The sequence below is a fragment of the Crocuta crocuta genome, unplaced genomic scaffold (assembly GCF_008692635.1).
Source record: "Crocuta crocuta isolate KB4526 unplaced genomic scaffold, BGI_CrCroc_1.0 scaffold43, whole genome shotgun sequence".
In the NCBI taxonomy this organism is placed as follows: Eukaryota; Metazoa; Chordata; class Mammalia; order Carnivora; family Hyaenidae; genus Crocuta; species Crocuta crocuta.
In genome coordinates, this window is record NW_027529429.1 from 173,867 (window position 1) to 245,955 (window position 72,089).

At 37.2% G+C, this 72,089-nt stretch overlaps 5 protein-coding genes across 5 annotated transcripts; all 5 read left to right on the forward strand.

The window, feature by feature from the left end:
* The first annotated feature begins 4,556 nt into the window (after window positions 1-4,556).
* On the forward strand, window positions 4,557-5,516 carry LOC144227763 (olfactory receptor 56A3-like). Its single transcript, XM_077759504.1, has one exon. It carries the CDS (start codon window positions 4,557-4,559, stop codon window positions 5,514-5,516), a length of 960 nt encoding a protein of 319 aa, XP_077615630.1.
* Window positions 5,517-14,304: 8,788 nt separating this feature from the next.
* Window positions 14,305-15,252, forward strand: LOC144227764 (olfactory receptor 56A3-like). The gene has a single exon (XM_077759505.1). It carries the CDS (start codon window positions 14,305-14,307, stop codon window positions 15,250-15,252), a length of 948 nt encoding a protein of 315 aa, XP_077615631.1.
* Window positions 15,253-27,838: 12,586 nt separating this feature from the next.
* Window positions 27,839-28,798, forward strand: LOC144227765 (olfactory receptor 56A3-like). Its single transcript, XM_077759506.1, has one exon. It carries the CDS (start codon window positions 27,839-27,841, stop codon window positions 28,796-28,798), a length of 960 nt encoding a protein of 319 aa, XP_077615632.1.
* A 9,838-nt stretch (window positions 28,799-38,636) lies between these two features.
* LOC144227806 (olfactory receptor 56A3-like) lies at window positions 38,637-39,614 on the forward strand. Its single transcript, XM_077759558.1, has one exon. It carries the CDS (start codon window positions 38,637-38,639, stop codon window positions 39,612-39,614), a length of 978 nt encoding a protein of 325 aa, XP_077615684.1.
* A 21,815-nt stretch (window positions 39,615-61,429) lies between these two features.
* On the forward strand, window positions 61,430-62,371 carry LOC144227766 (olfactory receptor 56A3-like). Its single transcript, XM_077759507.1, has one exon. The coding sequence runs from the start codon at window positions 61,430-61,432 to the stop codon at window positions 62,369-62,371; it is 942 nt and encodes a 313-aa protein (XP_077615633.1).
* The last annotated feature ends 9,718 nt before the right edge of the window (window positions 62,372-72,089 follow it).

Genomic DNA, 72,089 nt, shown 5'->3' on the forward strand with positions numbered 1-72,089 from the left:
TCTAAACAGAAAATCAACAAGGAAACAATGCTAATATCATCCTCAATGGGAATAAACTGAGAACTTTTCCTCTAACGTCAGGAACAGGGATGTCCACTCTTGCTACTATTATTCAACACAGTATTGGAAGTCTTAGCCTCAGCAAGCAGATAACACAAAGAAATAAAAGGCATCCAAATCACCAGGAGGTCAAACTTACACTCTTCCCAAATGACATGACATTTTATATGGAAAACGCAAATGATTCCACCAAAAAACTGCTAGAACTGATCCATGAATTCAGCAAAATCTCAGGATATAAAATTAATACACAGATATTAGTTGCATTCTTATACACCAACAATGAAACAACAGAAAGAGAAATCAAAGAATTGATCCCATTTAGAATTGCAACAAAATCCATAAAATACCTAAGAATAAATCTAACCAAAGAGGTGAAAAATCTATACACTGAAAACTATAGAGAGTTTCTGAAAGAAATTGAAGAAGACATAAAAAAATGGAAAAATATTCCATGCTCCTGGGTAGGAAGAACAAATATTGTTAAAATGTCAATAATACATATTCAATATACATATTCAATTCAATCCCTATCAAAATAACACCAGCATTCTTCACTAAGCTACAACAAACAATCCTAAAATTTGTATGGAACCACAAAAGACCCCGAATAGCCAAAGCAATCTTGAAAAAGAACCAAAGATGGAGGCATCACAATCCTGGACTTCAAGCTGTATTACAAAGCTGTAATCATCAAGACAGTATGGTACTGGCACAAAAACAGACACTCAGATCAATGGAACTGAATACAGAACCCATAAATGGACCCAGAAACATATGGCCAACTAATATTTGACAAAGCAGGAAAGAATATCCAATGGCATAAAGACAGTTTTTCAACCAATGGTGCTGGGAAAACTGGACAGCAACATGCAGGAAAATGAACCTGGACCACTTTCTTACACCATACCAAAAAATAAACTCAAAATGGATTAAAAACCTAAATGTAAGACAGAGAACTATCAAAATCCTAGAGGCAAAAGCAGGCAAAAACTTTGACCTTGGCCACAGCAACTTCTTACTCAACATGTCTCTGGAAGCAAGGGAAACCAAAGCAAAAATAAACTATTGGGGCCTCTTCAAAATAAAAACCTTCTGCACAGCAAAAGAAACAATCAGCAAAACTAAAAACTAAAGGCAACCAACAGAACGGGAGAAGATCTCAGCAAGCAACATATCAGGTAAAGGGTTAGTATCCAAAATCTATAAAGAACTTATCAAACTAACACCCAAAAAACATGTAATCTAGTGAAGAAATGGGCTAAAGATATGAATAGACACTTCTCCAAAGAAGACATCCAGATGGCCAACAGACACATGAAACAATGTTCAATGTCACTCATCATCAGGGAAATACAAATCAAAACAACGAGATACCACCTCACACCTGTCAGAATGGCTAACATTGACAACTCAAGCAACAATAGATGTTGGCGAGGATATAGAAAAAGAGAATCTCTTTTGCACTGCCTGGTGGGAATGCAAACTGGTGCAGTCACTCTAGAAAACAGTATGGAGGTGCCTCAAAAAATTAAAAATAAAACTACCCTATGACCCAGCAATTGCACTACTAGGTATTGGGATACAGGCATGCTGTTTCGAAGGGACACATGCACCCCAATGTTTATAGCAGCATTATCAACAATAGCCAAAGTATGGAAAGAGCCCAAATGTCAACCAATAGATGAAAGGATAAAGACGATGTGGTATAAATATACAATGGAGTATCACTCGGCAATCAAAAAGAATGAAATCTTCCATTGGCAACTACATGGATGAAACCAGAGAGTGTTATGCTAAGTGAAATTAGTCAGTCAGAGAAAAACAAATATCATATGACTTCACTCATATGAGGGCTTTAAGATACATAACAGATTAACATAAGAGAAGGGAAGCAAAAATAATATAAAAACAGGGAAGGAGACAAAAACATAAGACTCTTAAATATGGAGAACAAACAGAGGGTTACAGAAGGAGATGTGGAAGGGTGCATGGGCTAAGTGGGTAAGGGGCATTAAGGAATCTACTCTTGAAATCATTGTTGCACTATATTCTAACTATCTTGAGTATAAATTTAAAAAAATGAATTAAAACAATAAATACCTTTTCAAATATTAAAAAATAAATAAAAATAAACACACGTTGCGTTTTCTCAGGAATATTAATATCAAGTTACTCTTGCGTTCTTANCACATGCACCCCAATGTTTATAGCAGCATTATCAACAATAGCCAAAGTATGGAAAGAGCCCAAATGTCAACCAATAGATGAAAGGATAAAGACGATGTGGTATAAATATACAATGGAGTATCACTCGGCAATCAAAAAGAATGAAATCTTCCATTGGCAACTACATGGATGAAACCAGAGAGTGTTATGCTAAGTGAAATTAGTCAGTCAGAGAAAAACAAATATCATATGACTTCACTCATATGAGGGCTTTAAGATACATAACAGATTAACATAAGAGAAGGGAAGCAAAAATAATATAAAAACAGGGAAGGAGACAAAAACATAAGACTCTTAAATATGGAGAACAAACAGAGGGTTACAGAAGGAGATGTGGAAGGGTGCATGGGCTAAGTGGGTAAGGGGCATTAAGGAATCTACTCTTGAAATCATTGTTGCACTATATTTTAACTATCTTGAGTATAAATTTAAAAAAATGAATTAAAACAATAAATACCTTTTCAAATATTAAAAAATAAATAAAAATAAACACACGTTGCGTTTTCTCAGGAATATTAATATCAAGTTACTCTTGCGTTCTTATCATTATGAAGCCATGATAAAAGTCATTATAAATTTACATCAGTCCATTCAATAGCATGGTTTAGGAGGCACCTAACTGACAATGGTCTGCAGGAAGCCTATGAGAACATGGAGAGTCAGATGTAAGACCCCGACCCCCAGGAGACTAACTGCCTACAGAACACAATCATGTTGGGAGGCATTACCAGACTCCTTGCTTTTAGAGAGAAAGAAAATCATTTTCTTCTCCTATCTGCCTGCTTATCTCCCAAGCGGGCCTTTTAAGCATAAATAAATAGGGATGGAAAAGTTCCCTGAGGGCAAAGTCCCTGATGCTCTGCAGTTATAACTACCCCCAGATACTCCAGGAACTAACCGGAACTCCACTATCAGTGGAGGCAGACCCCTGCTCACATCCTCTGTAAGTGTGTCTGGATAGAGGGCACCTGAGAGGCAGCTATACCAGGAGTAGGCAGAACACTGGGAAGGGTGGGGAGACATTTCTCTTTAGTCCAGATGTGTGCTCCGTTCCATTCCTAAGTCTATACTGAAAAAGTAGTGGGAAAACAGGATAGTGGAGACTGCATGCCGTCTCAGGTCAGGAGGCATGTATGAGAAACTGTACTCTGGGACCTTGCCTTTTGCTGTTCTCTTGCATTTTTAGATATTTTGCTGGGTGCTTCCAGAGTTGCAGAGGGGTAGGAATTTGTCCATAGGAGATGAATGGGGATACGGAAGGGAGCCTGGAGTGTGTATTCATCCGGTGTTTAGTTTAGATGATTTCAACTGTACATATTGAAACTTAATGGCTTTAAGGCAAACAATCTGTTCACAAATGCTTGAATCATGGGGGAGGAATTAGTTTAATCTAAATAACATTAGGAATTGAAGACAGAGACCACAACTGGGGTCAGTGGGAGTGAGAAAGTAGTTCTTCAGATTAAGCTCAATCTAAAGAATTTCTAAAGCTATGTTGTAAAAAACAGAAAATTATGCCCAGATGATCACTGAGGTATCTGTCACTGGATGCACTCCATAATGTCTTAAACAATGTTTAGGAGAGATGTCTCAAGTTCTCTGGGAGTTGCTGGAGCTCAGCTGTTCCTACAATAAATATAATAATAATAATAATAGACACACAAAAAAAAAGAAACTAAGAAAAAAATTATACTCAGGGCAGTGGAAGCAGGAGTCAGAGTTTTAAGTGCAAGAGAAATATCCCAGATTTCTGGAAATCTGCCCAAGAACTGTGTGTGCATGGGAGTACATGAGAGATAGTCATGTATCTGAGTCCCTACTTGGACCAGGTTCTCCTACTTAACCTTTGTGTAGAGAAACCATAGGTTTGTCATATGGTAGTCTATGGGGTCACAAAACAAAAAACAAAAAGGAAATTTACAATTACAAATTTAGATACACACCTGAAACAAAGTAAGCAAATCCCCCCTTCTTTGTGTTTCTTCAAAGAAATGGAAGTTCTATTTTTTAAAACTTGAAAAAACCAAACATATATAATCAGTCATATTACCTCGGTCTTCTATATTGTTTTGTGATGAGAATATCTGAGTAGCATGGCACAAATGATAAACAGATGAATTCTCATGGCTCTGGATGACCTGCCAAGAATCACAAGTTTCATGTAGATGAAGCAAATTCTTCTAAATTCATGTGTCTTAAATCAGGAGCTAATTAATTCCTAATTTTACAGACCACTAAAAGAAAGCTGTAGAAATATATGACAAAATATGACAGCACACCAAAATGGCACCATCTCCTCTGGGGTTTCAGACTTCCTCCTGAATTGTTTTGTCAGGTCCCCCAGCTGGCAGCTCTGGTTGTCTCTGCCACTCAGCTTCCTCCTCCTCCTGGCCATGGGGGCCAATGGTATTCTCTTGATCACCATTCGGCTGGAGGTCTCTCTACATGAGCCCATGTACTACCTGCTCAGCCTTCTCTCTCTATTGGACATCGTGCTCTGTCTCACTGTCATCCCCAAGATCCTGGCCATCTTCTGGTTTGACCTCAAGTCCATCAGCTTCTATGCCTGCTTCCTCCAGATGTTCATCATGAATGGCTTCTTTGGCATGGAGTCCTGCACATTCATGGTAATGGCCTATGATCGTTATGTAGCTATCTGTCACCCACTGAGATACACATCCATCATCACTGACCAATTTGTAGCCAAGGCTGCCGTTTTTATTTTGGCCAGAAATGCACTTCTTACCATGTTCATTCCCATCCTCTCTGCCCGGCTCCATTATTGTGGAAAAAATGTAATTGAGAACTGTATGTGTGCTAATCTCTCTGTGTCCAAGCTCTCCTGTGATAATATTGCCATTAACAGAATTTACCATTTAATTGTGGCCTGGACTCTTCTGGGCTCTGACCTCATCCTTATCTTCTTCTCCTATACCTTCATCCTACGAGCTGTTCTGAGACTCAAGGCAAAAGGGGCAGCTGCCAAAGCTCTGAGCACTTGTGGCTCTCACTTCATTCTCATCCTCTTCTTCAGCACCATCCTGCTGGTATTTGTTTTTACCCACATTGCCAAGAAAAAAATTTCCCCTGATATTCCTGTCTTACTTAATGTGTTACACCATGTAATTCCTGCAGCTCTCAACCCCATTGTCTATGGGGTACGGACCCAGGAGATTAAAGAGGGGATTAGGAAATTACTGAGAAGGGCAAGAGAGAACAGAAAATAATCATGCTCTTGCTTTGCTTTTCTCAAAACCACAATCAAAATGCAGGGATTAGAAGACAGAAATATAGTCTTAATCTTCTCATGGGGACATGCCTGATGATAAAAACTATATGGTTTCCCTTTACCCACAGTCACATCACACTTCTTACACTCATTGGTTTTCTGAAGAGACTAGGGATATGGTATTCCTTTACCTACCTGACATCCTCCTTATATCCCTTGGTCAGAACTGCCTTCCTAATAGCTTCTCAAAAACATGAACCACAGTCCTGTCTCTGAAACTTTTGGCTTATTGTTCCTCTGTCCACATATCTCCTTCCCTCATTTCCAATGGGTGTTCCTGACCATAGTATTTAAAACAGCAGCTAACAATATTCCCCCAAAACACAGATGATGTCCCAACACCTTCTCTGTTTCACTGTTCTACACAGCATTTTTCACTACCTAACGACCATAAAAGTTCCTCACTTATTTGTTTAGTCAGTCGACATTTATCAAAACTTAAGGAGTAGAAGGGCAAGATTTTTTGTCTTATGTGTTCACTGTTGTACACAGAGTTTGGCTTATGGTAGAGACCCATAAATGTTTGTGAAATTAATAAATAAATGTTGACTAAATTACTAATTGTATGACAGTTACTAGGAATATAATTCAGACATGGTACTTTTTCTCTGGGTTTTTATATTAGACTTCAAGAGTGAGGGAGACCATATTTCATCCACATCCATTGTTTGAGCATGTTTGGAACATCACCATAGGACAGATGAGGGCTTAGCCATAAAAGCAGAAGTATAGTATTAGGAACTTTGAATTTGAATACACTTGAGATACACAAGTAGAGGTGTATAGACTTACAGGTATCACACTCAAATAAGATTTGCACTTGGAAGAAAAAAAAGATGTACACTTGAGAACTGATTACATATCCTCATTGAAGCAATGGAACTAGATGGATAGGCCAAGGGAAAGAAAATAGAACAAGAACGTAAGAAGGCCCACGAAAAAATCCTGAAGTGCTCCTTATTATCCTTACCTTCTAGTATCAAGAGATTAACATGGATTCACAAAGTAGTGTTCAGTGAATGCAAAAAAAAATAAAGATTCACAGAAAAAAGCACCTCAAAATAGACTGTGATCAATTAAGAAGTGATACTCAATTTTATTCAAGGCTACCTATAGAGGTGTGGGGCCCCTGTCCATCTAAACAACTTAATATATAATGCATAAAATGCAGTAAAAAATGTATGGGTCCATGTGGTCCCATTATAAAATGTATGGGTTTACCAATGAAAAGTTAGAACAATGGGTAGAGAAAAAATTCTTACATATGTATTTATTGTTCTGTCAGTGTACATAAAGATACTGTTGTAGTGTCAAGGCACCACCTTAACAAAAGAGACGACATAAAATATAATTATAAATAATGGCTGCAAGTTTCCAAATCTGGTAAAAATTATAAACTCAGAGTTCTAAGAAGCTCAATGAAATCCAAGAATAAGAAAAATGAATAAAGCTATACTAGGGGTACATATCATAATCAAACTATTCAGAAATAATGATTAAAGAATAAAATTATAAAGCCAGATCAAAAGACATATCATAGATTATCTAAATAAAGGATGAAATCAGATTGCTTACCAGAAACAGTGCAAGTAAGACACTACAGCAATATCTTTAAAACTCAAAATAAAAAAACTTGTTAAACTAGAATTCTATATCCCATAGGAATACTCTTAAAAACAGATAAATGCTTTAAAATTTTTTAAAACATTTATTCATTTTTTGAGAAACAGAGCGTGAGTGGGGGAGGGGCAAAGAGAGAGGGAGACACAAAATCTAAAGCAGGCTCCAGGCTCTGAGCTGTCAGCACAGGGCCTGATGCAAGGCTCAAACCCATGAACATGAGATCATGACCTGAGCTGAAGTTGGATGCTTACTGACTAAGCCACCCAGGCACCTCAGATAAATGCTTTTTTAAACATACTAAAACTGAAATAATTTTTCAGTAACAGGCTCACACTGTAAACAATGCTTATAAAATTTCTTTATCCAGGAGGAAAATATTATCAGATATAAATATAGATCTAAACAAAGGAATAAAAAAGCATCAGAATTTGTTACTACATGGGTAAATATGTAAGATTTTTAAATTATTTGAATGGTTTTAATTGCCTGTTGAAAAAATAATAGCAATGCAGCATTTAATTTATAACATACAAAAAATTTATTTGTAAAAAAGTAAAATGTATGAAAATAATAGCATGAGCCAGGAAGGAAAAAGTGGAATTCGAACATTGTTATTACATAATAGACATAATAATATGTTATCAGTTGAAGATAGACTATAATCAGAGATATGTACTATAATCTCTAAAACAAGCCCCCCAAATAGTTAATACTCATAAGAAAAGACCCAAATAGTTAATACTTATAAGAAGTAATGTGGGATGGAATGTTTTAAAGAATAATTAATCCAAAAGAAAGAAAGAGAGGAAAAGAAACAGAGGACAAATGCCAAAATGATATATGTAAATCCAACCACAACCATGAAGCAAAATAATTATAAATGAACTAATTTCCCAATTAAAAGACATAGCTTGTCAGACTGAAAAAAAGACCTATTTAAATGCTCCCCACATAAAATGCACCTTATATAAATACAAACATGTTAAAAGTAAAGGGATGGGATAATATACAACACTAATAACAACACCAATCAAAAGAAGAAAGAGAGAGAGAGACAATCCAAGAAACAGACTCTTAACTATAGAGAACAAATTGATGGTTACCAGAGAGGAGGTAGGAGGGCACATGGCTGAAATAGGTGATGGGGATAAAGAGTACTCTTATCATGATGAGCAATGAATAATGTGTAGAATTGCTGAATCACTATATTGTATACCTGAAACTAATACAACACTGTGTGTTAACAATACTGGAATTAAAATTAAAAATAAAAAAGAAAGAAAAATGGGGTAACTATAATAATACCAGAAAAAAAATGTTTCAAAGCCAAAAACAACAGCAGAATATACAATATTTCAAATGCACACTGAACATTTACCAAAATATATCATATTTAGGGTCATAAAATGAATCCCAATATACTTAAAAGAACTCATGCAAAGCATATTTTTTACTATAGTGGAATGAAATTGTATATCAATGTGAAGTGACCTCTGGAATAAGACCAAAACATGTAAAACATAACAAGACACTTCTAAATAATCCCTGAGACAAAAAAATTGAAAAAGAGAGTCAAAAGAATTTTGCACTGAAAAAATATTAAAATACAATGTGTGGAAATTTTTGAAATGTTACTAAAGCAATAATGTTGAAAACTGTGAGTGTTAGAGATGTCCATCCTCCACACAGTAAAACACTCAGGTGTAGATCCTGACTTCCCCAAAATGTATCAACTAACAGGCTACTGTTAATTTGAAGATGTAACAATAACATTACCAGTCAACTAACTCATATTTTGTATGTTATATGTATAATACACTGTATTCTTACAACAAACAGAGCTAGAGAAAATAAAATGTTAACTAAATCAAAAAAAGAGAGAAAATACATTTACAATACTGTATTGTGTTTATTGGGGAAAAAATTCCATAAAGAGAAATCCCAACCATTCAAATCCATGTTTTTCATCGGTCAGCTGTACTGGACACACATATGAAGGATTAAATTCTAATATTTGAAATACGAGGTCTCCAATCAATGACCAAATTCAACCATTAAAAACAACATAAAGAAGAATAAATTAAACCCCAAAAAAGGAAAAGAAATGAACAATAACAAGATCAATGAAACAGAAAAAAATCTAATAGAAACAGTCACTAAACCAAAATACGCTACTTTGAGAAGAGTGACTAAATGTCCTCAGAGACTTACTGAAAGGTATTGGGAATATGAAGTCAGACATGCAGTTATATATATAAAAAAAAGGAACTAAACTGTTTTATAAAATAAAATAGTTGCTATAAAGCAGTCAGGGGATGAGCTGAATGGAGGAATAAATGCAGCTGAGTAGCATGTTAATGAGCTGAATCTGGCCAAGGAAATTTGTAGACCTATTACATAATGATCAGAAGATACAGAAAAAAGAGGAGTAAGTGGATAAGACAGAATATGCCAGGATGTCACAATGTAAATTTGGTTTCATAAGAATCACATGAAGAATTAAATAAATGGAATGTACTTGAAGAAATAGAAATGAAACCTCCTCATTAATTTTTAAAAAACAAGATTACAGCTTGAAAGGTGTTGTAGGTGTTGTAGAGAGACAAATTAGATAGTAGCAAATGAAAGCACCTAGACCTAGTGATAACAGAGGAAAAGAGTCCACTCTAAAGGTATGTGCAGATCACCTATTGCCTTAGGTGGGTTCGCAATCAGACTCTGAGATTCTGATGCATGTAGGTGGCATTTTGGAGAGTTGAAATGGAAAATAAAAGGATGGAGATAGAAAAAAAAGTAAATCAGACATAAAGCAATTTAGTAATAGAAATCGTGAAGGAGAAAAATTAACATCACATATGGAGGATATAATGATGGCCACACATTATTTTACACTTGTTGGAGAAAGAAATCCAGGCCAGTTTCCCTCGCGCTGAATCAGGGCTGGTTCCAGTGACTCACTCATAACCAACAGATTATGGCAAAAGTGATACTGATTTGAATATATATATATTCATATTAACTTTTTATATATCCAGATTCATTTATATATATTCATATATTCAAAGATATTTTAATGATATGGGGAATCCTCACAATACAATGTTAAAAATAAACAAGCTATGATACAAAAATGTGCAGATGCCATAAACCCAGGTTTTTAAATGTTTCCATGCATTCACATGGGTTCAGTTTTCCTTTTGGGCCACTTATGTGTTACAGGCTTGCCTCACTCCAAGAAACTTGAATGGCAGTGTTCTTTAACACATATGTCTGGAGCTGTTTGTTTTGCTCAGATTTTAAAATTTTTCTTTTTCTTTTTCAAGTTTTCTTAAAAATCCAGTTAGTTAACATTCAGTGTGATATTAGTTTCAGGTGTACAATTTAGTGATTCAACATTTACAACCAACACTTGAAGATTATCACAAGTGCCTTCCTTAGTCCCTGTCACCTATTTGACCAATCTCCCCAACGACCTCCCCTCTTATAGCCACCAGTTTGGTCTCTATTGTTAGGAGTCTGTTTCTTGGTATTCCTCTCTTTTTCCCCCTTATGTTTGTTTGTTCTCTTTCTTAAATTCCACATTTGAGTGAAATCATACAGTATTAGTCTTTACCTGACTGACTTACTTAGTTTAGCATAATACTGTATACCTCCATCCATCTCATTGCAAATGGCAAGGTTTCATTCTTTTCTATGTCTGAGTANCATCTGTTAGAATCAGTATTTTTTAAACTTTAAATTTAAATTAGTTAACATAAAGTATAGTCTCGGCTTCAGGGGTAGAATCCAGTGATTCATCACTTACATATAACACCCAGTGCTCATCCCAACAATTGCCTTCCTTAATGCCCATGACCCATTTAACCATTCCCCCCTCCTCCCCTCCAGCAGTCCTAAGGTTGCCCTCCGTATTTAAAAGTCTCTTATGATTTGCCTCCTTCTCTGTTTGTATCTTATATTTCCTTCCTTTCCCCTATGTTAATCTGTTGTGTTTCTCAAATTCCACATATGAGTGAAATCCTATAGCATCTGTCTTTCTCTGACTGATTTATTTCACTTAACATAATACCCTCTAGTTCCAACCACATTGTTGCAAATGGTAAGGTTTCATTATTTTTGATTGCCAAGTAGTATTCCATTGTGTATGTATACCACATCTTCTTTATCCATTTATCAGTCAATGGACATTTGGGCAATATTTGCAAATCAATCAATGTGATACACTACATTAATAAAAGAAATGATAAGAAACATGATCCTTTCAATAGATGCAGAAAAGGCATTTGACAAAAATACATCATCCTTTCTTAGGATTTTTTTAAGTGACTCTAACATTATTTTAATTATGAAGCCATCATACATGTCATGATGAGTTAACCTCAATCCATTCTATAGCATGGTTTGGGAGGTACTTACCTGGCAATAGTGTGCTGGAAGCCCATGAGAACTTCCGAGTGAACTTATTGGACACATGGAGGGCACTGAGTGTGTATCTGCAAATAATACATCCATGGATGGATGGATACAATGTCCAAAATTAAGGAGACTAATTGCATATAACACATGGTAAAAGTTGAGCTGGATTACAAAAGTTCCTTGATTTAGCGAGAAAGAAAATCACTTTCTTCTACACCTGTCTGCCTGTCTGTCCCGGAAGGACCTATTAGGCCCAAGGAATTGGGGATGCAGAGTTCCCAAAAGAAAAACTCCCTGAGGCTCTGGAGCTATAACTACTTCAGACACTTTAGGAACTAACCAGAACTCCAATTTTCGTGGATCCAGACTCTCTGCTCACATCCTCTGTAAGTGAGTCTCAGTACAAGGTGCCTGAGAAGCACCTATACCAAGATTAGCCAGAACACAGGATGAGGGTGGGGGGAAACGTTCTTTCAGTAACACCTGTGTTCCATTCCATTCCTGAGTCACTACTGCTGAAGTAGTCTGAAAATGGGGTAGTAGAGACTGCATCCTGTCTCAGGACAGGAGGTACATGTAAGAACATGTGCTCTGGTACCTTCCCTTTTGCCTTCCTCTTGTCTTTTCTGATCTTTTACTTGGAGGTGCCATAGATGCAGAGAGATAGGAATTTGTCCATAGCAGATGGATGGGCATAAGGGACTGGGGAAGTATATTATCTGGAGCTCATATTAGAAAGTTTGGGATTTTAATCTATGAATATGAAAATTTAGGAGATTTAGGTCAAAGATTCTGCTCACAATTGCTTGCATCATTGTACAGGAATTAAATTTAATCTATACAACTACAGAATTGAGAACACAGACTACAGTTGGAGGGTCAGTGAGAGTCAAAAGATAGTTCCTCAGATTTCGGCTCAATCTAAAGAGTTTCTAAAAGCTACTGCTGCCACAAACAGCAAAGTACGCACAAATCATAGAGGTATCTGTCACTGGTTGGTTCAGATCAATGATGTCTGAAATGATACTTGAGAAAGATAACTCACAATTCTGCCTTAGTTTATGGAGTTAGGTGATCCCTAACAATCCTTCCCCTTCTTCAAACAGGGCTTTCATAGTGCTATGCTGGGGGCCTATCCTGAAGCTTAGGATAAAGCTTGCTCTGCAGGGTCTCTGCTTTTGTCACTGCCCTTCAACTTCACTGACTTCTACATCCTGTCTCTACTGGAACCAGTAATCATTAGCTCTGTGTCTTCAGCCCTAGAGCTGCCACTGGCTAGCTCTCATTGCAATCCAAGATTGAAAAAGGAGAGGAAAATAAGAACATATATGTTCTCAGATGCTTTACTTGGTCTGAGTAGGTAGGTCAATATTTGTTGAATCAATTATAGACTGAAGAGCAGAGAAAAGAGGAGAAAGGAAGAATCAGTGAGTGGAAAGAACAAATTAAAAAAAAATCCTCCTAGGCTATCCTATCCTGGTGCTAGACATAATTATCCCAAAGTACTTCAGGAGAAAAAGAGAACATACTTCTTTCTGTATACTTCTCCATAGATACATGTCTTAATTGCCACTTTTTTCCATGTGACTGTACTTTCCAAAGATCATATCATGATTTTCCCTCCATGTATGCAATGAAACCCTAATTCCTTCCAAGAACACCATGACACCCCTGAAGAAGAAAAGCTTCTTGAGAATGGTTAGACTTGGGGCTCTGATGTATAAGGGTTAAATGCAACAATTTTTCAAAGAATAGGATCAAAAGATGCAGTAAGCAAAGAACAGATGACAAAAATCTAACTGATGAAAGTGGCGTGTAGGGGAATATTCCAAATTTGTCATCCTGAGATTGTACATGCCATGGGTCATTGTAGCAAGGACTAGGCTAAGCTACTGCTATTACTTATGACTCAAACTTACCAGTGAATATATCTAATGGGGAAAAATGGGTAGAAATTCAGAGTTCAATGCACATAGTGCCCAAGATAGGAGAAGGACCTTTGATCAACAGTTCAAGGCTCAATGTTATTTTTCTGTGGGTTTTCTATGTGAGCAGTTATTTAGCAGGATACATTCACACCTAATTAAAATGACATTTTAAGCAAAATGAAAATTAGCTAATTTTAGTTTCAGGGTATCATTTTTTAATATAATTAAAGTAAACTCCATCTGAAAACTCAGAAGGGGGGGTAGCATGGAAAACTATGGACATTTATCTGGGTCCCTATTTGTGCCAGATTCCACTACTCATCTGCACAATTATTGTTATGTTTAAATTATCATATGGCATATGTGTGGTCATTAAAAAACAAAAAGAAAGAAAACTTATAAAAACAAATTTAGAAACTCACCTGTCACAAAGGAGTTCTTAAGTAATTTTTCCTTCTCTTTACTTTTGGCAAAGACATAACATTTCTATTAAAAAACAAACCTGAATCAATTAAGCATGTATAAGCAAACCATACTAATTCAGTACTCTCTCTATCCTTTTTACTTACAGGGTTATCCTAGTAGCGTGGTACAAAGGATGGGCTGATGAATTCACATGGATCTGAAAGACCAACTAGCACCCATAAGGTTCACCTAGGTGACGCAAATTGTTCTCAATCCAGGTGTCTTGAGTCAGTGACTAATTATTATCCTAATTTTACAGATCTAAAAGAAAGCTGTAGAAATATATGACAAAATATGACAGCACACCAAAATGGGACCATCTCCTCTGAGGTTTCAGACTTCCTCCTGAATTGTTTTGTCAGGTCCCCTAGCTGGAAATTCTGGTTGTCCCTGTTCCTCAGCCTCCTCTTTCTTTTAGCCATGGGGGCCAATGGTATTCTCCTAATCACCATCCACCTGGAGGCATCTCTGCATGAGCCACTGTACTACCTGCTCAGCTTCCTCTCCCTGCTGGACATCGTTGTTTGCCTCACTGTCATCCCCAAGGTCCTGGCCATCTTTTGGTTTGACCTCAAGTCCATCAGCTTCTATGCCTGCTTCCTCCAGATGTACATCATGAATTTCTTCTTTGGCATGGAGTCCTGCACATTCATGGTCATGGCCTATGATCGCTATGTAGCCATCTGTCACCCACTGAGGTACCCATCCATCATCACTGACCAATTTGTAGCCAAGGCTGCTATCTTTATTTTGGCCAGGAATGGTATTTTAACAGCGCCTATCCCCATTCTATCATCTCGACTCCATTATTGTGGGACAAATGTCATTGAGAACTGCATCTGTGCCAATATGTCTGTCTCCAGGCTGTCTTGTGATGATGTCACCATCAATCGCCTCTACCAGTTTGCTGTAGGATGGACCCTGCTAGGATCCGACCTCATCTTCATCTTCGTCTCCTATACCCTCATCCTGCGAGCTGTGCTGAGACTCAAGGCTAAGGGTGCTGTGACCAAGGCCCTGAGCACATGTGGCTCCCACTTCATCCTCATTCTCTTCTTCAGCACCATCCTTGTGGTCTTCGTGCTCACTCTTATGGTGAAGAAGAAGGTGTCCTCTGATGTGCCAGTCTTGCTCAATGTTCTCCATCACGTCATCTTCTCAGCCCTCAACCCTGTTGTGTATGGAGTGCGAACCCAGGAGATCAAGCAAGGGATCCAGAGATTACTAAAAAAAAGGTGGTGATAACGACAACTGGATTTCTACATTCCTCATATAGGATGATTTTTAAATCAATAATGAGTGCCTGGGCTGGAATGCATATCTCTTAGTTATAATATCAAAGTAGGTAAATTGAATATTGTGTCTTCTTTAACAAAACTTAAGTTTCATCTTAAGTTTCCCTTTTTCTCATTTCTCCTTTAGGAATATCTTTGACCCCTTTTGCTTTTTCCCCATACATATTATCTAATTTTAACAAAATAATGGGATTTCTTATGGTAGGTTCTAAAGTGAGTAACTTATGTTCCTGAATATATAGCTATTAATATGTCATGCCTTTGCACTATTGAATATACAATTGTAGATATTTTGGGGTACAATTGTGTAATATGTGATGTGTTCTTATTCTCATTTACACAGAAGGCAGCATATTGGAAACAAAGACATAGGAGTGAAATTTCAGTCCTGAATAATGGAAGGTTATTACTGGCCTGTAAATGGGTCTGAAACTGGGTGATAATTCAAAATGAGCATTGCAAGAGGAGAGGGGTTTGGATGGATTTTCAATTTGTGTAAAAATCAGCAATAAGCTTGATGAGATTTAAGAGACTCCTAAAAATTCTTCCCCCCCAATAAGTTTGTGCTTTCAAGACTTATTTTATAGAAACAGGGAGTCATAGTTTATGGTATGAAAATACAGTTCTCTAATGAGTTAAAGATTGCAATATATTATCCAATAATAATAATTCAAAACTTAATATATGAACATGGCTTTCATATTAATTGGACAGTTTTTTAGTATATTTTGTGTCCTGGGAATTCTGTGAGCTATTAAAACACAAAAATAGGATATTGTTGCTGTCAAGAGCTCAAAGTTTGGTTAGTGGAAATAAAAATATGATTTTCAGGAATATATTCATCTCAAGGGAAAGAATGAGTAATGGAACAAGATACCAATAGGCAGTAAGGTACCTGGCACATAAAAAAGGACTGGATAGAGAGTTAAAGTCTGGGGACACTTGGGTGGCTCAGTCAATTTTGCATCAGACTCTTGATTTCAGCTCAGGTCATGATCCCAGGGTTGTGGGATCAAGACCCACATCAGGCTCCATGCTAAGTGTGTAGCTTGCTTAAGATTCCTTCCCACTCTTCCTCTGCCCCTCCTCTGCTTCATGTGCTTTCTCTCTCTAAACAGAAAAAGAAAAGAGAGAGATAGAGAGTTAAAGGTCTGAATTGTAAGACTTGCACTATTCCTAGAAACAAAGGTGAGTTTTGGGAACTAATAAGGTGGTCTCGCTGTATTGTGTTACTCATCCGCTACTCCTGAGAAGAGTGAACAGTTTGTTTTATATCTTTTCTAAATATAAACTTTTGTGCCTCAATAACAACTTATAAGTGTGTTTCCTTGTTTATACCGTGGAAGGAAAATGTCTCAATAGTCTAATGCCAATATTGTCCCACAAATCTGGGTCTTTTAGCTTTCACTGATTCATTCTTGGCCTACTTATGTTTTCATTCTACAAAATGCTGTCCATTTCATGTTCTTCTCTATCTCACAGTGAAGTACAATGAATTGGTATTTCATTTCTCTGCTCCTGGATATCACCATGAGCTCCTATTTGTAAACTAAGCATAAACTCACATAATTAAGATACAATAGTTAAATGCACATAATCAACACTTTACCTGGGAATAATATATTTCTCAAAATTAAAAAAAAAGAAAGTCAAGATTCAATTAGGTTTATGCCATAGATACCCTTTATCTTGGTTACTTGAAAAATAATTACCGATAATCTCATTTTCTCACTCATTTCAATGTCAAAAAAAATGACTTGGTTTGAAGTATGCATAAGTGAGTACCAACAGGAAGGTCTTACAAATACAAAGATATAATATGCTAAAGGAATTCAAGTTACTATCTCTTAGGAAATATTACAAATCCACTAGTTTAAACACCCTTTCATATATTAACATCTGCTCATCAAGGGATCAAAAACTTTCAGTACTAATCTCTATCAGGGTCACATTGTATAACAAACTCAGGTCTCTCCAGTTAGCCATTAGAAAATGTGAATACTGAATGCATAAAAAGGGCTACATAAGAGATTTAAAGCATATACCATCTAAGACTGAGAAAATCTGACACAAGTCTTGTCTTCCAAAAGAGACAGAAAAATCTTTATATTTAAAACTTACATTTTTGAAAGCTTTACATATTTGTGTTTATATGCAAGTTTTATACATCTATGGCCCATATCAAAGCAGTATAGACAGATCCATTTGATAAATAAGGTGAATAGATTAATGATGGCTTTATCCCACTAAAACAATTGATACTAATAAAGATGTCCTCTAAAACAGTGCTGTCCAATGTGAGCCACATCCTTAATTTTAAACGTTTTAGTAGCCACCTTAGATTATAAAAAGTAAAAGTAAAATTGATCTTAATGATGTATTTTGTTGAATCCAATATATCTAAAACATTATAATTTAAACACATAATAGCTATTAAAGAATTTAATACTAACATATTTAACATTCTTCTTGTGTATGCTATGTCTTTAAACTCTAGTGTGTATTTTCTATTTACAGCATATTTCACTCAGACAATTGCATTTCAGGTGTTCAACGGCAACATGTAACTAGTAGGTACTATATGGACCAGTTCAGCACTAGACATATGCTTCCAAAACACAAATGAAAAAATAGGTAGAAGAGTAATTGAATGAAGTAAAAATGTTTCCTTCTTGGAAAAGAGCTAAAGCTAAATTGTTTCTTCTCAACTATGATTTTTCTCTTTTTTTACGCTCTTCCACAGAGAAAAGGAAGCCGGTACTTTAAAGGAAGAGTGCTTATGGCTCAGAGACCAGTGTAATAAGGGTATTATAAGAGAAGGCTAATCTATTGGCTTTTTGCAACACATAGTCCTCAAAACCTATTGAAACATATTTGAAATAGAGCCATACTTAAACCTTGGAAATAACAAGACCTAAGAAAAAGGTTCTCAAGGTAAGGCGGGAATCTTAGTGCTAGGGGAAGCAATAGATATTAGTGTCAAAGGTTTATCAAAGACACATGATAATAATCATACTTGGTAATTCTTTAAACTTTTCTTAACAGTATTTACACATACATATGTATGAGTATGTATGTATGTATGTATGTATGTATTTAGAGAAAGAGAGACAGAGAGATGGTGAGGGAGAACAGGAGTGGAGTAGAGGCAGAGAGAGAAGGAGAGAGAGAAAGCCAAGCAAGCTCCATGCTACCAGGGGAGAGGCCAATGCAGGGCTTGATCTCATGAACAGTAAACTGAGCCAAGATCGAGAGTCAGAAGCTTAACTGGCTGAGCCACCCCGCTGCCCCATATAAGTATTTTAAATTACTTATTTGGTGCTCTATTATTTAAACAAAATATATTGAATTTGAAATGTTTAATAGTGAAATCGTCCTAATTATTCAATAAAACATATGAGTAGGAAACCAGTCTCTTCAAACCTAATACCCCAATCCACAAAATGTTAAAGCTCAGATTTTGTTAGTGAGATTTTTCACTTTTCTCACACATCACCATAATTAGACCCTTCAGTGTCCAGAGAAAGTGAGACAGATATTTGGAGGCAGATTCAGCTGACACTGCATATTGGGCCAGAACAATGAAAGCACAACAGAGAATGGTAATGGCCCTTCAGGCCCACAGTTAACATCATATTATCTGCAAAATATACACTGACACCTAACATAGACAAATTCTTGTTGCAGTGCTAGAGTTGCAGTAATGAATAAAATAGGCAAGGTCCAGGTTTGAAAGTGCAAAGGATCTGTGCCTGGAGGAAGGAGAAGTCAAAGAAGCAAGGGGGAAATGTCAATATTCAAGAAAGACATAGCCCAAAAGAAGCTAAGGTAGAAGTCTAAAGCAATGACCACTTGGCAGAAAGTCAGAACCCAATCTTAAATAGGATTTGAAGTACTAGGTAGAATATTGCATTAGGAACTTGAGTTTGAGCCAAAGAAGTAACACAATCCTATAAACTGAAGCTACACAGAGGAAATTGGGACTGAAAAATAGAATGCTCTTCATCAGAACCAGGCACAATCCAGAAAAATGTATCATAGTGTAGTCTAATAGAAATGATAACACAAAGGCCTCTGCCTTCCAAAATATTATTCAAATAATTACATTGTAACTCCAGCCTTCCTAGATTTAGGTGCCACATGGGTGAAAACTGAGACAGTTCATAGAAAATCAGAGCTTCCTTATTCTAGGAAAAGAGTAGTGATCTAATTTTAGTATGCAGGGGCGCCTAGGTGGCTCAGTCTGTTGAGCGTCTGACTTCGGATCAGATCATGATCTCATGGTTCATGGGTTCGAGCCCCGCGTTGGGCTCTGTGAGGACAGCTAGCTCAGAGGTTGGACCCTGTTTTGGATTCTGTGTCTCCCTCTCTCTCTGACTCTACCCTGCTCACGCTGTCTCTCTCTCTCTCTCTCTCTCTCTCAGAAATAAATAAAAACATTAAAAAAACTTTTTTAAAGTAATTTTGGTAGGCAAACACACTGTCTTTTTTCAGTGAGGGTTTTCAAATTTCTTATAATTAACAAATACTTGCTTATATTTTCTTATTGCATAATCTAAATCTTGCTTGAATATTGTGTTGGTATATATGATGATGGGGTTATTCGTGATGCTGTATAATTTTAGTGGATGTTTCAATTGTTAAAAAACTGGTAATGCCTATAAAAAGGCTTTGATAGAAGATCTGACACTGCAGGGGGAAAGTACAAAGAGTTTAAAGGTATAGAAATGGAAACTATTTAAACTAAAAACAGAAAGAAATAAGGCTGAAAAAAATGTAGAGTACCTGATAATAGATGAGATGGTATTAACCAGTCTAGTAATCATGCACTTGGTAATTAAAGGCATAGACAGAGAGGAGTTAAGGGCAAAAAACATAGTGACAATATATTGTAATTTATAAAATAAGTAGAAATAAAATACATAGTAAAAATAGAAGAATAAGAAGGGGTAAAACGGAATTAAACTTTTATGAATTAGTATTTTATTTGTGAAGTAGAATAATATTATTTGAAGGTTGACTGTGTTAGTACAAAGATACATGTTTTAAGCATTACAACCGACAACAGCAGAAATTTTAAAAAACAAACAAACAGATTTTGGAAGGTGTCTGCGTAGCTCAGTTAGTTGAGGTCATGATCTTACAGTTCACAGGATCGAGCCCTGCATTAGGCTGTTATCGAGCCTACTTGGGATAACTCTCTCTTTGCCCCTTCACTTCTTTATTCTCTTCTGCCTCTCTCAAATATAAATCACATTTTGGGGTGCTTGGCGGGCTCAGTCAGTTAAGCATCTGACTCTTGATTTAGTCTCAGGCTATGATCTTAAGTCATAAAAATGAGTCCCACTGGGTCACTGCCTAAGATTCTCTCTCCCCCATTTCTCTGTTCCTCCCACTGCTTCTCTCTCTCTACAATAAAAAATTTTTTTTTAAATTTTAAAATGAAAATAAACATTTAAAAAATAAATCAATAAAAAGCCCAGATCTTTAAGGCTTCATAGTCTCTCTTGCAGCTACCATGCCAAATAGAGTGAAAAGAAGTCCTGAATGGTCATTAATCACATCAACATAGTAAATGTATATGGTTAGATCAATGGTTCAGGAAGGGGTGGCAATTTTGACCTCCAGGATGCATTTGGCAATGTCTAGAGACATTTTTTTTCTCATTACAACCATGGTGGGCAGAGGTGTAGAAGGAAATGAGGTGCTACTGACAACTAGTTAGCAAAGGCCAAGAATGCTGTTGAATATCCCACAACATATATGACAGATTCACACACACAACAAAGAATTGTCTGACCAAGATGCCAATGCTACTTGAGAATCCCGGGTCAAAATAATCCAAATAAAAGCCAGAAACAGACATATGGGATTTGGAAGGGAAAAAGAGCAAGTCTCATTTATAGGCAGTTAACAAGAAATTCACATTCAATATAAAAGCAAGGCAGTACTTCAACAAACAGTGCTGGAATAACTGGACACCCATCTGCAAAGAGACATGATAGATAGATGATAGATAGATAGACAGATGATAGATAGATAGATACATAGATACATACGTAGATAGGCAGATAGATAGACAGACAGATGATAAATACATAGAAGGATAGATAGATGATAGACCAACAGATAAACCTTGCACCCTTCACAAAAATTTACTCAAAATGGATCATGGACCTCAATATAAAATGCCAAACTATAAAAGTGAGAGAAAGTAACATAGGGCAAAAACCTAGAGCCTTGGGTATGGGATGCCTTTTTAGAAACAACACCAAAGACACAATTCATGAAAGAAAGAATTGATAAGCTTTAAAATTAAAAACTTTTGCTCTGAGAAAAATCAATGTCCAGAAAATGAGAAGACAAGCCATAGACCCAAAGAAAATATTTGCAAAAGCACACACCTCACCAAAGAAGATACACAGATGGTAAATAAATAGGTGAAAAGATGTTCCACATCATATGTCATCAAGGAAATGCAAATTAATACCTCAAGGACATACCATTATGCACTTATTAGAATAGCCCAAATCCAGAACACACAACAACAAATGCTGGAAAGGCGGTGGACAAAAGGAACCCTCACTCATTGCTGGGGAAGAATGCAAAATGCTATAGCCACATTAGGAAGATGAGTTGGTGGTTTCCCACAAAACAATACACACCATTATCATTTGGTCCAGGAAGTACAGTCCTTGGGTTTTACCCAAAGAAGTTGGGACCCCTAGAGAGGCTGCGCACGGACCAGGCCTCCGTGCTCCTGGTGTGGCTGGAGCCCTAGAGGGGAGGTGAAGGGCTTAAAACTGGGAGATTTACCTGCGAGTTGGTGTTTCCAGTGACGAGACACAGAGGGACCCGGTTTCCCGCTCTCCAGCCTACCCAAGGGCGACCCCCGTCCTTCTTGCCAACCTGACTTGGAGGAGACAGGAGCACGGCTTCTGGATCAATCCCCAGAGCTAGGCAAGAGGCTTGGAATTGACCTGAGGGAATCGACTGCGAGTCTGTGTCTATGGCAATTTCAGTGGGGCGCACGGACTGGGATTTGGAAACCAGGCCTGGCCTGGGATATAGAAAGCGACCCACCTTGGCAGCACTCCCAGCACGAGGAGTTGACACATCAAAAAAGGTGAGGTGCAGAGCTTCGTTCAAGAAGGGACTGGAGTGCCGCCACTCTTCTCCCCACAACTGCCAAGGCAGAACTCCCACCTAGGCATTGGATCAAACCACGCCCATCACTGAAAGAGAGTTGACCTCCTCCTTTTTTTTCTTTATTTGTAATTAATTTTTTTTTAATCGGAACACTGACCTGATTAATTCTGATCACCCGCTTGCTTAAACAGTCACATTTAGTCCATTCTGTAGATGTAAATTCTACACCTACCTACCTTTTCATCTCTTTCTCTCAGGAGTAATCAGACTATATAGCTTCTCTGGATAACACCAGCATCTTTCTCTCACCTCTCCAAAAATATTCCACACTTTAGCTCTTTGAAAAAAGCTTCTTATCCCTATTGCCTGTTCATTCTATTTCCAATTTTGCCTCATCCCCACCCTGTCATCTCTTTCTCTGTCTATGCACTTCAACCAGCACTGCATACACCTGACTATTTAATTGTAGCTGGGAAATCTGGTTTATGCTTTAAACCGTTCTTTGTCTATTGGTTTTCTTCTTTTCTTCATTTTCTTTTCATCTTTTTGACTTTATTATGTATTTTTATTTTCTATCATTCGCCTTCCCTACTCAGTATTTTCTCTACTTTTTAGTTTTCCCTCTCGTTTTGTGTGTTTTTTGGATTTGTCTGTGTGTTTGTGTACCTATATTCCCTGTGTGTTTGTCTGTTGTCTTCTCCAGGGCTACCTCAAGAAACAAGCCAAAGTACACATGGTGGAGAGTCCCAAATACCACTAAGAGCAGGTAAATAAAATAACCAAGGTCACAACAAGAGAGACCAAAAGATAGCATTCAAAGAACACTTTCTGAAAGGATAGGCCCTGGAAAGTCAAAGAGTCTTCTTGGGTACAGCAGCGCTCACAGGTGCAGAGAGCATAACAGTCTTTACAACTAACAAGAGATAGAAATCTAGTCAAAATGACAAAATGAAAAGAGCTCTCCTACAAAGAAATTCCAAGAAGAATTGATGGCTAAAGAACTGTTCAAACCAGATATAAGCAGCATAACTGAACAAGATTTTAGAAAAATAATCATAAAATTAATCGCTGGGCTTGAAAAAACCATAGAAGATATCAAAGAAACTATGGCTACAAACAACATGGAGCATAAAAATAGGCATGATGAATTTTAAAATGCGATAAATGAGATACATAATAAACTGGAGGCGTCCAATGCATGGATGGAAGATGGAGAAAGGAGAATAAGTGATTTAGAAGACACCATTATAGAAAAAGAAGAAACTGACAAAAAAAAGAAACAAACTAATCCAGGAACATGAAAGAAGAGTTCAAGAGCACAGCGATGTGGTCAAACACAACAATATCCATATCATGGGAATTCCAGAAGAGGAAGAGAGAGGGAAAGGTGCTGAAGGAGTCCTGGAACAAATTATAGCTGAGAACTTCCCCGCCCTGGGGAAGGAAGTAAACGTTGAAATACTAGAGGCACAGAGGACTCCCCGTAGACGTAGCTTGAATCGNGCTTACAGCAATGGATAGGTCAACCAGACAGAAAATCACTAAAGAAACAATGGAGTTGAGAGACACATTGGGCCACATGGATCTGACAGTTCTATTTAGAACTCTACATCCTGAAGCCAGGGAATTTACTTTCTTCTCAAGTGCGGATGGCACATTCTCCAAGATAGATCACATACTGGGAGATGAAGCAGCCCTCAATCAATATAAAAGAATTGAGATCATACCATGCACACTTTCAGATCATAATGCTTTGAAACTCGAAATCAATCACAGGAAGAAGTCTGGAAAACCTCTGAAAACATGGAGGTTAAAGAACACCTTACTAAAGAATGAATGGGCTAATCAGGCAATTAGAGAAGAAATTAAAAAATATATATGGAAACAAATAAAAATGAAAATACAACAATCCAAAATCTAAGGGATGAGGCAAAGGCAGTCGTAAGAGGAAAGTACATTGCACTACAGGCCTATTTCAATAAATTAGAAAAAAGTGCAACTGCAAAATCTAACAGCTCACCTAAAGGAACTAGAAGAAGAGCAACAAGAGCACCCAAAACCCAGTAGAAGACGAGAAATAGTAAAAATCAGAGCAGAAATAAAAAACATAGAGGACAAAGAAACAATTGAACAGATCCATGAAACCAAGAGTTGTATTTTTAAAAAAATAAACAAAATTGACAAACCTCTAGCCAGGATTCTCAAAAAGAAAAGTGAGAGCACCCAAATAGGCAAGATCATGAATGAAAATAGACTTATTACAACCAACCCCTCAGAAATACAAGCAATTATCAGGGAATACTAAATAAAAATTATATGCCAACAAATTGGACAATTTAGAAGAAATGGACAAATTCCTAAACACACACACACTACCAAAATTCACACAGGAAGAGATAGAAAATCTGAACAGACCCATAACTAGTGAAGAAATCAAATCAGTGATCAAAAATCTCCCAACAAATAAGAGCCCTGGACCTGATGGCTTCCCTGGGGAATTCTACCAGACATTTAAAACAGAATCAACACCAATTCTTCTCAAGCTATTCCAAAAAATCGAAATCGAAGGAAAACTTCCGGACTCATTTTATGAAACCAGCATCACTCTCATTCCCAAGCCAGACAGAGATCCAGCAAAAAAAGAGAACTATAGGCCAATATCCTTGATGAATACGGATGCAAAAATCCTCAAAGAGATACTTGCAAATCGAACCTACCAGCACATAAAAAGAATTATCCACAAAAAACAAGTGGGATTTATTCCTGGGTTACAGGGCTGGTTCAACATTTGCAAATCAATCAATGTGATACATCACATCAACAAAAGAAAAGATAAAAACCATAGGATCCTGTCAATAGATGCAGAAAAAGCATTTGACAAAATACAGCATCGCTTCTTAATAAAGACCCTAGAGAAAGTCAGAATAGAAGGAACTTACTTGAACATCATAAAAGCCATCTATGAGAAGAGCTCAGCGAACATCATCCTCAACGGGGAAAAACTGAGAGCTTTCCCCCTGAGATCGGGAACACAACAGGGATGTCCACTCTCAACATTGTTGTTTAACATAATGCTGGAAGTCCTAGAATCAGCCATCAGACAACAAAAGGAAATCAAAGGCATCAGAATTGGCAAAGAGGAAGTCAAACTTTCACTCTTCGCAAACGACATGATACTGTGCATAGAAACCCCGACAGACTCCNTGATGCTGATGGCATAGTACAGAGAACATGGTAAATGGTATTGTAATTCTGTTATATAGCGTTTTATGGTGACAGACGGTACCAACACCTGTGGTGAGCTATATACACTCACCGAATCACTATCTTGTACACCTGAAACTAATGCAACATTGTGTGTCAACAAAAATCAAGTTTTTAAAATGAAACAGAAGGAAAAAAAACCAAACTGCTGATGCTTGCTTCCATAATTTAAGGGCACAAATAATTCACATGAGGCTCAAAATTAAATAAAAACAAACCCTGTGTCCTAGTATACAGTTGTACACATATCCCATTTGAAAAAAATCTTCCATCACAACAAAAATCATGATAGGACTTTCTCTTTTAAAAACACATTGCATTTTGTCAAGATAATTTTTTCAATTTACTATTGCATTTTTATCATTATCATTACAAATTACATCACTCCATTCGATAGCATGGTTTGGGAGGTACCTATCTTGCAATTGAGTGTGAACATGGATGTATGGATATAAGATCTCTACCCGTGTGAACATGGATGTATGGATATAAGATCTCTACCCTCAGGAGACTAACTGCCTACAAACACACAGTCAGTGTTGGGTTGGATTACCAGAATTCCTTCCTTTTAGAGAGAAAGAAAATCATTTTCTTCTACTTGCCTGTTTGTCTCCCAAGAGGGCCTTTTAAGCACAAGGAAATAGGGATGGAAAAGTTCCCTGAGGGCAAAGTCCCTGATGCTCTGCAGTTATAACCACCCCCAGACACTTCAGGAATTAACCAGGACTCCACTATCAGTGGAGCCAGACCCCTGCTCACATCCTCGTAAGTGTGTCTGGATAGAGGGCACCTGAGAGGCAGCTATACCAGAAGTAGGCAGAACACTGGGAAGGGTGGGGAGACATTTCTCTTTAGTCCAGATGTGTGCTCCGTTCAATTCCTAAGTCTATACTGAAAAAGTAGTGGGAAAACAGGGTAGTGGAGACTGCATGCTGTCTCAGGTCAGGAGGCATGTATGAGAAACTGTACTCTGGGACCTTGCCTTTTGCTGTTCTCTTGCATTTTTAGATATTTTTCTGGGTGCTCCAGAGTTGCAGAGGGGTAGGAATTTGTCCATAGGAGATGAATGGGGTTACGGAAGGGAGCCTGGAGTGTGTATTCATCCGGTGTTTAGTTTAGATGATTTCAACTGTACATATTGAAACTTAATGGCTTTAAGGCAAACAATCCGTTCACAAATGCTTGAATCATGGGGGAGGAATTAGTTTAATCTAAATAACATTAGGAATTGAAGACAGAGACCACAACTGGGGTCAGTGGGAGTGAGAAAGTAGTTCTTCAGATTAAGCTCAATCTAAAGGATTTCTAAAGCTATGTTGTAAAAAACAGAAAATTATGCCCAGATGATCACTGAGGTATCTGTCACTGGATGCACTCCATAATGTCCTAAACAATGTTTAGGAGAGATGTCTCAAGTTCTCTGGGAGCCACTGGAGTTCAGTTGTCCCTACAATAAAAATTAATAATAATAATAATAATAAATAATAATAATAATACAATCATGAGAGACACAACATAAAAAAACACTAAGAAGAAAATTGTATTCAGAGCAGTGGAAGCAGGAGTCAGAGTTGTAAGTGCATGAGAAAGAAATATTCCAGATTTCTGGAAACCTGTTCAAGGATTATACATGCAGGGGGCGTGTATGACAGACAGTCATGTATCAGAGTCCCTTGTTGGGCGAGGTTCTGCTACTTTGGGCATACTGTGTAGTTATATTGACATATAGTAGTCTATGGGGCCAAAAAACACAAAAGAAGAAACTTACAAGTACAAATTTTGACACAGCTAAAATAAGGGATTTCCTAAGCAATTTTCCCTTTCTTCATGTTTCTGCAAAGAAATGACAATTTTATTTTTAAAAAGCTTAAAAAAATCAAACATATATAAATAAACCATATTACCACAGTCATCTATATTGTTTAATACTAGGATTTTCTGAGTAGCATGGCACAAATGATAAACAGATGATTTCACATGGCTCTGGATGACCTGCTAGGAATCACAAGATTCACTAAGTAAAGCAAATTGTTCTAAATTCATGTGTCATAAGTCAGTATCTATTTTTATCTTAATTTTACAGATCACTAAAAGAAAGCTGTAGAAGTATATGACAAAATATGACAGCACATCAAAATGACACCATCTCCATTGAGGTTTCAGACTTCCTCCTGAATTGTTTTGTCAGGTCTCCCAGCTGGCAGCTCTGGTTGTCTCTGCCACTCAGCCTCCTCTTCTTCCTGGCCATAGGGGCCAACAGTGTTCTCCTGATTACCATTTGGCTGGAAGCCTCTCTGCATGAGCCCATGTACTACCTGCTCAGCTTCCTCTCCCTGCTGGACATCGTGCTCTGTCTCACTGTCATCCCCAAGGTTCTGATCATCTTTTGGTTTGACCTCAAGTCCATCAGCTTCTATGCCTGCTTCCTTCAGATGTACATCATGAATTGCTTCCTTGGCATGGAGTCCTGCACATTCATGGTCATGGCCTATGACCGCTATGTAGCCATCTGTCACCCACTGAGATACGCATCCATCATCACTGACCATTTTGTAGCCAAGGCTGCCGTTTTTATTTTGGCCAGAAATGCACTTCTTACCATGTTCATTCCCATCCTCTCTGCCCGGCTCCATTATTGTGGAAAAAATATAATTGAGAACTGTATCTGTGCTAATCTCTCTGTGTCCAAGCTCTCCTGTGATAATATTGCTATTAACAGAATTTTCCAGTTAATTGTGGCCTGGACTCTTCTGGGCTCTGACCTCACCCTCATTTTCTTCTCCTATACCTTCATCTTACGAGCTGTTCTGAGACTCAAGGCAAAAGGGGCAGCTGCCAAAGTTCTGAGCACTTGTGGCTCTCACTTCATTCTCATCCTCTTTTTCAGCACCATCCTACTGGTTTTTGTTTTTACCCACATTGCCAAGAAAAAAATTTCCCCTGATATTCCTGTCTTACTTAATGTGTTACACCATGTAATTCCTGCAGCTCTCAACCCCATTGTCTATGGGGTACGGACCCAGGAGATTAAAGAGGGGATTAGGAAATTACTGAGAAGGGCAAGAGAGAACAGAAAATAATCATGCTCTTGCTTTGCTTTTCTCAAAACCACAATCAGAAGGCAGGGACTGGGAGATAGATATATAGTCCCAATCTTCTCATGGGGACATGCCTGATGATAAAAACTATATGGTTTCCCTTTACTCACAGTCACATCACACTTCTTATGCTCCTTGGTTTTCTGAAAGAGACAAAGGATATCATACTCCTTTATTTACCTGACCTCATCCTTAAGTCTTTTTGACAGAACTACCTTCCTAATAGCTTCTTGAAAACATGAACCACAGTTCCATCTCTGGAACTATATGCTTATTGTTCCTCTGTCCACATAGCTTCTTCCCACAGGTCCAATGTGTCTCCCTGGCCACAGTATTTAAAACAGCACCTAACAATATTCCCATAAAGCACAGAACATGTCCTAACACCTTCTCTGTTTCCCTATTCTGCACAGACTTTATCACCATCTAATGACCATAAAAGTTCCTCAACAATTTGTTTAGTCAGCCTACATTCATTAAAGTTTAAGGAGCCAAAGAGCAAGAATTCTTGTCTGATCTATTTCCAGCCCAGTGCTTGGCGTACGGTATACACCCATAAATATTTGTGAAATTAGTGACTGAGTAAGTGTTGAAAAAATAATTGAATGTATGCTAGTTACTGGGAATATAATTCAGATATGGTCCTTTTTCTCTATGAGTTTTTTAAATTAGGTATCATGGGTGAAGGAGACCCTATTTCATGCCACATTTCATGAACTGAACCTTGTATGGAACATCTTCATAGGCCAGCTGGGGGCTTAGCAGTAAAAGCAGAAGTATATCTTCAGGAACTTTGAGTTTGAATGCACATGAGATATCCAAATGGAAGTGTACAGTAAACCCTTGGACTCATAGGCTTCATACTCAAATAAGATGTACCCTTGGGAGAAATAAGGATATATACTTGGGAATTGATTACAGATCTTCATTGAAGCAATGGAAGTAGATGGAATGGCCAAAGGAAAGACTATAAGAACGTAAGAAAGCTCACCAAAAAGCTCTGAAGAGACTCCATACCATCCTTACCTTCTGGTATTGAGAGATTAATATGGAGATAAGACAAAGTAGTAGTCAGTGGATGAGAAGAAAATATAAGAGATTCACAGAGGAAAGCACCTCAAAATAGATTGTGATCAATTAAGAAGCTATAGTTAATTTTATTCAAGGCTACCTTATTCAAGGTATGGGGCCCCTGTCTGTTTAAACAACTTAATGTGTAAAATGCAGTACCAAATGTATGGGCCTATGTGGTCCCATTACAAAATGTAAGGGTTTAAAATGAAAAGTTAGAACAATGGGTAGAGAAATAATTCTTAAAAATGTATTCATTATTATGTCAGTATACATAAAGATATTTTTGCAGTTTCAAGGCACCATCTTAACAAAAGAGAGGACATAAAATAATAATTGAAAAAATGATGGCTGCAAATTTCCAAATCTGATAAAAATAATAAACTCAGAGTTCTAAGAAGCTCAATGAAACCCAAGAATAAGAAACATGAATAAAACTATACTAGGGACATATCATAAACTGTTCAGAAAAAATGATAAGGGAAAAAAATTGTAAAGCCAGATCAAAAGACACATCACATGGGAGCCTATGTGGCTCAGTTGGTTAAGCTTTCAGCTTTGGCTCAGTTCTTAATCTTCCCATTCATGGATTCAAGCCCCACACCAGGTTCTCTGTTATCAGTGGGGAGCCTGCTTCAGATCCCTTGTCTCCCTTTCTCTCTACCTCTGCCCCACTCCCTCTCATGCTCTCTCTCTCTCTCTCTCTCTGTGTCTGTCAAAAAAGATAAACATGGAAAAAACAGACACATCACAAATTGTCTAAATTTAGGATGACAGCAGATATCAGGAACAATGCAACTGAGAAGTCAATACGCAATGTCTTAAAATTGATGGAAAACCTTATTAAGCTATAATTCTATATCTCACAGTAATACTCTTAAAAACAGATAAATGTGTTTTTAACATAAAAAATTGGAATAATTTTTCAATAGCAGGCCTAAGCCTGCTTAGGATTTGCTCTCAATCTCTCTCTCTCTGCCCCTCCCCAACTCATTCACTTGTGCACATGTGCTCGCTCTCTCTCCCTCTCAAAATAAGTAGATAAAACTTAAAAATTAAAAACATAAAATAAGAATTTTAAATTTAAAGAGCACACTTATCAAGATGAGCACTGAGTAATGTGCAGAATTGCTGAATCACTACAATGTACACCTGACACTAATACAACACTGTATGTTAACAATACTGGACTTAAAATTAAAAATTAAAAAAAGAAATAAAACTGGAATGATTATAATAATACATCAGAAAAGATGAGTTTCAAAGCCAAAAACAACAGCAGAATATACAATATTTCAAACGCACACTGAAAATTTACCAAAATAAGTCATATTCTGGGCCATCAAATGATTCCCAACACACTTAAAAGAACTCATGCAAAGTATATTTTCTGAGTAGAGTGGAATGAATTTACATGTCAATATGCAGTGATCTCTGGAATAAGACCAACACATTTAAAAACTTAACAAGACACTTTTAAACAATCCATGAGACAAAGAAATCAAAACAGGCAAAAGAATTTTGAACTAAAAAAATAATTAAAATACGTGGGAAAATTTTTGAAATGCCACTAATGCAATAACATTGACCATTGAAAACTGGAGGGTTAAAGGTGTCCATCTTCCACACAGTGAAACAGTCATGTATAAATTCTGACTCTCCAAAACTTATCAACTAACAGCCTACTGTAACTAGACTTGTCAATAACCTAATCAGTCAACCAAGTCATGTTCTGTATGTTATACATATAATATACTGTACTCTTACAACAAACTGAACTAGAGAAAAGAAAATGTTAACAAAATAAAAAAGAGAGAGAGAGAAAAAGCACATTTACAGTACTGTATTGTGTTTATTACAAAAAAATACCCGTAAAGGAAGTCCCCACAATTCAAATCCATGTTGTTCATGGGTCAATTGTACTGGGCACAGATATGTAGCATGAAATTCTTATTTTTCAAAAGCTAGGTCTCCAATCAGTGACCAAGTTCAACCACTAAAAACAACAAATAAAAAATAAATTTAATCCAAAATAAGGAAAAGAAACAAACAACATAATAATAGGATCAATGAAATAGAAAAAAAGAATATAATACAATGACTTTTAAGTCATGAAACCAAAATATCCTACTTTGAGAGGGGTGATAAAATGTCCTCACATACTTAATGAAATATAATGAAAATATAAAGTTAGGCATTCAGTTATTAAAAAAAAAAAGAACTAATTGTTTAAAAAAATAAAATAGTTGCCATAATGCAGTCAGGGGAGTAGCTGAATGGTGGAATAAATGCAGTTGAGTAATATGTTAATGAGCTGAATCAGGTCAAGTCTTGTTACATAATGGTCAGAAAATACAGAAAGAAGGAGGAGGAAATGGTTAAGAGATAATCTGGGAGCATGTCACAATGTAATTTGGTCTAATAAGAGTCGCATGAGGAGATAAAAAAAAATACAACAGGAACATACTTAAAGAAAGTGACATGAAGAACTGCTCTAAAATTTTTAAAATGTAAGACTGAGGTTGAAGGTATTGTAGAGAAATTAGGTGTTGAAAAAAAAAAACCCTAGAAGGGGAACCTGGCTGGCTCAGTCCATTGAGCATGAGACCCTTAATGTTGGGGTCATGAGTTTGAGCCCACATTGGGTAAAGAGATTACTTAAATAAAAATAAATAAATAAATAAATAAATAAATAAATAAATAAATAAATAAGAAGAAATAATAAATAAAATATGCACAGAGTTTTATAAATATGTAATCAAAACAAAAATTATAGAAAAGCAAGAAAAGGATGTGGACACATCAATCACTGCATGAAAACCACTAATGGCTAAACAGTATATGAACAATATATCTAGAAGATATGTTATGTATCAGAGGAACACAGTCCATTCTAAAGTCTGAGTGAAGGTCACAGCTCACCTTTGGTGGAATCCTAAATGGAGTCTGAGATTCTGATGTATGCTGGTGGTATTTTGGGGAATCCAAGCTGAAAATAAAAAGATAGGTTGGGGTGCCTGGGTGGCTCAGTCACTTAAGCATCTGACTTCGGCTCAGGTCATGATCTCATGTTTCATGGGTTTGAGACCCGCATCAGGCTCTGTGTTGACAGCTCAGAGCCTGGAGCCTGCTTCAGATTCTGTGTCTCTCTCTCTCTGATTCTCAAAACTAAAAAAACATTAAAAATATTAAAAAAGGAAAAGGATGGAGTAGAAACAAAAATAAGTCAGAAATAAAGCACTTTTAGAAACAACCAAGAAAATGATTTTAAAAAGAAAAATTAGCATAACATATGGAGGTTTTAATATGCCCACAAATTCTTTAACACTACTCCCATATAGAAACCAAGTTCCAGCCCTCCTGCTCAATCAGGGCTGGCTCCGGTGACTCACTCGTAACCAATAGAATAAGGCACTAGTGATCCCGATTATAAAACACATGTAGAAAATAATAATGTACAACATTTCTGTAAAACCTAAAAATATATGGATAGTTTAAAATAGGAACCCATCCAACCACAGAATAGTACATATAACAAAGCAATAGTAATACAAATAATGTGACATTGCTGTAGTAAGTGAAATCAAACACACAATGATGGATCTGATATACAACCAAGTGTGCATGAAACATCATATATGATGAAGCACACTTCTCAGATTAGTGGGATAAAGATCAAATATTTATCTCTGTGTAGAGTTAGAAAGTAAAAAATAAACACAAGATAAAGAGATAAAGATAAGAAAGGGATAAAAATAAAGTTATTAGTTAGCACTATATGCAGAACTGGTATCATAAAACACTCAGTAGCTGGCACAGCACCGCCATCAACAAAACAGAGGGTGTTCAGACTGTGTACTGTAGCTGCCACTGATGGACCCTACCCTGTTGGCAGTAGCCCACACTTCAGGGATCATGGGGGGTCTAGGAGACACCAGAAGAGTGCCCAGGGTAGTGCTGAAGCACTAGCAGTTTCAAAGTAAAGGATATTTATAAAACAGGCAACACGGTATTTCATATTTTCACAGTTTTGTGAATTTGACAGTTACCACCCCTTACTCTTGACAATATAAATCAGACTTAAATATATCAGTATGAAACATAATGCACTGAGCTTAAAAAAATTAAAATAAAACCAAGTAAAAGAAGCATCTTTGTGATCTTCTAGAATGTCCCTAAATAAAATCCATGGAGAAACTCTATTCCTAGAAACATATTTTGCCTTAGTCAAATTGAGAGATGTCCATTAAATAATGGACTACAGACAGTAAAATTGAAGGCTTTATAACAGACTAGAGGAGGTACTAGCAATATCTACCCAACAAGGGGTTCTAATATTTAAAATATGCACAGAGGGGAACCTGGCTGGCTCAGTCCATTGAGCATGTGACCCTTATTGTTGGGGTCATGAGTTTGAGCCCACACTGGGTAAAGAGATTACTTAAATAAAAATAAATAAATAAATAAATAAGAAGAAATAATAAATAAAATAAAATATGCACAGTTTTATAAATATGTAAGCAAAACAAAAATTAATAGAAAAGCAAGAAAAGGATGTGAACACATCAATCACTGCATGAAAACCACTAATGGCTAAACAGTATATGAACAATGCTCACATACCAGATGAAAAACAAATTAAAAATAATAAGATACAAATTACATCCATCTAGTTTTTTAAGAAAAGATAATAGTATCAAATGGTTTAAAGAATGTGTAAAATAAAGACAATTTAGGAATTTTTATTGAGATGTTTAAATACTTTGGAGAGAAATTTGGTAATTCTTAGTGAAATTAAATATTTTTATGTTATAACTGAAAAAAATCCTCCCATTTGCCTATTTTATATCTATAAGAGAAGACGCACAAGGAAATGACAGCAACATTATTTTTAGTACAACTACTGGTCACTTGGGTGTTGACTACTACACATAAAGAGGGAAAATGCACATATTGGGAATAGAACAGCAGTCAAAAAGAATGAAGTAGACGTACATACAGCAACATGGACAGATGTTTAAGCTTTAGTGTTCAGTGTAAACAAAGAATAACATCAGATTTATAACCCAATGATATTTGTATAAAATTCAGTATCCAACCTTTTCTCCCATAAGCATACAAGTAGCTAATAAGCATACTTAAGATAATTAGGCATATTTTAAGAATCCTGGAGTTTTCACTTTTCTGAGGGAAAGAGAAATAGGAGCGATATTGAGATATACAGAAGAAAGGAAATAAAAATGAAGCAAAAGAAGGGATTTCAAGAGACAGATGACAATGACACATTGTAGGGAATATATTCAATGGTAATGTAATACCTCTGTATGATGATAGATGGTAGCTACACTTGTGGTGACCATAGCATAATGGATAGATTTGTTGAAACACTATGTTAGATATCTGAAACCAATGGAGTTTATCTGGCAACTACACTAAAAAAATTAATGAAAATAAATAAATACATAATAAAGAAATGTTTGCTCATGAATTATGGAAGGGTATGAATAATTCACATGATGTTCAAAAAGAAAGTTAAAAAAAAGAACAATCATGTTTCCTAATACACAGTTATACATACATCCCACTTAAAATTTCCTCACCAAAGAAAACATTTCTATTGGCTTTACTCTCTGAAAAAACATATTGCATTTTCTCAGGAATATTTTTTTAGGTTTCCCTTGCATTTTCATCCTTGTAATGCAACGATAAAAGTCATGATAAGTTAACATGAATACATTCATTAGGATGCATTGGGAGGTACCTATCTAACAATTGTGTTCTGGAAGCCCATGAGAATTTCTTAGGGGGGTTATCGGGCCCCTAGAGGGCACCAACAGTGCGTGTGCAAATGACTGTGAACGTGGATGGATGGATGTAAGACCCCTACCCCCAGGAGACTAACTGCCTACAGAACACAGTCAATGTTGGGCTGGATTACCAGAGCTCCTTCCTTTTAGAGAGAAAGAATATTATTTTCTTCTCCTACCTGCCTGCCTATCTGTCCCAGGAGGACATTTTAGGCGCAAGGAATTAGGGATGGAAAGTTCCCTGAGAGCAAAGTCCCCGAGGCTCTGGAGTTATAACTATGCACAGATACTTCAGGAACTGACCCTCCAATATCAGTGAGGTCAGACCTCTGCTCCATCCTCTGTGAGTCTGGGTGGAGGGTGCCTGAGAGGTAGCTATACCAAGATTAACTAGAACTGGAGGAGACCTTTCTCTTTTGTCAGATCTATGTTCCATTCCATTCCTGAGTCAGTACTGATGAAGTAGTCTGAAAATAGGGCAGTAAACACTATATCCTGTCTCAGGTCAGGAGGTACGTGTTATAACTTATGCTCTGAGATCTTCCCTTTTGTCCTCCTCTTGCTTCTCTGGATTTTTGCTGGGTGATGCCAGATAGAGAGAGAAGCAGGAATTTGTGCATAGGAGATTAATGAGTGGAGGGGGTCAGGAAAGTGTATTATTTGGAGCTCAGCTTAGAAATTTTTGGGTTTTCATCTGTGAATATGAAAATTTATTCACAGATGTGGGCAAAGAATCTGTCCATAAATGTTTGAATCATGACATAGGAATTAAATTTAATCTATAGAACTACAGAACTAAGGACACAGACACAGTTGGAGGGCTAGAGAGAGTCAGAAGATAGTTCCTCAGATTTCAGCTCAATCTAAAGAGTTTGTAAAAGCTACTGCTGCCACAAACAAAAAATTATGCACAGATCATAGAGGTAGGTATCTGTTACTGGTTGGTTCAGATCAATGATGTCTGAAACGATACTTGGGAGAGATATCTCACAATCTATCTGAGTTTATGAAGTTAGTTGGTTCCTAACAACCCTTCCACTTCTTCAAACGGAGCTTCCATAGTGCTATGCTCGGGGCCAACCTGCAGCCCGGGATAAAGATTGCCCTGCACGTCTCTGCTTTTGTCATTGCCCTTCAACCTCACTGGCTTCTTCATTCTGTCCCTACCTGGAACCGGCAGTCATTAGCTCTAGGTCCTCAGCCTTCATGCTTCATTGGCTAGCTCTGACTGCAATCCAAGATTGAAAGAGAGAGGGAAAAAACATATATGGTATCAGATGCTTTACTTCTCGAGCTGAGTAGGTAGGTCAATGCTTGATGAATCTATTGTAGATTGAAGAATATGTAGAAATGTTCCAGAGAAAAGAGGAGAAAGGAAGAATCAGTGAGTGGAAAAAACAGATTAAAAAAATCCTCCTAGGCTGTCTTCAGAAATTTTATCCTGCTGCTAGACAGTTATCCCAAAGTACTTCAGTAGAAAAAGAGAACATAGTTCTTCCTCTATACTTGTACATTGATACTCGTGTCTGAATTGCCATTTCTTCCATGTGGCTGTACTCTCCAAAGCTCATTTAAAGATTTTCCCTCTGTGCATGAAAAGAAACCCTAATTCCTTCCAAGAATACTTTGACACCCCTGAAGAAGGAAAGCTTCTTGGAGATGGTAAGATTTGGGTCTCTCTTGCAAGGGTTAGTTGTAACAATTTTGTAGAGAGTAGAGTCAGAGAATACAGTAAGCAAAGATCAAATGACTAAACCTAAAGGACGAAAGTGGTGTTTAGGGGGAATATTGCCAATATATTGGCATCCTGATATTGTACATGCTGTGGGTCACTGTGGCAAGGACTGGGCTGAGCTGGTGCTATTAGTTATGCCTCAAACTTAGATGTGAATGAATCCTATGAAAAATCTGACAGAAAGACAGAGTTCAATGAACACAGTGTCCAAGACAGGAGAAGGACCTTAAGTCAAAACTCAAGGCTCAATGTTTTTTCCTATGGGTTTTTATATTCAGAAATCTCCTGAACTTCCAGTATCTCCAAGGCTTTGTGGGCCACTCCACCATGGCAAAGCATAGAACCACGAGGCAAGAAAAACTGGATCATTATATTGATGATATAAAAAGAAACAGAAAGGGGATAAAAGAACTTTTAAAGGTAGACTTTATCACCTTCGCACTATGGCAATCAGAATAATCAACTTTCATCTCTCACATACCTATGTGTGATTGCCTATGCTCCTTTTAAGATTGCTTTTTCCAGAAGTTAAGAATCCTACAAATATGAGGTTGTATAGAGGAGGAAGCAGTTTTCTGGCAAGACCATACCATCCTAACTACAATGACTTTTTAGACAAAATGATAAGTATCCTACTTTATTTTCAGGGTATTGTTTTAAAAATATAATTAAAGCAAACTCCATCTGAAAACTCAGAAGGGGGATGGCATGGACAACTAGGGATATTTACCTGAGTCCCTATTTGTGCCAGTTTCTACTACTCACCTGCACGACCTGTTATGGTTAAATTATCATATGGTAGTCTATGTGGCCATTAAAGAAAATTGAAAACCAAAAGAAAGAAACTTGTAAGAATAATTTAGAAACTCACTGGTCACAAAGGACTTCTGAAATAATTTTGTCCTTATCTTTACTTTTGACAAAGATATAACAATTCTACTAATAATCACCATTGAAAGAATCAAGCATGTATACGTAAACCATATTATCTCAGTTCTCTATACTGTTCACTGGTAAAACCATCTAAGTAGCATGGCACAAAAGATAAATGCATGAATTTACATGGCTCTGGATGACTGGCTAGGACTCAAACACTACATCTAGGTGGAGCAAATTGTTCTAAATCCAGGTGTCATGAGTCAGTGACTAATTTTTATCCTAATTTTACAGATCACTAAAAGAAAGCTGCAGAAATATATGACAAAATATGACAGCACACCAAAATGGGACCATTTCCTCTGAGGTTTCAGACTTCCTCCTGAATTGTTTTGTCAGGTCCCCTAGCTGGAAATTCTGGTTGTCCCCGCCCCTTAGCCTCCTCTTTCTTTTAGCCATGGGGGCTAATAGTGTTCTCCTGGTCACCATCCGGCTGGAGGCATCTCTGCATGAGCCACTGTACTACCTGCTCAGCCTTCTCTCTCTGCTGGACATCATTGTCTGCCTCACTGTCATCCCCAAGGTCCTGGCCATCTTCTGGTTTGACCTCAAGTCCATCAGCTTCTATGCCTGCTTCCTCCAGATGTACATCATGAATTGCTTCCTTTCCATGGAGTCCTGCACATTCATGGTCATGGCCTACGATCGCTATGTAGCCATCTGCCACCCACTGAGGTACCCATCCATCATCACTGACCAATTTGTAGCCAAGGCTGCTATCTTTATTTTGGCCAGGAATGGTATTTTAACAGCGCCTATCCCCATTCTATCATCTCGACTCCATTATTGTGGGACAAATGTCATTGAGAACTGCATCTGTGCCAATATGTCTGTCTCCAGGCTGTCTTGTGATGATGTCACCATCAATCGCCTCTACCAGTTTGCTGTAGGATGGACCCTGCTAGGATCCGACCTCATCCTCATCTTCGTCTCCTACACCCTCATCCTGCGAGCTGTGCTGAGACTCAAGGCTGAGGGTGCTGTGGCCAAGGCCCTGAGCACATGTGGCTCCCACTTCATCCTTATCCTCTTCTTCAGCACCATTCTTCTGGTCTTCGTGCTTACTCTTGTGGTGAAGAAGAAAGTCTCTCCTGATGTGCCAGTCTTGCTCAATGTTCTCCATCATGTTATCTTCTCAGCCCTCAACCCCATTGTGTATGGAGTGCGAACCCAGGAGATCAAGCAAGGAATTCAGAGATTGCTGAAAAAAAGTGTGGTAATAAGGACAACTGGATCTCTGCATTCCTAACATAAAATGAGTTTTGTCAATATGGGTAAGTGGGCTAAAACTCATATCTATGAGTTGCAATCTCAAAATGGGTAATTTGAATATTGTGTCTTCCTTAAAAAGTTAAGTTTCACTGTATAGTTTCCCTTTTTCTCATTTCTCCCCATTTAGGAATATCTTTTACCCTTTTCTCTTTTCCCATACTTATTATCCTATATAGACAAAATACTGAGATTCCTTGGGGGAGGTTCTAAAGTGAGAAATTTCTGTTCCTGAATATGCAGCTGTTATTATATCATGCCTTTACATTCTTGAATACACAACTATGGATATTTGGGGGTAGAGTTGTTTAACGTGCAATGCATTCTTATTCTTATTTCCACAGAAGGGATCATATTGGAGACAAAGATATAGCAGTGAAATTTCACTTCTGAGTGATGGAAGGTTTCTTCTTTTCTCTAATTGGGTCTGAAATTGGGTGATCATTCGAAATGAGCATTCCAAGAGGACAGGATTTTTCTGTCCTGGATTTCTCATTTGTGCAACAATTATCAATGAGGTTGATTAGAGTTAAGAGACTGAAATTCTCCTCCCCAATGGCTTTGTGCTTTGCACATTTATCTTTTCAATCCAGGGTGTCATAGTTTAGTTCAATCTAGGGTATATAAACATAGTTTAACTAATGAGTTAAAGATTTCAAGGATTGTATGATCCAGTAATAATTTAAATATAAAATTTTAATACCTGAACATTATTTTCATATTAACTGGACAATTTCTAAGAATACTTTGTGTCCTAGGAATTCTGTTAGCTATTAAGACTCTAAAAAGACAGAAAATTGTGTCTTTTGGGAGCTCAAAGTTTCCTTATGAGGAATAAAAATATGAGTTCCAGGAATATATTCTTCTCAATGGAGACAATGGGGAATGGAATAACGTACCTACTGGCAGTAGGGTACCTGGCAACTTAGGAAAGCACTGGATAGAGAGTTAAAAGTCTGAAGTATAAGCCTTGAACAGCTACCAAAAAAAATGATGGGTTCTTGGAAACAAATGAGGTGGTCTCCTTGTGTGTGATGTTACTCATCAGTTACTCCTTTGAGAATAGTGAATAATTGTTTTAGAAAATATTCTCTATATATAAGATTTTGTGCCTCAATAAGAACCTATAAGTATGTTTCCTTGTTTAGACCATGGAAGGAAAATCTCTAAACTATCTAATGCAAAAACTGTTCCCCAAATCTAGGTCTTTCAACCTTCACAGAAAGCACCTGGATTCATCCCTGGCCACTTAAGCTCTCACTCAGCACAAGTCTGTACATTTCTTTTATTTCTCTATTGCATAGTGATGAATAACAACTTGGTATTTCATTCCTCTGCTTCTGGATATCACTATAAACTACTATTTGAAAAAATAAACATGTACTCACATAAATAAAAGCAATGGTTAAAAGCATACAATCAACATTTTAACTGGTAATAATATATTTATCAAAGGTAAAAAAAAAAAAGAATGTCAAGATCCAATTAAGTTCAATAATGGATAACATTTTTCTTTGTTACTTGAAAAAGAATTCCTAAATATCTCATTCTCTCACCTATTTCAACATATAAAGAAAAATGACTTTGTTGAAGGTGTACCTAAGTGTATACCAACAGGAAGGTCTTACAAATATGAAGAAATAATATGCTGAGGTAAATTTAAGCTACTATCTCTTAGGAAATAGTACAAGTCTACTGGTTTAAACATTTTCAAATATTAACATCTTCTCATTAAGGACGAAAAAACTTTCAGAACTAATCTCTATCAGGGTCACATTGCATAACAAACCCAGATCCCTCATATCATCTTTCAAAAAATTTGAGAACTGAATGCATAAAAAGGGCTAATCAGGGGGTTTGAAGAATATACAACTCAACACTGAGAAAATTTGGCACAAGTCTTGTCTCCAAATTAGTCTGGTAAAATATTTGTATCTAAAACATATATTTTTGTTGAGTACTGGGTGTTGTATGTGAGTAATGAATCTCTAAATTCTATACCTGAAACTAATATCACACTTTGTGTTAACTAACTGTAATTTAAATAAAAACTTGAGGAAAAAATATTTCTGAAAGCTTTGCTTTATTGTGTTTATATGCAGCTTTTACACGTTTATGGCTCACATCAAAGCAGTATTGATAAATCCATTTGATAAACATGGTGAAAAGATTAACTATGGCTTTTATCCCATTAAAAGAATTGATACTAATAAGTATCTCCTCTAGAACAGTGTTGTCCATTGTGACACACACACACACTTAATTTTAAATGTTTTAAAAGTCATATTAAAGTATGAAAAGAAAAGTCTAAATGGACTTTAATAATTATTTTGTTGAATCCATTATATCTAAAACACTATCATTTCAAAACATAATAAATATGGTAATTTAATAATTAAATATATTACATTCCTTTTTTGTATGCTAGGTCTTCTAAATCAAGGGCTTACACTTACAGCATATTTTAGTTAGGATTGTCACATTTCAGGTGCTAGTAGATAATCAGGACTATCACATTACATGTGCCTAGTAGATACCATATGGATCAGTGTAGCACAAAACATATGGCTTTAAAAAGCAAATGAATGTACAGAAATTGGTTGCATTTTTATATGCCAATAATGAAGCAACAGAAAGAGAAATCAAGAAACTGATCCCATTCACAATTTCACCAAAAACCATAAAATACCTAAGAATAAACCTAACCAAAGATGTAAAAGACCTGTATACTGAAAACTATAGAAAGTTTATGAAGGAAATTGAAGAAGACACAAAGAAATGGAAAACATTCCATGCTCATGGGTTGGAAGAACAAATATTGTTAAAATGTCAACACTACCCAAAGCAATCTACACATTCAATGCAATCCCAATCAAAATTGCACCAGCATTCTTCTCAAAGATAGAACAAACTATCCTAAAATTTGTATGGAACCACAAAAGACCCCAAATAGCCAAAGTAATATTGAAGAAAAATACCAAAGTGGGAGCCATCACAATCTCAGACTTTAGCCTCAACTACAAAGCTATAATCATTAAGACAGTATGGTATTGGCACAAAAACTGACACTTTTACCAATGAAGTAGAATAGAGAACCCAGAAATTGATGCACAAATGTTCGGCCAGCTACTCTTTGACAAAGCAGAAAAGAGCATCCAATGGAAAAAAGACAGCCTCTTTAACAGATGGTGCTAGGAGAACTGGACAGCAACGTGTACAAGAATGAAACAAGACCACTTAGTTACACCATACACAAAAATAAACTCAAAATGGATAAAAATCCTAAATGTCAGATAGGAAACCATCAAAACCCTAGAGGAGAAAGCAGGAAACCTCTTTGACCTCAGCTGCAGCAATTTCTTACTCGAAAAATTTCCAAAGGCAAGGAAATTAAATGCAAAAATGAACTATTGGGACCTCATCAAGATAAAAAGCTTCTGCATAACTAAGGAAACAATCAACAAAAGTCAAAAAAGTCAAAAGGCAACAGACAGAATGGGAGAAGATATTTGCAAATGACATATCCGATATCCACCCCCACTCAATCTTTTTCTGCTTGAGCATCGACTCCCAAAACACCTTGTTGATTGGCATCTTGGAGTGACTTATTCTGGCCCTGGTATGATGACTACACCTTGGGAAGGAAATTATTGTAGCTTGGAAAAACATTGACGCTTAGTAATCTGGAAATAGTGATCAGGACTGAGTAATTGATGACACAAAAAAGTCAGCTATTGTCTTCGGGTTTACATTAATAAAATAATAACTTTGGTACAGACTGATGTACTATTCCTGGGCATGGATGACCTTATAGGAACTATAAGCCCTGTGGCTAATGTTTAGATGTTTTCTTTTATGGTTATGGGAGTGTAAGGACACAAGTCAAAACAGACTGACACTATAACAGGCTTTAAGTTTCCCCTCTAAACTAGAAGGCCTAAGTTTCAGTTTCCCTGAAACTATCAGGCAGTCACACATTGCCCAAGGCCAGAGAAACTGCCCACCACATCACTCCACCACACCACCCTTGCAACACCCAATCAAGAAAGGCCAGCAACTATAGATAAAACTCTGTTACCTAATATTAAAGTTAACCCATTAGGCTCCGAACAAGACCCTAGGCTCGCTCTGTAATTGGTTAAATTTAAAAGTACTCTAAATGTTGTAATTGGGTCTCGCCAAAAGTAACAAATACTCTAGACAATGTGTATGGTGAAACCCGCTGTCAATGATATTGTATAATTATGATTGGATCACTGTTCCCATGCCACAATTTGTGTAACTCCCCTGTCACAAACCCCATAAAAACCCTACTCTGCCTTTGTTCAGGGCTCACAGCACGGATCCACTGTGCTGGTAAAGTCTGTGAGCCCAGGCTCGAGCCCGTAATAAAGCCCTTTGCCTTTGCATGCGTGACTCGGTCTCCCCAGTGGTCTCTGGTCATTGAGGATACTGCGATCTAGGTATAACAGGAGCAAACCTTGCTTTTCCTGAAAAACCTGTTTTTTTTAATACTTCCCATTAAGTGATAAACAGGCTATTGACCCCTGCTCACAAAGAACTAACTTTTGCCTTTACTATGCTAAAAACATTATCCTGTTTGTATTTGAATGCTAAAGATACCTTCCTTCCTCATATGATGAGCATGGGGATTAAGGAGTGCTCTTGTCATGATGAGTATTGGGTGCTGTATGCAATTTTTGAATGTGTCCTCTTGAAGCCAATTTAACACTGTATGTTAACTATACCGGAATTTAAAATAAAATTTAAAAAATATAAAGTTTTTACTTTAATTTAAAAATAATAAGTAAATAAATAAATAAGAAATACATACCAATAGAGGCCTACCTCAAGAAACAAGACAGAGCTCAAACAATCTCACCTTACAACTAAAGAAACTGGAAAAAGAACAAAGAAAGCCCAAGGTCAGTAGGAAAAAGGTAATAATAATAAAGAAATAAATGACAGAGACTAAAAAATCAATAGGAAAGATCAAGGAAACCAAGAGCTCACTCTCTGAAAAGATAAAATTTAAAGCGTGTAGCCAGATTCATCGAGGGAAAAAAAGGACCCAAATAAAATCAGAAATGAAAGACAAGTCACACCAATATGACAGAAATACAAATGATATTTTGCTAAATGAAATAAGTCAGACAGAGAAATACAAATACCATATGATTTCAATTATGTGTGAAATCTAAAAAACAAAACAAATAAGCAAACAAAAAGCAGAATCAGATCTATGCAGAAAATAAACTTTTGGTTGCCAGAAAGGAGAGAGGTGAGAAGGTAGGCAAAATGAGCGAAGGAAGTAGGAGATACAAGCTTCCAGTTATGGAAAGAATAAGTCACAGGAATAAAATGTAGAGCACAGAGAATATAGTTAATGGTATTGGTATTATAATAGCATTGCATGGTAATAGATAGTAGCTACACTTGTGTTAAGTGTATATAGTTGCTGAATCACTATGCTGTATACCTAAAACTAATGTAATATTGCATATCAACCATACAAAAAAGAAAGGCAAACCACAGAATAAGAGAAACATTTACAAATTATATACTTGATAAGGGACTTGTATCTAGGAAATATAAAGAATTTTTCCAACTCAACATATAAAAACAATCCAATTAATATATGGGCAAAGGATCTGAATATGCATTTTTCCAAAGAGGATATACAAATGGCCAATAAACATGAAAGGATGCTCAATATCATTAGCCATAATGAAAATGAAAATCAAACCCTAATGACATATCATTTTATTCCCTCTAGGATTGCGATAGTCAAAAAGGCAAGTAATGGCAAGTGTTAATAAGGATGTGAGGAAATAGGAATCCTCATACACTGCTTGTAGGAGTGTAAAATGGTACAGGCACTTTGGAATACAGTCAGACAATTTCCCAAAAGGTTTTATAGATTTACCATATGACCCAACAATTCTATTCCTAGGTGTGTGTGTGTATGTTTACTCTACACAAATGCTCATAGCAACATTATGCATAATAGACAAAAATAGAGTCAACTCAAATGTCCATTAATTGATGAATGAATGGATCAATAAAATAGGGTGTATGCATACAATAGGATACTAAGCAATAAAATAAATGAAATACTGATACACATTACATGGAAGAACCTTGAAAACATCATTCTAAGTGAAAGAAGCCAGTGTCAAAAGACCACATATTTCATGATTCCATTTACATGATATGTCCATAATAAGAAATTCTGTAGAAAGTAGATTAGTAGTTGCTTAGGGGCAGGGTGGGTTGGGGGACTTGGGAAAAATAGGGAATGACTAGTAATGGGTATGAGGTTTCTTTTTTTGGGTTGACAAAATGTTCCAAAATTATGATGATGATTATACTACTCTGACTATATTAAAAGCCATTGAATTTTACAGTTAAAAAAAAGAAAAGGGAAAAAATCCCACAAATTTCCAATATTTGGAATGAAAAAAGGACATCACTACAGGGTATACAGACTTTTAAAAGATAATAAAAGAAAATTATCAATAGCTTTGTGCCAGTAAGTTTGACACCTATACAAAATGGCCAGGAAAGAAGCAAGATGGCAGAGAAACAGGGAACTCCGTACATTTCATTCGCCCCCATCTCTCAAACGGAGATGGCCTGAAGCCATTGGAACCCTTACAGAATCCAGGAGTTTGGGAGGAAAAGGAGACAGAGTCCGCTGAGAAAACAACCCTATAGCGTGAGTGCGAACTGGGGAAGATAAGAACGGGCTGGGACCCAGAGACACAGAGGGAGGGGAGGGAGCCCCCTTTGCGGGGAGCCACAGTGAGTCAAGGGGAAAAGAAAGAGTGGCTGAAACTGCTCAAGGAACTGTCCCTGTCCCTGGAGAAGAGAAAAACCTTGGCTTGGGACACAGAGCAATCCGGTTTCCAGCTGTGCAGCTGACCTTGAGCTGGATGCCCGGTCCCAGGAGACGCCAGGAGAAACTGCTCCTCTGCTAGCCAGCTAAACCTGGAAGGGATGCGGTGTGCCTGAAGCCACTCCGCCACTCTTCTAGCTCGGCTCTATCCCCAGTGGGGAGGCGAGAGCCTTGAAACTGCTATGAGGGACTCAGCTTGCGGGTTTAGTTCAGGCGGTATCAATGGGACCCATGGACTAAGATCTAGAAACGAGGTGTGACTTGGGACACAGAGCACAGCCCACCTTGGCTATCACCGTGGTACAGGTAGATCGGACCCAAAAGAGTGAGTTGCAATGCTTGGTTCAAGAAGGAACTGGGGCGCCGCCATTTTTCTCCCCACAACCACCAAGGCGAGACCTCAGGGAGCGGCTGTAGGACACAGTGTAGGCTAAGACCCGCCTATACCAAACCACGTCCACCCCTGCTAGAGAGCTGTTTGCTTTTTTTTTTTTTTTTTACTGGAGCCTGGGGCAAGACCAACATGGATGCACTGCCATGATTAATTCTAGATCAATTCTTTCTATTCAGATATATTTTCCCTTGCCTCATTCGTATCCCTCCCCTCTGCTGGGCTGGGCACTCTGGTCATTGGTTTGCTTAAACAGTCACATTTGATCATTCTCTAGATGTATATTCTACACCTCCACCACTACCTTTCTATCTCTCTCTCTCTGAAGTAATCAGACTATATAGTTTCTCTGAGTAACATTATCTTCGTTTCTTTCTCCTTGCCTCTTGCCATTTTCTCCTCTTTCTTTCTCTGAATTAAATGTCTTAGTCTCTCTGTCTGGTCATCATCCAATTTTGCTTCTTCCCTGCCCTATCATTTCTCTCTTTGTATATGCTCTTCCATCAGCACTGAATACACCCTGCTCTTCATTTGTAGCTGGAAATTCTGGTTTTATGCTTTTAGACTATCCTTTATCTTTTGGGTTTTTTTCTTTTTTCTTTTTTAAATTTTTATTATTTGTTTTTCCTCTTTCCATTTTTTCCCTTATTTTTTTTTCTTTTTCTTTTTCCCTTTCAGTTTCCATGTTTCTTGGATTTATCAGTGCATTTGTGTACGTTTGTACCCTGTGTGTTTGTCTCTCTGTTTTCTTTTTCAGGGCTACCTCAAGAAACAAGCCAAAGTACACATGGTGGAGACTCCCAAATACCATTATGAGTAGGGTAATAAAATAACCAAAGTCTCAACAAGAGAGACCAAGAGACACCATTCAAAGAAGACTTCCTGAACGGACAAGTCCTGGACAGTCAATGAGCTTTCTTTAATGCAGCAGTACAAGCACGTGCAGAGTGCATAACAAGCTTTTAAAACTAACAAGAGACAGAAAGCTAGCAAAAATCACAAAACAGAAGAACTCTCCTCTAAAGAATTCCAGGAAGAAATGACAGCTAAAGAACTGCTCAAAACAGATATAAGCAACATAACTGAACAAGAATTTAGAACAATATTCATAAAATTAATTGCTGGTCTTCAAAAAGGCATGGAAGACATCAGAGAAGCTATTGCTAGAAACACTATGGACCTTCAAAATAGTTATGATGAATTAAAAAATGCTATAAGTGAGGTGCAAAATAAAATAGAGGCGTCCAATGCACAGACTGAAGAGGCAGAGAGGAGAATAGGTGAATTAGATGACACAATTATAGAAAAAGAGGAAGCTGAGATAAAGAGATATAAACTGATCCTGGAGAAATAAAGGAGAGTTCAAGAGTTGAGTGATACAATCAAACCGACCAATATGCACATCATAGGAATTCCAGAAGAGGAAGAAAGAGGGAAAGTCGCTGAAGGAGTCCTTGAACAAATTATAGCAGAGAACTTTCCCAATCTGGGGAGGGATACAGCCATTGAAATCCAAGAGGCACAGAGTTCACCCCTCAGACGTAACTTGAATCGATCTTCTGCAAGACATCACAGTGAAACTGGAAAAACATAAGGACAAAAGAGAACTCAGAAAGCAGTTAGGGATAAAAAGACCTCAACATACAAAGGGAAACCAATCAGAGTGGTGACAGACCTATCTACTGAAACTTGGCAGGTCAGAAAGGAATGGCAGGAAACCTTCAATGTGAAAAACAGAAAAAATATGCAGCCAAGAATCCTCTATCCAGCAAGCCTATTATTCAGAATAGAAGGAGAGATAAAGTTTCCCCAAATAAACAAAAATTGAAAGAATTCGTCACCACTAAACCAGCCCTACAAGAAAGCCTAAGGGGGACTCTATGAGGGAAATGTTGCAAGGAACGCAAGGTACCAGAGACACCACCACTAGCATGAATCCTACAGAGAACACAATGACTCTTTTTTTTTTTAATAGTTTATTGTCAAATTAGTTTCCACATAACACTCAGTGCTCATCCCCACAAGTGTCCTCCTCCAGAGAACACAATGACTCTAAACCCACATTTTTCAATAATAACACTGAATGTAAATGGACTAAATGTTCCAATCAAAAGACACAGGGTAACAGAATGGATAAAAAAACAAAATCCATCTATTTGTTGTCTACAAGATCTCGTTTTAGACCTGAGGACACCTTCAGATTGAAAGCAAAGGGATGAATAAATATATATCATGCTACTGGAAGCCAAAAGAAAGCTGGAGTAGCCATACTCATATCAGACAAACTGCACTTTAAAGTAAAGTTAGTAACAAGGGATGAAGAAGGGCATTATATAATAATTACAGGGTCTATCCATCAGGAAGAGCTAACAATCATAAATGTCTATGCACCAAATACGGGAGTACCCAAATACATAAAACAATCACAAACAGAAACAACCTTATGGATAAGAATGTGCTAATAGCAGGGGACTTTAATACTCCACTTACAGCAATGGATAGATCAACCAGACAGAAAATCACTGAAGAAACAATGGACTTCAATTGGACCAGACTGATTTCACAGATATATTTAGTACTCTANTCTAAACCCACATTTTTCAATAATAACACTGAATGTAAATGGACTAAATGTTCCAATCAAAAGACACAGGGTAACAGAATGGATAAAAAAACAAAATCCATCTATTTGTTGTCTACAAGATCTCGTTTTAGACCTGAGGACACCTTCAGATTGAAAGTAAAGGGATGAATAAATATATATCATGCTACTGGAAGCCAAAAGAAAGCTGGAGTAGCCATACTCATATCAGACAAACTGCACTTTAAAGTAAAGTTAGTAACAAGGGATGAAGAAGGGCATTATATAATAGTTACAGGGTCTATCCATCAGGAAGAGCTAACAATCATAAATGTCTATGCACCAAATACGGGAGTACCCAAATACATAAAACAATCACAAACAGAAACAACCTTATGGATAAGAATGTGCTAATAGCAGGGGACTTTAATACTCCACTTACAGCAATGGATAGATCAACCAGACAGAAAATCACTGAAGAAACAATGGACTTCAATTGGACCAGACTGATTTCACAGATATATTTAGTACTCTATGTCCTGAGACCATGAAATTCACTTTCTTCTCAAGTGTGCTTGGCACATTCTCCAAGATAGATCACATACTGAAACATAAAGCACCCTCAATAAATATTAAAAAATTGAGATGATACCATGCACACTTTCAGATCACAATGCTATGATACTTGAAATCAACCACAGGAAAAAGTCTGGAAACCCCCCCAAAACACCCTAATAAACAATGAATGGGCCAATCAGACAATTAGAGAAGAAATTAAAAAAATATATAGAAACAACTGAAAATGAAAATACAATTCAAACTCTGTGGGATATGGTGAAGGTAGTCCTCAGAGGAAAGTACATTGCACTCCAGGCCTATTTCAAGAAATTAGAAAAAGTACAACTACAAAATCTAACAGCTCACCTAAAGGAACGAGAAGAAGAGCAACAAGAGCACGCCAAACCCAGTAGAAGAGAAATAATAAAAAAATCACGGCAGAAAATCTATAGAATCCAAAAAAAACAGTTGAACAGATCAATGAAACCAAGAGTTGGTTTTTTGACAAAATAAAAAAAGTTGACAAATCTCTAGCCAGGCTTCTCAAAAAGAAAAGAGAGAGCACCCAAGTAGACAAATCCATGAATGAAAATGGACTTATTATAACCAACCCCTCAGAAAGACTAGCAATTATCAGGGAATACTGTGAAAAATTATATGTCAACAAACTGGACAACTTAGAAGACATAGACAAATTCCTAAACACACATACTACCGAAATTCACACGGGAAGAGATAGAAAATCTGAACAGACCCATAACTAGAGAAGAAATCGAATCTGTTATCAAAAATCTCCCAAAAAATAAGAGCCCTAGGCCAGATGGCTTCCCTGGGTAATTCTACCAGACATTTAAAACAGAATTAATACCCATTCTTCTCAAGCTATTCCAAAAAATAGAAATCGAAGGAAACCTTTCGAACTCATTCTACGAAGCCAGCATCACTTTGATTCCCAAGCCATACAGAGACCCAGCAATAAAAGAGAACTACAGGCCTATATCCTTGATGAATACAGACGCAAAAATCCTCCACAAGATGCTTGCAAATCGAATCAACAGCACATAAAAAGAATTATCCACCATGATCAAGTGGGATTCATTCCTGGGTTACAGGGTTGGTTCAATATTCACAAATCAATCAATGTGATACATCACATTAACAAAAGAAAAGATAAAAACCAAATGATCCTGTCGATAGACGCAGAAAAAGCATTTGACAAAACTCTTAACAAACACCCTGGACAAAGTCGGGATAGAAGGAACTTAGTCATACACCATAAATGCCATCTATGAGAAGCCCTTGGCTAACATCATCCTCAAGGGGGAAAAAACTGAGAGCCTTTCCTCTGATATCAGGAACATGACAGAGATGTCCACCCTCACCACTGTTGTTTAAAATAGTGCTGGAAGTCCTAGCATTAGCAATCATAAAAAGAGGAAATAAAAAGCATCAGAACTGGCAGAGAAGAAGTCAGACTTCCACTTTTCGCAGTAGACATGATACTCTACATGGAAAACCCGATAGACTCCACCAGAAGCCTGCTAGAACTGATCTGTGAATTCAGCAAAGTCACAGGGTACAAAATCAACGTACAGAAATCGGTTGCATTTAATAGACCAATAATAAAGCAACAGAAAGAGAAATCAAGAAACTGATTCCATTCACAGTTGCACAAAAAGCATAAAATACCTAGGAATAAACCTAAACAAAGATATAAAAGATCTGCATGATGAAAATTATAGAAAACTTATGAAGGAATTTGAAGAAGACACAAAGAAATGGAAAAACATTCCATTCTCATGGATCGGAAGAACAAATATTGTTAAAATGGCAACACTACCCAAAGCAATCTACACATTCAATGCAATCCCAATCAAAATTGCACCAGCATTCTTCTCAAAACTAGAACAAACAATCCTAAAATTTGTATGGAACCACAAAAGACCCCGAATAGCCAAAGTAATATTGAAGAAGAAAACCAAAATGGGAGGCATCACCATCCCAGACTTTAGCCTCTACTACAAAGTTGTAATTATAAAGGCAGTAAGGTATTGGCACAAAAACAGACACATAGACCAATGGAATAGAACAGAGAACTAAGAATTAGACCCACAAATGTATAGCCAACTAATCTTTGACAAAGGGGGAAAGAGTATCAAATGGAAAAAACACAGCCTCTTTAACAGATGGTGCTGGGAGAACTGGACAGCAACATGCAAAAGTATGAAAATAGATCATTTTTTCACACCATACACAAAAACAAACTCAAAATGGATAAAGGACCTGAATGTGAGACAGGAAACCATCAACACCCTAGCAGAGAAAGCAGGAAAAAACCTCCTTGACCTCCACCACAGCAATTTCTTACTTGACACATCCTCAAAGGTAAGGAATCAAGACCAAAAATGAACTATGGGGACCTCATCAAGATGAATGGGGACCTTATCAAGATGAAAAGCTTCTGCACGGCAAAGGAAACAATCCATAAAACTAATAGGCAACTGACAGAAGGGGAAAAAATAGTTGCAAATGACATATCAGATAAAGGGATAGTGTCCAACATCTATAAGGAACTCATCAAACTCCACACCCGGAAAACAAATAATCCAGTGAAGAGATGGGCAGAAGACATGAACAGAAACTTCTCCAAAGAGGACATCCAGATGGCCAACAGACACGTGAAATGATGCTCAGCGTCCCTCATCGTCAGGGAAATACAAATCAAAACCACACTGAGNATGTGAGACAGGAAACCATCAACACCCTAGCAGAGAAAGCAGGAAAAAACCTCCTTGACCTCCACCACAGCAATTTCTTACTTGACACATCCTCAAAGGTAAGGAATCAAGACCAAAAATGAACTATGGGGACCTCATCAAGATGAATGGGGACCTTATCAAGATGAAAAGCTTCTGCACGGCAAAGGAAACAATCCATAAAACTAATAGGCAACTGACAGAAGGGGAAAAAATAGTTGCAAATGACATATCAGATAAAGGGGTAGTGTCCAACATCTATAAGGAACTAATCAAAATCCACANGTGGATTAGGAGGAACTTAATGGAGGACCATTGGGTAAGAGAAGGGGAAACATTGTTGAGGAGAGGGAGGGAGGCAAACCATGAGAAACTCTTGAATGCTGAGAACAAACTGAGGGCTGATGGGGGTGGGGGAGAGGGGAATGGGAGTGATGGGCATGGAGGAGGGCACTTGTTGGGATGAACACTGGGTGTTATATGGAAACTAACTTGACAATAAACTATTTAAGAAAAAAAATAAAACACAAATAAGATCTGGGAAAAAATGGCCAAATTCTTAAGTGGAACAAATTATCAAACTTGATTATGATGGTTAGTTTTATTTGTCAACTTGGATGGGCCATCAAATGCCTAGATATTTGGTTATACATTATTGTGACTGTTTCTGTGAGAATGCTTTTGGATGAGATTTACATTTAAATAAGTGGAACCTGTGTAAAACAGATTGCCCTTCATAATGTGGGTGGGCTTCATCGAATCAGTTGAAGAACTAAATGAAACAAAAAGACTGTGGTGGTGGTGAGCATGAGAGAGTTCTCCAGAAGACTGACTCATCTAATTTGGATTTATCTGATTCTATAGCAGATGGCCTTCAGACTCAAACCGGAAGATTAGCCCTTTTGGGTCTGAAGCCTGCCTACTCTCCCTGCCAATTTTGAACTCGCCAGCCTCTCCATACTTATGTGAGCCAATTTCTTAATAAATTGATTGATTGATTGATTGATTGTTGATAACTCTAGTTAATGCACTAATACAAGGATGAAAAGAAAATTTGAATAAAGTTACATCTATTAAGAAATTTTATTTTACAACCCTTACACACACACACACACACACACACACACACACATTTGGTCACACATTACCTCCATAGTGAATTCTAGTAAATATTTAAGGAAGAAAGAGTACTAGTCTTTCAAAAACTCAGAAAATAGAGTAAAGTAAAAAAAAAATCCTAAGTTGTTTTATAATATCAGAATTACCTTGATATCTAAACTAGAAAAAAATATTACACGAACTTTTCAGACTAATTTCAAAAGTTTAGCAAATAAAATATGTATATTTAAAGGGAGAATAAAGTATTCCAACCAGGGTTATCCCAGTAATGCAAGGTTGGTTTAAAATCATTTATTTTAACTCAAAAGTCATTTATTGTAACTTTTCACATTAACTAAAACAATTTCGGGAAACAGAATAAAGTCCGGTTTTCCTTTCCAGATAATATATTTCACAAAGCAGTTGTAACAAAGACATTGTAGACCTGATACAAAATGGCCAAATACACTAACTTAGATAATGATGTGAACAACAATAGATTCTTATATATGAGAATGTAGCAAATTTCATAGTTGACCACACTGAACCATTGTTCAGTAAGTTGTGTGGATAAAATGGGTTTCCCATGTGCAGAAAGCAAAGTGATTGAGGGGCTCCTGGGTGGCTCAGTCGGTTAAGCCTCCAACTTCAGCTCAGGTTATGATCTCACAGTTCGTGGGTTCAAGTCCCACATCAGGCTCTGTGCTGACAGCTAGCTCAGAGCCTGGAGCCTGTTTAAGATTCTTTGTCTCCCTGTCTCTCTGACACCCCCCCCTACATTCACACTGTCTCTCTCTCTCTCAGAAATAAATACATCATTTAAAAAAATTTTTTTAAAGAAAGTAAAGTGATTGAATACTTTAGAAAAACCACAGAGGTATTATTTAAAATATTTAATAACTAGCATAGCATGGACACTATATGATCAAAGTTAATTGGCACCGTGACACATAACTAAAACTATCAGCTTGCCAAATATTTAACCCTTAATTGCTTGATCCTAAATAAATAACAGACACCAGGACAGTGGTGGGGATAGTCACCCAGAGTTATCAGATCCACAGATTTTTATCAACTAAGTGCCTTAATGACTAAAATGACTATACTGGAGTAATCAACTTAATATCAGCCCCATGATAGATAACACGAACCTTAAAGACATGAAAATAAAGACTTAAGGGCTTATAGATAATATAGAGTAACAACTTTGTGACCTTAAGATGGGGAAACAGTTCCTAAACAAGAGTCAAGGGTAGAAAGTATCAGGAGAGATCTAGATAGAGTTGCCTATAGCAAAATTAAAGATTTCTATTAAATCAGTAGTCATCAAGACAGAATGGTATGGGCACAAAAACAGACACATAGATCAATGAAACAGAAGACAAAACCCAGAAATAGAACTATAACTATATAGTTAACTATTCTTCAACAAAGTTAGAAAGAATATCCAATGGAAAAACGACAATCTCTTCAACAAATGGAAAGCTGGACAGTGACATGCAGAAGAATGAAACTGGACACTTATACCTTACCAAAAATATACTCAAAATAGGTGAAAGATCTAAATGTGAGACAGGAAACCATCAAAATCCTACAGGAAAACACAGGCAGTAACATCTTTTACCTTACCTGTAGAAACATCTTACTAGACATGTCTCCAGAGGCAAGGGAGACAAAAGCAAAAATGTACTATTGGGACCTTACCAAGGTAAAAACCTTCTGCACAGTGAAGGAAACAATCAACAAAACTAAAAGACAACCTACAGAATGGGAGAATACATTTACAAATGACATATCTGAAAAATAGTTACTATCCAAAATCTACAAAGAACTTATCGGAGTGCCTGGATGGCTCAGTCAGTTAGGCATCTGACTTTGGCTGAGGTCATGATCTTACTGCTCATAAGGTCAAGCCCCACGTCGGGATCTGTAATGACAGCTCAGAGCTTGGAGCCTGCTTCTGATTCTGTGTCTCCCTCTCTCCCTGCCCCTCTCTCACTCACACCTTGTAACTTTCTCTCAAAAATAAACACACGTTTAAAAATTAAAAAATAAATAAACATTTTTTAATTTAAAAAAGAGCTTATCAAACTCAATGCCCAAAAAACAAATAATACAGTTAAGAAATGAGCAGAAGATATGAACTTTTTTCCAAAGAAAACATACAGATGGACAAAATACACATGAAAAGATGCTCAATATCACTCATCATCAGGGAAATACAAATCTAAACCACAATGAGATACCACCTCACACCCGTCAGGATGGCTAAAATTAACATCACAGGAAACAACAGATGTTGGTGAAGATGGGGGAAAAGGGGAACCCTTCTACACTGCTGGTGGGAATGGAAACTGGTTCAGCCACTCTGGAAAACAGTGTGGAGGTTCTTGAGAAAACTAAAGACAGAACTACCCTATTACCTAGCAATTGCACTACCAGGTATTTACTCAAAGGACACAAAAATACTGATTTGAAAGGGCACATGCACACTGATGTGTATAGCAGCATTATCAGCAATAGCCAAATTATAGAAAGAGCCCAAATATCCATTGACTGATAAATGGATAAAGAAGATGTGGTATAGATAGTTACATGTAGATAGATAAATATGTAGATATAGATATATATATACAGATATAGATATAGGTATACAATGGAATATTGTTCAACAATCAAAAAGTATGAAACCTTTGGGCACCTGGGTGGTTCAGCTAGCCAAGTGTATGACTCTTGATTTCAGCTCAGGTCATGATCTCATGGCCATGACATCGAACCCTACATTGGGCTCCATGCTAACAGCTAACAGCTAACAGCTACTTGGGATTCTCTCTCTCCCTTTCTCTTTACCCATCCCCATTCTCTTTCTTTCTCTATCTCAAAATAAATATTAAAAAAACATTTAAAAGAAGAAGAATGAAATCTTGCCATTTGCAATGACATGGATGGAGTTAGAAAATAAGTCAGTCAGAGAAAGACAAATACCATATGATTTTGCTCATGTGTGGAATTTAAGAAACAAAACAGAGGAACATAGAGGAAGGGAAAAAAAGAGAAAGAGAAGGATGCAAACCACAAAAGACTTAACTATAGAGAACAAACTGAGGGTTGATGGACAAAGGTGGATGGGAGAAAGATGATGGGTATTAAGGAGGGCATTTGTTGTGATGAGCCCTGGGTATTACACGTAAGTGATGAACCACTAAATTCTACACCTAAAATCAATTTACCATATATATTAACTAATTATAATTTAAATAACAACTTAAATTAAAAAAGACATCATATTCAAAAATAGACAAATGGATGACAAATTGGGAGAGGGTATTAGCAATGTTAAAACTAGAATTAAATGTTCTAAAACTTAAATTTCTTAATAAAAAATTCTGCAAGTCATCAAGAAAAAAAGAACAAAAATGAGTAAAAACTATAAGCAAATAATTCGGATAAAGAAAAACCAAAATGACTAAAAATTTTATTTAAAAATCACTAAGCAGGGAGCCAGGGAGGCTCAGTCAGTTAATCATCCAACTCTTGATTTCAGCTCAAGTCATGATCTCACAGTTCATGAGTTTGAGACCTGCATCAATAATAAATAAGATTTTATTATTAATATTAATAAATAAAAGCATTAGCATAAAACTATATGAAGGGCATGATAATAGTATATAATAATGTGAAGAATGTGGGTATCTCAATTCAGAGCACCAAAGTCCCCAAAGGAAAATAGAGGAAGACTTCATGTTTCAATACAATTATTAAGTTAAAATCAAATTACATTTTGTGTTTTCATTGTAACAAAATACCTTCACATGGGCAATCTCTCTGAAAAACGCATTTTATTTCTCAATAGGTAAAACTGTTTTTCATTTCACTTTTATCATTATTAATATCATGGCTAAAGTCATAAATAATTATTTATCCATTCATCAACATGCACAGGCAATATCAGTCCTTCACTGATCATGTGTCTGAAGTCCACAAGAATGTGTAGATAAACTTAGTGCATCCTTGGAGAGAGATGATAGCATGTATGTACACATGAGTGCACAGGCGTATATGTAAGTCTTTGACATGCAGAGAAATAACCCACTTCAGGCATATAGACAATATAGTGACTCATAGAGCTAGGTTCCCAAAGGCTCTTTTTCTCGAGCAGAAATAACCATTCTATTCCTTAACTATATGCCTATCTATTCTAGAAGGGCCTCATGAGATTGCTATTCTTGATTTCCATCTCCCTCTCAAGGGAACAGGGATGGACAGGTTCCCCCAAGGCAACATCCCTAAGGCCACTGAGGTTATAAGGGTCTTAGTTTTATTGTCAGAGTTCCAACATCAGTGGAGACAGAACCCTTGCTGTAGTGTCCTCTGAAAGTAAGTCTGTGAAGGAAAACCTGGAGAGGGACATGTGGGGCAAAGACATCAAGATTTTCCAGAAGCCAGGAGCCTTATTTATTCAGTCCAGATATGTATCCCTGTCATTTCCTGAGTCAAGGGTGGTTGAGTGGTCTAAACAGCGGTAGTAGACAGAAGGATCCTTCTTAATTGCTTTGACCACATCTGGGGGCTTCATATACCAGGGATATAGTTAAACTGAAGTTTGTCTATGGAAAATTAACCAAAATATTGGGGTTCCATGTAAAATGAATTAATGTTTTCAGTCTGAAGTCTGGAAATCTAGAAGCCATACAAGAGAAAATCTGTATGTATATACTTAATTCATCAGGGGGAGAAATAAACTCACTCTATGTCATGACAGAGACCAGAAAAGAAAAATGTGTATAGGAGTGAAGACAGGGAGAATAACTTAATTCAATATATTCTAAAAGCTGAAATGCTAACACTAGAAAAATCTTCCAGTGGGGATGAGGAGGAGGTACTTTTCTTTCTGTCTCTGGATCCAGTCTAAATTTGGACAGACTGGTGGCAATATTTCACAAATTTATGCAAATACCATGAGGCCAAGCAGTCCTTTCATCTCTTCCCAATTGCCAGGTCTGTGTTTCCAGGGTGTCATAACAGTTACAACCTGGAGCCTAGGGAAAGAGCCTGAGTTAATTCCCTGCAATGGTCTCTAGCTTCAGCCTGTTCCTGATGGAAGCAAGAAGTCACTAGCTTTGGGGCCTCAGTCTTACTGTTGCCACAGAGAGTCTCTAATTGCAGAGGAAAACTAAAAAAGGAAAAGAAAAATATATGGTCTATCTAAGTACTTTAGCCCTAGAATTGAGTAGATCTTCATTGCTTGTTGAATAAATTATTTGTTGAAGAAAAAAGAGAAAATGGGGAAAAAAGAAAGACTTTAAAATAAGATGGAAAATTATTCGTTTGTGTTCTCCAGATATTCTATCCTAGTCCTGGAAATAATCTTTCCAAGATTTCTCAGAAAAATAAAAAATAAAAAAAACCCTGCTTCTTCTAGGTTTCCTTATGGATGCCCTTTTCCTGCAGCAGAGGTGCTTCCATGTGGCTGGATCCTCTAGAAATCAAGTAGGGATCCTTCATCCAGCTTAACTACGGTGAGATTTAAGGCTGGGGTGAGAATAATAGTGCTATAATGTTACTATATAAGGTGTGATTGGAGGAGAAGCTGGAATAAAAAAATTGGTGCAAAAGACAAATCCTGACAGGAGGCAGTAGTGTCAGAATCTGACGCTGAAATTTGCATGTGCTGTGATAAAATTAGCTGGTGCACAGTGTCTCTCTGGCATAGAGGAGACAACTTGCAAACCACTCTGAAATTTACCACGCATTGTTAACATATGCTGTCCTCAGTAACAGGAAAAAGAGGGAGAGCTAAGGTAAACTCTTCATGTTTCTTGAAATTACTTTTGCTTCCAGAGACAGACACACAGTTCCTGGCAGACACTAAAACCACAGCACTCCCTTGACTTTGAAGCAGAACATCAAAAGGAATGAAGAGAGGAGCTGGGGAAGGGGAAGGTAATTCCTACTACCTTTCTCTGACCCAGCAATTCCCAGGGCCGTTGGTAAAAAGGGTTGAGATCTAACAAAAAACAAAGTGATCAGGAGAAGTGTAGGAGCAAGGACATACACAGATGAAAACAAATGTATCATTTTAACAGCTACATCCATACATTTTTTTCTGATGATTGAAAGCTAGTTTCAGTTCTCAGTTCATACTTCTATTAGAAATCCTTTCTTATCTACTCAGCCCCCGTTCCAAAAATACCTCTCTCGTATGGTAATCAACTTTCAAAAATTGTTGTTACCCTAGGGGGATAGATTTTTTTTCTTTTTACAGAGATTGAAGAACCAAACATAATATCATGGTATTATAGGGCTCAGGAATTCTGAGATATCAATTGAATATCAATTCTGAACATTGATAACTATCTCATCAATGTTCCTTTGCTGACTGGTTGTAGTACAGTATAGGTGACTAAAAATTGGGATTAAAATGAAACGGAATTTTGCACCTATTCTAAGTTTTACTGTAAGTGATCTTGGAATTTTCTCAACCTTTCTTCACCTCATTTCCCTCATTTTAGTTATGTAAGACATACTTCACACAGTTGTTTTAATAGTCAAGTGAGATAATGCTCCTAATATATTTTAACAGTGCCTGGTAAGTATTGAAAATCCGTTCAATACACTGCAGAGGGTTTTATTTCCTTGCTAGCCAAACAGATGCAAACCAGTGAAATTTAAATACTGAGGAAACAGTAAAATCCACACATGAGATGACATCTAAACAGAACACCAGTACCAGGTGGACAAATCTAGGGACCCTATACAGCATGATTTTAAAGACTCCAGATATGCTGATCTCAAATATGTTGCAGGCATCCCTCAATGCAACAGGTAACTCTTTTTCACAGTTTTCTTTGGACTTGTTTTTAGCCAGAGGGGAGTCCTGGGAACACTTTACTTTCATGTGAATGAAGTTAATCTTCACCTACCCTCTCAAAATATGCTGCATACTGCTCTGTCATTATTCTTAGCCTTGTCTTTATATTTATCAACCCCATTGGATTGTCACTTCCTTGAGAACAAAGATAATCTTTTTGTCTCCTGTATAAAAAGGGTAAATAAAAGGCACATAGGAAGAAAGGAGTGACAACACTGAACAATGGAAACTAGGAACATTATCTGGGCAACTGGGTAAAGGGATTCAGAGAGGAATTACTGAAGACCAAACTCACCACCTTCACATTGCTGAAATCAGGGGTGCTGTTTTATCACAATGTTCAAAACTAAACATGCTGCTCATAGCTAACTGCAATTACTAATTCAATTTTTCAAGATTGTTTCATTAAGAAATTAGAAATATTCTGGAAATGAGGAGAAACAAAATTTGCTAAAGATTGAAATTAATTTCTTTTTCTGTATGTAACATGCAAGATCCCAGTTAAGGCAAAATAACCTGCTGGAGCCATAAGTTGCATCCAATGAATCTAATTTTTTTCTTCCATTTTAACCAGTCAGAGGTTAATTTTGATCCTAACTTTTCAGATCATCAAAGAAAATCTGTAGAAACAGAATCCACAAGATGACAACTCAAGGAAACGGCTCTACTAGGGTTTCAGACTTCCTCCTGAATTGTTTTGTCAGGTCCCCCAGCTGGCAGCTCTGGTTGTCCCTGCCCCTCAGTCTCCTCTTCCTCCTGGCCATAGTGGGTAACACTATTCTCCTAATCACCATCCGGGTAGAGGTCTCTCTACACCAGCCTATGTACTACCTGCTCAGCCTACTCTCCCTACTGGACATGGTAATCTGTCTCACTGTCATCCCCAAGGTCCTGGCCATCTTTTGGTTTGACCTCACGTCCATCAGCTTCTTTGCCTGCTTCCTCCAGATGTACATCATGAACTGCTTTCATGCCATGGAATCCTGCACATTCATGGTCATGGCTTATAACCGCTATGTGGCCATCTGCCACCCACTGAGGTACCCATCAGTCATCACTGACCAATTTGTAGTCAAGGCTGCCATCTTTATTTTGGCCAGGAATGCCCTTCTTACTGTGTCCATTCCTATCCTCTCTGCTCGGCTCCATTACTGTGGAGGAAATGTCATTGAGAATTGCATCTGTGCCAATATGTCTGTCTCCAGGCTCTCTTGTGATGATGTCACCATCAATCGCCTCCTCCAGTTTGCTGGAAGCTGGACACTGCTAGGATCTGACCTCATTCTTATCTTTCTCTCCTATACTCTCATACTGCGAGCTGTACTGAGACTCAAGGCTGAGGGTGCTGTGGCCAAGGCCCTGAGCACATGTGGTTCCCACTTCATCCTTATCCTCTTCTTCAGCACCATCCTTCTGGTCTTCGTGCTCACTCATGTGGCTAAGAAGAAAGTCTCGCCTGATGTGCCAGTCTTGCTCAATGTCCTCCACAATGTCATCCCTGCAGCCCTCAACCCCATAGTTTATGGAGTGCGAACCCAGGAGATCAAGCAAGGAATCCAGAGATTACTGAAGAAAGGGTGGTAATAAGGACAACAGGATCTCTGCATTCCTAATATAGGATGACGTATAAATCAATTAATGGAAAATTTGGTTGACACTCATAGCTCAACATAAATTGAGATTTAAGTTCAAAGAAAGAAGTAAATTGAAATCTGAAATAATTTCTTGACTCTATCCTTCTGCTTCAAACCCTAATGCTCCCCCAAGAAAAATCTGGCATTTCTGTGACATTTAAAAATATTTTTCCCAATCTTTGTAGTTCTATTTTGTCCTAAATGTGAGAACTCATGAGGATGAATTCTATAGTTGAGAAATAAATCCCAGTTTATGCTGTATTTACTATTTCTATACAGGTAATTTTTTAAAATATACAACTGTGGATATCAATGTCTTTGCTTATAACATTATTATTAATTTATAATTGTTTTTAACCTAGTTCCATAACACAGTTGAAAAAGAGCACAGTATTTAAATGTCAGCTCTGAATGATGAATAATAGCTACAGTCCATAAGTAAATACCATTCCATTACATCCAACCAAGCCAATAATTTTCTTCTCTTTCTATCTTTGACCAAGCAAAGACTGTGCCTTGTCTGGTGCAACCCTCAAAAGGGTAAAGCTCTTGCAAGAATTCCTCACATAAGGAGAAACAAGAATCACCGGGTTTCAGAGAAGTTATCACACAAAGCCTCTTGGGTGTTTTCACACCATCATCTGTGCTTGAAGCTTCATCTTCAGAATTCCAAGACTCACTTTGTGATGTGTGTATAGGGTTCTGTTTTGGTGTACTAACATGTCACAGCATCAGAAGATGTCCCAATAATGAAACTTTACTGTATTAGGACCTACTATTATTTGAACAAAGATTTTTCTACGTAACGGCTCTGATATAGGTACTTTGTTAGAGTTGGAGGGTACAAAGATACACAGAACAAATATGCAATCTTTGAGGAATGCATATGCTATTTAGACAGAATATAAAGCTATCTAGACCCTATTAAATTGAAGAAATATTTTCTTCTACATAGAAGGAGGTGGAAAGAAATGAGGTATAAAGAAGTACCATAAGCAACTTAAAAAAGAGAAAATTCCTGAGATGGTGAGTTAGAAGTTCCGAACTCTAGTATTTGCACAACCATGTACAAGATTGTGACTGGAAACAATTTGTAACCTCACTGAGTTTCAGCATCTTCATCTATTACATGAAGACAGTGAACTAGCTATTTTAAAACGTATTGTTTGTTATAAAAGTCTATGAAACCATGTTTTGCCTTTAGATAGGCATCACTCATGTTGTTGAGCCTTCTTTCCATACTTCTTCCCTAAAGGGAAGAAGTAAAAGGGCTTGAACCCTTTTACCATTCCATCATGACAGTTGAAACTAAACGGGAAATTTAAACATCGTATCAGGGATAACTTCTAAATCCTACAACTTATGATTTTATTCACAGGTTGATATTTAAGCCTTCCTGAAAGATAATTTTTATATGCACATCATTTACAAGTCCCAGCTGGCACTCACATGTCCAGAGGAAACTTATGGTACTTCCTAATGGGAGGGTTCCAGGTATGTTTACTTCTTGGTCCAATATCCATGAGGCCTCCCATAGACAAAGCATTTCCCTCTGAAAAAAGCTGTCATATTATTTGAGTCTTCATTTTGTCTTTAGGATTCACATGTCTCCAGGATTACTGATGGGGAAAATACCCATTCAGGGAAGTTCTACTAGACCCAAAATTATGGGTTCCTGCCTTTTGACCCTAAAATGAAAATGTTTCAAAGTCCACTAAGAGTGCAGTTCCCAAAGTCTAGTGTATTTATATGGAGATAAACTATTTGATAAATCACTGATCTATTTAAGGTTTGGTCTTCCACATGCTGTCAGATTCTTTAATCCTCCATTCAGTAATGAAATAACTTAACAGAGGACCGTGGGGGAGAAGAAGGGGGAAATAGTGGGGAAGAGGGAGGGAGGCAAACCATGAGAGACTCTTGAATGCTGAGAACAAACTGAGGACTGATGGGTGTGGGGGTGAGGGAGGGTGATGGGCATGAAGGAGGGCACTTGTTGGGATGAGCACTGGGTGTTGTTGGAAACCAACTTGACAATAAACTATTTATTTAAAAAAAAAAGAAAATAAAATAAATTAATCTTTCTTCTAATGGCCTTTGGTTTCATTACTGCTGGACTCCTATCAGCATCTGCTTGAAAATGAAAATACATGTACATCATCCTAATAGCAAACAATAATTTCAGGTAATATCAGATCTAAAATCCATTCACACAATACATCCTTTGTATAATAAAGACCAGTATAGCCAACTAAAATTTTACTGTTGAAATATTACTATTTCAGAGGAAGGCCTTAATTCAACATATTTATAAATAAATACCAATGAGAAGTATTCTCATAATAAAAATAGATTTTACTTTTTAAAAGCTTTTTTAAAGGTTTATTTACTTATTTTGAGAAAGAGTGGGAAAGAGGCAGAAAGAGAAGGACAGAGAAAGAAAATCCCAAACAAGCTCTGCATTGTCAGTACAGAGCCTGACATGGGGCTCAAACTCACGAACTGTGAGATCATGATCTGAGCTGAAGTCAAGAGTTAGATGCTCAACTGACTGCGCCACAAAGTCACCCCTAACAGGACTTACTTCTAAAGCAATTTTAATCAACTATTATTATGAATAATATTTGCAAATTGTAAATGATTTTTTCCAACATCTGTGCTTCAATCATCTAAAAATCATGAGTTCTAATAGTGATTCACATCAAATTACATCAACGAAAACACAGATTTTTCAATACAATATCAGAATAAAACTCAGTTAAATGGTTCCCTAGAACTGAGGAATATATCACAAGCTATTGCTATTGAAACATATCTTTGAAATTTTTTATATTATTAAAAATTCTATATTTTTGTCTACTGATAATTTTTTTAAATGGAAGAAGAGAAATTCTGGCTTGCTTAAAAATTTTTTGCACAGGATAGCTTGGATGGTTCGGTCTTTTAAGCATCTGACTCTTGATTACAGCTACATGATGATCTCACAGTTGTAAATTTGAGCCGCATCAGGTTCTGCTTGGGATTCTCTCTTTCCAACCCCTTTCTCTTTGCCCCTCCACCCTCATGCTATCTCTTTCTCTTTCAAAATAAGTTAATTAATTTAAAAAAAAAGATTTTGGACACACTATATGAAAAACAGACATGGAAAACAACAGTAGCTGTATCCTATTTAAGGTATGTGATATGAATTAGGATTTTTCTCCAGTCACTGATGGAAAATTCAAGAAAATGGATAGAAAAAGCCCAAATTGGACAAAAAATGGCCATAGTAATAAATGAAACGTCCCTCATTCATTTCTGCTTTACCACAAAGAGAAAAAGAGACAAGAGAATTGAATTAAATGATGACTTCTTTGTACTAAAAGAATTGGAGAAAATGTCACAGAAAATAATCAAAATCCAGGGGAAAAGACTGAAATGGTTGAAGGCTTATTTATTAGCTTTATGAATGTCAAATATGCGTGCAATCACAGGGCAAAGGCTGAAGATGAGCCAAAAATAGATCCAGAGCATGGATTGAAGAGGCAGAAAGGAGAATAAGAGATCTAGAAGACACCATTATAGAAAAACAAGAAGCTGACAAAAAAAGAGANTTAATTCGACAATAAACTATTTGTTAAAAAAAAAGTTTATCAGAATGGAAATAATTACACCATATTTTTAATCTACGCTTAAATCTGGCCTTCACTAGATTTTCACAATTTTATACAATAATTATTTGAAATGAACTATTTTTAATTTTTAAAACATTTTCGGAAAGACATAAGATATAGAAAGCTTTATAATCTACCATTCAAAATGAAACACAAATGAGGTGCCTGGTGGCTCAGTCAGTTAAGTGTCCGACTTTGGCTCAGGTCATGATCTCATGGTTCCTGGATTCTAGCCCCGTGTCAGGCTCTGTAATGACAGTTCAGAGCCTGGAGCCTGCTTCAGATTCTGTTTCTCCTTCTCTCTCTGCCCCTCCCCAACTTGTGCTCTGTCTCTCTCTGTCTCAAAAATAAAAAAACTATAAAAAAAACGAAACACAAATGATAGAGGATCCAGAATTAGACCCACAACTATAATGGCAACTCATCTTCAATAAAGCAGAAAAGAATATCCAATGACAAAAAGACAGTCTCTTCAACAAATGGTGCTAGGAAAACTGGACAGTGACATGCAGAAGAATAAAACTGGACCATTTATTTATATTATACACAAAAATAAATTCAAAATGAATGAAAGACCTAAATGTGGGACAGGAAACCATCAATATCCTAGAGGAAAACACAAGCAGCAACCTCTTTGACTTTGGCTGTATCAACTTGTTACTGGTCACATCCTTAGAGGCAAAGGAAGCAAAAGCATAGACGAACTATTGGGACTTCATCAAGATAAATACTTTCTGCACAATGAAAGAAACAATCAACAAAATTGAAAGGCACCTATGGAATGGGAAAAAGTATTCACAAACAACATATCTGATAAAGGGTTAACATCTAAAATCTATAAAGAACTTCTCAAATTCAACACCCTAAAAATAAATAATCCAGTTAAGAAATGGGCAGAAGACATGAACAAACATTTATCCAAAGGAGGATATATAAATGGCTAAAAAGATACATGAAAAAATGCTCAACATCATTCATCTTCAGGGAAATACAAATCAAAAAACCGCAATGGATACCACCTCACATCTGTCAGAATGGCTAAAATGAACAATTCAGGAAATAACAAATGTTGGTTATGATGCAGAGAAAGGGGAACCCTATTTCACTGTTGGTGGGAATGCAAACTGGTGCAGCCACACTGGAAAACAGTTTGGAGGTTCCTCAGAAAGTTAAAGATAAAACTACCCTATGACCCACCAATTGTACTACTCAGTATGTACCCAAACGATACAATAACATTGATTTGAAGGGGTAATTGCACCTTGATGTTTATAGCAGTGCTATCAACAATAGCCAAATTATAGAAAGAGCCCAAATGTCCATTGATAGATGAGTGGATAAGGAAAATGTGATATATATATATACACATACATACAATGGACTATTACTCAGCCATAAAAAAGAAAGATATCTTGCCATCTGCAACAATGGATAGAATCAGAGTGTATTATGATAAGCAAAATAAGTCAGTCAGAGAAAGAAAAATACTGTATGATTTCACTTATATGTGGAATTTAGAATACAAAACAGAAGAGCAAAGCGTAAAGGTTGGAAAAATAAAAAAGAGATAACAACAGAGAGAGAGGCAAACCATAAGAAACTCTTAACTATAGAGAACCAACTGAGGGTTGCTGGTGGGGAGGTGGGTAGAAGATGGGCTAAATGGATGATAGGTACTAAGGAGGGCACTTGTGATGAGCACTGGGTGTTGTATGTAAGTGATGAATCACTGAACTCTACTCCTAAAACTAATAGTACTCAGTATATTAGCTAACTTAAATTTAAATAAAATATTGGAAGAAAATAAAAAGAAACACAAACGGGAAATCTAGCCCTCTGAATCACGGAGCAAATATCCAGATAATAATAAATTAAGGATTTGATGGTAACTTTAACATTACTAGGAACACAGACTGTTCTCCTGTAACTGGTAAGTGCACCAGACAAATATCTTAGAGGACATTCTAACAGACACTGGAGATTGATCTAAGAATATATTTCAGAATGTCCACAGGGTATGAGAGTGGCCCTTCATGACAAATTTGGAAATGGATTAGTCCTTTATCTAATATGTATGCAACACCTGATAAATGCCACACATATCAGGATCTAGGATTCTAAATGAATAAATCATTTCAGAAAGCAGTAAGTGCTACAAAGAAAAAAGATGGCATGATGTGTTACAGTGACCTAAAGCAGGAAAAGGAGGCCACTTTGCGTGTAATTATTAAGAAGGGACTCTCTGTGTAGGTCATTTTTGAAATGAGATTATGAATGTTGATAAATTAATCATTTGAACATATAGGACTGTTCCAATCTGATGGAACAGGAAGTAAAGAGGCCTAAGCTGAGAACAAGTAGAAGTCCAAGAGATAGTGGATATCCTAACAAGGTAGGTGGAGTCTTCATGGTATTTAAACCCTCTCCATTCTCCTTTCTCCCTTTTTTGTTAGGTCGTTATGGCTGTTTCCACTCTTCCACTTTCTCTCCAGTTTCTTTTTTTTTTTTTTCATGAGAGGGTGCTTTTCCCATACTCTCCCCACCCCCACCTTCACCTGCCTCCCTCCTCTCTCTGCAAGCTAAATCAGCTCCCTGCCCTCGGAGGCCTCTCCCTCCCTGAGTTCACCTCTCTGTGCAGCGTTCCTGCCGAGTTCTATGGTTTGGGTTGTGCACATTGTTGTGTTAATCCTCAAATCAGTTTTCTAGATGTGCACGATGGTTTAGTGTTGATCTGGTTGCATTTCAGAAAGGAGAGAAGCAAAAAAACTTCCATACTGTTCTGCCATCTTGGCCCCTCCCCTAAGAGGTAGGTGGAATACAGCCATAGGGAGGCTAGGGCAGAAGCCCAGGCAGTGGCCACTGAGGAGATCTGCAAGTAGCAGGGCCTGTGACAAAGAACAAATGGCCATTAAAAGATGATTATCCGGATGTCTGGGTGGTTCAGTCGGTTAAGCATTTGACCTCAGCTTAGGCTGTGATTTCATGGTTTGTGGGTTTGAGCCCCGCATTGGGGCTTTGCAATGCTTCTCTCCTTATCCCTCCCCTTGCTCTCCCTCCCTCTCTCAAAATAAATAAATAAACTTTAAAAAGTTAAAAAAATAGGGGTGCCTGGGTGGCTCAGTCGGTTAAACCTCCGACTTCGGCTCAGATCATGATCTCATGGTATGTGAGTTCAAGCCCCTCGTCAGGCTCAGTGCTAACAGCTAGCTCAGAGCCTGGAGCCTGCCTTCGGATTCTGTATCTGCCTCTCTCTCTGACCCTCCCCTGCTCGCACTGTCTCTCTCTGACTCTCAAAAATAAATTAAAAAATTTTTTTAAGTTAAAAAATAAAATTAAAAAAACAACAACAGGTGACTATCAGTCAAGACCTGGCAAAGGACTAAAAATCAATGTAGAACTAGTAAATCAGAACTCACATCAGAACCACAGTAGGGACCCAACTCTACAAACCAGAGACATACAGAAGAGGCTGGAGTTCAAAGACTAGACCCTATTATTATAATGGTACTATACAAGAATTGCTACAGCACAGAGAACATTATATCTTGGACAAGTTTAATTGGAATGGTGCTCAACATTAAGCATATTCTTTAAATATTGATTGACTGCATAATTTCATCCTTATTACTCCTAGACTGGATGTTACTGGAGGCAGATCTGAACTGAATAGAACATTACTAAATCTGGCTAGGGTAGCTGTAAATAAAAGAGACCTAAAACAATTACCTTTTCCCATACATTTTCCAGGGATGTGAAGAAACTTACTCCTTATGTTTTTGTAAGTCTTTAAATGTTACTTTAGAATTGTATCCTCTGGGGTACCTGGGTGGCTCAGTCAGTCAAGTGACTCTTGATTTCATTTCAGGTCATGATCTCATGGTTCATGAGCTTGAGCCCCACACTGGACTCCACACTATAAGGACAGAGCCTGCTTGGGATTCTCTCTCCTTCTCTGACCCTCTCCCCTGCTCATGCTCTCTCTTTCTCTCTCAAAATAAATAAATATTTAAAAAAATAAAATATAAAGTTGTATCCTCTATTTTGAATATAAGAAGTCCATTACTCTGCTAAATTATGTTAATGAATGCTTTTATTCTAATAAAAATGATGTATTTTTAATGTTTGCTGAAACCAGCATATAGAATTTCATCAACAAATAGTACTATTAGAGGTTGGTGGGGGTTTTTTTGTCTTGTTTTTTATTTGAGAGAGAGAAAGAATCCTAAGCAGGCTGCCTAATGACTGTGGGCTTGATCCCACAACCCTGGGATCATAACCTGAGCCAAAATCAGTAGTCAGATGTTCAACTGACTGAGCCACCCTGGCACCTAAAATAGTACTATTTTTAAGTCAAGACTCCATAATCCAGATGCCACATAATGTGACCAAAAGTTTTGAGAGAGTCAAAATTATTCATTGAAAAATCACCTACTATGTGCCAGACACAAGGCCAGATACAAAGCATTAAACAGTTTCTGACTTTAATGAGATTGTAGTCTTTTGGGAGTGGCAAACAAGCATGGATTCAGAATACTCAACATTTGAGTATGCTTCCTGAAGAAAAGGATAGAAATAAGTGGATAATTCATAAACATAATTAATATCACTCATCTAAATAGGATTTAAATACCACCTATGTATTCTGATGACTCAAACTTCTGTCTCTAGCTTACATCTGGTCCCTGAACAGTACCGTATATCCAGTTGCTTACTTTTACTTCTCCATTTGTATATTTAACAGTCGTTTTAAAAGTACAGTCATTTGAAAGCAGGAAAGAGAATCCAATGGAAAAAAGACAGCCTCTTTAACAGACGGTGCTGAGAGAACTGGACAGCAACATGCAGAAGAATGAAACTAGACCACTTTCTCACACCATACACAAAAACAAACTCAAAATGGACAAAGGATCTGAATGTGAGGACAAAAAACCATCAACACCTTAGCAGAGAAAGCAGGAAAAAACCTCCTTGACCTCAACCACAACAATTTCTTACTTGACACATCCCCAAAGGCAAGGGAATCAAGAGCAAAAATGAACTACTGGGACCTCATCAAGATAAAAAGCTTCTGCATGCAACGGAAACAATCCATAAAACTAATAGACAACCGATGGAAGGGGAGAAGATAGTTGCAAATGGCATATCAGATAAAGGGGTAGTGTCCAACATCTATAAGGAACTCACCAAACTCCACACCCGGAAAACAAATAATCCAGTGAAGAGATGGGCAGAAGACATGAACAGTCACTTCTCCGAAGAGGACATCCAGATGACCAACAGACCCATGAAATGATGCTCAGCGTCCCTCATCGTCAGGGAAATACAAATCAAAACCACACTGAGATGCCACCTCACGCTGGTCAGAGTGGCTAAAATGAACAAATCAGGAAACTCTAGATGCTGGCGAGGATGTAGAGAAATGGGCACCCTCCTACACTGCTGGNAGGGCTGATGGGAGTAGGGGAGAGGGGAATGGGGGTGATGGGCATGGAGGAGGGCACTTATTGGGATGAGCATTGGGTCTTATATGGAAACCAACTTGACGATAAACTATTTAAGAAAAAAAGGTACAGTCATTTGGAGGAGTTTGGTATGGAAATAGAGTTAGGAGTCCAAAGTCAAACTTCTTTTTTATTAAATTTTTAACAACTTTTTAAAATGTTTATTTATTTTTGAGAGAGAGAGAGCCAGGGAGGAACAGAGAGAAAGGAAGACATAGAATCCGAAGCAGGCTCCAGGATCCGAGCTGTCAGCACAGAGCCCGATGCAGGGCTCGATGTCATGAACTGTGAGATAATGAGCCAAAGTTGGACGCTTAACCCACTGAGCCACCCAGGCACCCCCAAAGTCAAACTTCTGATACCACATATAAAACTGGCTCCTCAGTTAATGGCAATTCTGCTTTTCCAACTGTTCTTGCAAACAGCCTTGAAGAAACAGACTCTTAAGTATAGAGAACAAACTGATGGTTACCAGAGGGGAAGTGGGGGAGGGTGGATGGGTGAAATAGCTGAT

What these genes read in the sequence shown, in the direction of transcription:
- LOC144227763 (XM_077759504.1), top strand. Translation starts at nt 4,557, where the DNA reads ATGACAGCACACCAAAATGGCACCATCTCCTCTGGGGTTTCAGACTTC.
- LOC144227764 (XM_077759505.1), top strand. Translation starts at nt 14,305, where the DNA reads ATGACAGCACACCAAAATGGGACCATCTCCTCTGAGGTTTCAGACTTC.
- LOC144227765 (XM_077759506.1), top strand. Translation starts at nt 27,839, where the DNA reads ATGACAGCACATCAAAATGACACCATCTCCATTGAGGTTTCAGACTTC.
- LOC144227806 (XM_077759558.1), top strand. Translation starts at nt 38,637, where the DNA reads ATGACAGCACACCAAAATGGGACCATTTCCTCTGAGGTTTCAGACTTC.
- LOC144227766 (XM_077759507.1), top strand. Translation starts at nt 61,430, where the DNA reads ATGACAACTCAAGGAAACGGCTCTACTAGGGTTTCAGACTTCCTCCTG.